General features: G+C 41.1%; 5 protein-coding genes across 9 annotated transcripts in view; 3 read left to right on the top strand and 2 right to left on the bottom strand.

Moving 5' to 3' along the window:
* LOC117968267 (mucolipin-1-like) overlaps positions 1-11414 on the bottom strand; it is a 22719-nt gene extending 11305 nt beyond the window's left edge. Inside the window, exons 1-5 of the mRNA XM_059007854.1 lie at positions 10824-11414; positions 5109-5341; positions 3859-4026; positions 1013-1169; positions 280-358 (exon numbers count right to left, since the gene is read on the bottom strand). Coding sequence (XP_058863837.1) covers positions 280-358; positions 1013-1169; positions 3859-4026; positions 5109-5341; positions 10824-10878 — 692 coding nt within the window. The 5' untranslated portion in view covers positions 10879-11414. The remainder of the gene's footprint in view (positions 1-279; positions 359-1012; positions 1170-3858; positions 4027-5108; positions 5342-10823) is intronic.
* A 2717-nt stretch (positions 11415-14131) lies between these two features.
* On the bottom strand, positions 14132-16501 carry LOC117968268 (trafficking protein particle complex subunit 5-like). The gene is made up of 3 exons (XM_034915906.2): positions 16388-16501; positions 15085-15363; positions 14132-14444 (listed from the first exon to the last, which is right to left on the bottom strand). The coding sequence occupies exons 2-3, from the start codon at positions 15352-15354 to the stop codon at positions 14148-14150; spliced, it is 567 nt and encodes a 188-aa protein (XP_034771797.1). The 5' UTR covers positions 15355-15363; positions 16388-16501; the 3' UTR covers positions 14132-14147.
* A 1790-nt stretch (positions 16502-18291) lies between these two features.
* On the top strand, positions 18292-35165 carry LOC117965543 (CD209 antigen-like protein E). Of its 2 annotated transcripts, XM_034910312.2 has the most exons (10): positions 18292-18428; positions 22427-22547; positions 23076-23198; positions 24575-24637; positions 30544-30618; positions 31203-31256; positions 31362-31433; positions 32453-32607; positions 33238-33350; positions 34267-35165. In XM_034910312.2, the coding sequence occupies exons 2-10, from the start codon at positions 22496-22498 to the stop codon at positions 34409-34411; spliced, it is 852 nt and encodes a 283-aa protein (XP_034766203.2). In that variant the 5' UTR covers positions 18292-18428; positions 22427-22495; the 3' UTR covers positions 34412-35165. The 2 variants fall into 2 exon arrangements, with proteins under 2 accessions (XP_034766203.2, XP_058864194.1); XM_059008211.1 differs by lacking the exon at positions 18292-18428 and having other exon boundaries at positions 22390-22547.
* Positions 35166-36004: 839 nt separating this feature from the next.
* Positions 36005-46931, top strand: LOC117965633 (hepatic lectin-like). Its single transcript, XM_059008291.1, has 9 exons — positions 36005-36510; positions 41209-41322; positions 41526-41588; positions 42929-43003; positions 43108-43179; positions 43981-44064; positions 45247-45395; positions 46115-46221; positions 46359-46931. The coding sequence occupies exons 1-9, from the start codon at positions 36423-36425 to the stop codon at positions 46504-46506; spliced, it is 900 nt and encodes a 299-aa protein (XP_058864274.1). The 5' UTR covers positions 36005-36422; the 3' UTR covers positions 46507-46931.
* Positions 46932-49676: 2745 nt separating this feature from the next.
* LOC117968264 (uncharacterized) overlaps positions 49677-71470 on the top strand; it is a 32036-nt gene continuing 10242 nt past the window's right edge. The window contains exons 1-9 of one of the 4 annotated variants that reach the window (XM_059008072.1): positions 49678-49911; positions 53841-54671; positions 56477-56687; positions 57534-57828; positions 58564-58615; positions 58931-59761; positions 61476-61686; positions 63654-63949; positions 64562-64727. In XM_059008072.1, the coding sequence (XP_058864055.1) occupies positions 49842-49911; positions 53841-54671; positions 56477-56687; positions 57534-57828; positions 58564-58615; positions 58931-59761; positions 61476-61686; positions 63654-63948 (2796 nt within the window). In that variant the 5' untranslated portion in view covers positions 49678-49841 and the 3' untranslated portion in view covers position 63949; positions 64562-64727. Of the gene's footprint in view, positions 49912-53840; positions 54672-56476; positions 56688-57533; positions 57829-58563; positions 58616-58930; positions 59762-61475; positions 61687-63653; positions 63950-64561; positions 64728-71275 lie in introns of those variants that run through there. The other 3 variants (XM_059008070.1, XM_059008069.1, XM_059008071.1) reach the window with 3 other exon arrangements.

The following is a 71470-nucleotide window of genomic DNA, read 5'->3' on the forward strand; positions in this document are numbered from 1 at the left end:
ATCACGTAAAGAAAGTATCACGACTCATCGATACACAATGAATCACGCACCCCTACAGGACCAGCCATTCTGCAGTGACATCACGCACCCCTACAGGACCAGCCATTCTGCAGTGACATCACACACCCCTACAGGACCAGCCATTCTGCAGTGACATCACACACCCCTACAGGACCAGCCATTCTGCAGTGACATCACGCACCCCTACAGGACCAGCCATTCTGCAGTGACATCACGCACCCCTACAGGACCAGCCATTCTGCAGTGACAGGCACTTACTTGTGGAACTTGAGAGTAAAGTTCTTGTAGCCGCCTCTGAATTCGTTGGGGGACGCCAGGGGATTGACTCCAACACAACCTGCAGGGAATCGAGCAAGAAGGACAGCGTTAGGACCAGGGCCAGAAATAAAACTAGCCTTGGGGGGAAAAAATACATAAATAGCAACAACAATTTGGAACTGAAGCAAGGATTCTGTTTGATTTCCAAAAAGTTAAAACTGGTAAACTGCGGCGGTAAATTTAAATATTTAAAATTGTTATTTAAAATTACTTTCCTTAAGTTTTTTTTTTTTTTTTTAACCCCTTAAGGTACGCTTGTTCAAACGGTTTCTTCTTAAAATACTTGCGAGAGCGACTCGAGTAACACGAGGAGGAAACTGACCATCTGGATGACCGGATCCAACATGTCAGTACATTTGAAACCCTGTTTCGTGCGCCTCCTTGCAAAAATAAGAAAGTTAACATCATTTTATTTGTGGGGTACATATGTCCCTGGTACCTTAAAGGGTTAAAGAAGCCAAGCCATTCTATCTGAGAGTTCTGCTCTCATTTAATGGGTGGTAGTGCCACGCAATTAAACTCACTCACTGGTGGATTAGTAAAGTTCTGAGGTTTCTTACAGAACATTAAGAAACAACATCATTTAGAAATAGATTTGGCATTACAGTATGGGCCACGAAACTGTGTTTAAGAAAAATAAAATGGTTTCTAAAATCTCGCTCTTCTCTCGTACTCGTGACAACAGTGGGGTCGATATTGAAGGTATCGTTCGCAGGGTCGATGTGCCCTTTCTTGTAGTACTGCTGGCACAGGTAGAGGGCGCTCTCGTTGGCCTTTTGCCCCCAGACGTAGGCGTAGCGTCCCACAGTGGAATCAGAGAGAGCGAGGTACTGAGGGAGGGTAAAGACACAGAATTAACACTCAACACAGGCAAGGAAACAAGGCTCCCATTGCACAGCACTGTGATCCACTCCTGGTTTTACTATGAGTTTAATAAGACACACCTGAGCTTGTTATCCATACAGTGTGGCTAATCAAGCTCGTAGTAAAACCTGGAATGACAAACTGCTGTGCAATAGGAGTCTTATTTCCATCCCTGCAACACACACCTCAGATTACACACAAATGAGTTATACACTGATTTTATACTGGACAATACTACCCATATAAAAGCATTCCCATAGTAAAAGCATAGCAAAGTGCAATAAAGCACAGTGAAAGCATGGTAAAGAATAGGCAAGCATTGTAAAGCACAGAGAGGTATGGAAAGGCATATTAAAACCATGGTAAATGCATAGTTTACTCATGGGAAAAGCATGGGGGGAAGCCCCCAGCAAACCCTAGCACTGGTTTACCCTGAGCATAAATTGGCTATTGCGCTGGTTTTGAACAGGCCATAATGGTTAATCAAATTGTAAAAATGGTTAATGTTTGCCAGTTGGAGAGCTAGCTATGCTGGTGAAATACAAAGTCTATTTTTAAACTTTTTGTGTTCAAGTGGAAAAATTGATTCAGTCATGTTGTCTCAATTCCAGCAACAGACTAATGAGGAAAATAAGGAACAAGGAAGTTCAAAGTATATTACTTATCCTTACCAACCTGGGGTTCAGAACTTCCCTCAATGAAGTCTATTATTATTGAAATGATCAGGAGCCAGGAGTCTGAGCAGGGTTACAAACTCACACTAGCCCTGCTGCTGCTGCACCCAGTCCTGGGGTTCAGAACTTCCCTCAATGAAGTCTATTATTATTGAAATGATCAGGAGCCAGGAGTTTGAGCAGTACAAACTCACACTAGCCCTGCTGCTGCTGCACCCAGTCCTGGGGTTCAGAACTTCCCTCAATGAAGTCTATTATTATTGAAATGATCAGGAGCCAGGAGTTTGAGCAGGGTTACAAACTCACACTAGCCCTGCTGCTGCTGCACCCAGTCCTGGGGTTCAGGACTCCCCTGGTTCAGGCATATTATTAAAATGACCAGGAAGGTGCCAGGAGTTTGATCAATCAGGCCCCTGCTAAATGAACTCTGAACTGTACATATCACAGCATGAATAATATATAGAACATGGACATGACTGCTCAAATTCCTGGCTCCTGATCAGTTCAAAATTATACTGGGTACAGGACTAGTGAGTTTCTAACCCTATGCAATGCACTTATAAAAGTTTCCCACAGTAAAAGCATAGCAAAGTGTAATAAAGCATGGTAAAGAATAGGTAATTATAAACTATGATAAATGCTAGGTATTACTATGGGACGCACAGTGCAAATTTACTGTGGTAAACTTTTATGAGGCAAACGTTTTGAAAGTGCTTGGTCAGTATCTTTCGTTAAAGTCACAGATGAGCGAGAGAGACAGCTGGTCCACACCCAGTGAAGTCAGTGAGCTGTGGTTGCAGATACTCTCTCTGTGTTCGTGTGTGTCTGCACAGCTGGATTGAGCAGCGAGAGGCTGCAGACTGCAGGCGAGAGACACCTTTGTTTTTCAGCGTCTGCTTGTGGTTTCAAGTGCTGTGTTCCTAAGGAGCTCAGTTCATCCACAGGTTCACCTGAGCTTTCCTTTCACCTCACCCACAACCCTGAGGGGGAAAGAACCAAGGGGTCATTTACAAGGTGCCAATTATTCATCTGTGTCAAAACAGGGAGAAACTCCACTCAGTCGCCTCCTTTTTCTAAAGCTGATCAGAACCATGTTATCCGTTTGAAGATTTGAGCAAACCCAGACTCGGGTGTGACTTCATGCTGTGATGAGAAATGAGATCAGTTCATTCAGAGCAGAATTAGCAGCGGCCCGATAGTTCAGACTCCTGGTCACTGCAATAATACAACTAAACAAGGGGAGTTCTGAAACACAGGACTGGGTTGCTACCCTTATAAAAGTCTACCGTGATATTTATGCAGTTTTAAATGGTCACTATGCATTTACCACAGTTTACCCTGGCTTGCCATGTTTATTAACATGTTTTAGTAGAACTCACAATTCTTTACCAATATTTCCACTGTGCTTTATTACACTTTGCTATGCTTTTACTATGGGAAACTTTTATAAGGGTTAGTTTACCATGGTGTTTTTTAATATGCTTTACCATAGGTCACTGTGCTTTACAATGCTTCCCCATGATTTATTACACTTTGCTATGCTTTCACTGTGCTTTATTACTTTGCATTGCTTTCATGTGCTTAAGGGCGGCTGTGTGGAATAGTGGTTAGGGCTCTGGACTCTTGACCAGAGGGTTGTGGGTTCAATCCCAGATGAGGGACACTGCTGCTGTACCCTTGAGCAAGGTACTTTACCTAGATTGCTCCAGTAAAAACCCAACTGTATAAATGGGTAATTGTATGTAAAAATAATGTGATCTCTTGTAACAATTGTAAGTCGCCCTGGATAAGGGCGTCTGCTAAGAAATAAATAATAATAATAATAATAAATTACACTTTGCTATGCTTTCACTGTGTTTTAATACACTTTGCTATGCTTTCATTGTGCTTTATTACACTTTGCTATGCTTTCACCATGTTTTAATAAACTTTGCTATGCTTTTGGGACCCTTCTCAGGGTCACGCTGCAGTAACCCCTGACCTGGTCCACAGTGTAGAAGATGCTCTCGTAGAGGTCTCCCTGGGTGTACACTGCGTAGGTGTCGTCCCCTCCGTCGGAGTAGTCCTTCAGGAAGAGGTGTTTGAAGGACACGGTGTTCTCCTCTTTGAACATGACCACCATCTGATTACTGAGTCCAAACAGCACCAGCTGAGAGAGAAACACACAAACCCAAGCCGCTGTTTCTTTACTCGTTTCACTTGGAATGGTAAGTTAGCTCAATCGACATCGATGACCCTCTCTTGTGGAGAGCTCAACCCTCATAACCGAATAATTGGTTTGTGCAGCTTTGTTTAAACCAGCAGGTGTTAATTAAACCCGTGTTAAAAATGTGTTATTTGTAAAACACACAATGTTGGCAATCTACAAATTAATAAGTACCAAATTGGTGATAATAATGCAGCATTTCTAAATGTTTTGATGAAAGTAACAGGGACAGCTAGTGTACACTGAAGCTGTATTCAAACTGGCCATGTGCTCTTCCTGTAACCCTATCAGAAATGTACAACTTTTCCTGATGTAGAGATTTTTCCACCCCACGCTATTTTTATTACTGTACGATGTATTGAGAATGATTTGCTACATGTGCTGTTTAAATGAACTTGGAGACCGTGAAGGGGAAACCTTTGTCAAACAATTTAGATTTTAAAATGACTACATTTACTAAATACTACCTAACCATTACCAACAAATGAAAAGCATTTATTTTCGTGCTGGTAAGCTAGTTGTAAACAGTTATTAAACTAAAAAAAGAGCTTCTAAAAATAAAAAGTGTGTCAGTTTAATTACTGTTTGGAGGGCAATAAAACCTTCAATTCTGCAAACACCCGTCACCTGAGGGCCCTGGATAACTGGTAGCCTGTCTGCTGTGTGCTGCTCTCTTGCCCTGCCATCATAGAACATGTGCTGATCTCTGGAATGTACGGAAGAGTGAAGTACTACTTGGGTAAGGGGGTGTCCCATCACGGTCCTGGAGGCCACTCCACTCCAGGTTTAACAGGTCAAATGAGAACATGAACTGCTTCAGGGTCTGGATGGAGGCTTCACGGGTTCAATTAAACAATTTAGAACAGGGTTAGAACCAACCGTGTTCTAAATTGTGGAGCTGGACCAACTAAACCTCCACCCAGACCGTGAAGTAGTTAACGATCTCATAGTCCTTGTTAAATCTGGAGTGGAATAGCCCTCAAGGACCGTGGCTGGACACCCCTGCTGTAGAGTATCTGCTGTACCTGCACGGTGACGATGACAATCTTCAGAAACTGCAGCACCAGTTTGAACGGTTTACGTCCCTTTGCGTGGTACTTGTCACAGGGGCTCATGAAGAAATACTTGAGTTTCCTGCGCAGTGCTTCCTCTTCCTCCTGCGATGAACCACATCCTAAGGTCACCGGGGGGTCACCCGCGCTGCCGCTGAGGTTGTTGGTTCCATAGCCGGCGACGGAGGTCAGCAAACGATCCTTTTCTGACAAACACACAAAAAAACATCGCCGTCACTATTAAAAACTCCATTTTACAAACCGAATTTCTGAATGCAGAGTTTTTATAGCAGTCTAGACCAAACGAACGTCTTTAAATGGTTTATCCAGGATTGAAAGAGTCGAACAAGCTACATTAAAATGGAAATAAACCCTGGGGTGACTAGGCGGTAGACAGTCGTGTGCAAATGTCTTAGAACCCCTCAAGATTTGTCATTTATATCCTTTATATACCTACCTGCATGAAAACTTCAATTTCAATTTTCAATCAGTAAATCAGTGATATAGAAACAACAGGCACTCATGTGAAAATGTTCGACCGCTTTGTGCTTCAAACAGGCATCTTAAACAACTTCTAGAAAGTCTCGTGCATTTTACCATTTGCGGCTGTGTGTTCCTTTTCTCTTACTATTTAAAATGAATTGCAAGTGTGGCCTATTAAAGTCATAATCAATCACTAATCTGCCTATTTTGACACTTTTCCAAGATTTTCAGTTCCAGTGGTTTGATTTCATACGCACAACAAATCCAAACTACAGAAGCAACGAGGCGTTCTAATGAAGCTGCACACTGCTGTAGGACACTGTAATACAAGTCCACTGATTCATTGTCTTCTTTCCCAGTTTAACAGCAACCGTTTCCATGACAGCAGGAGCTTTATCAACCCATTAAATACCAAATTAATAATAATAATAAAATAATTTAAAACAAGATCTGAGCACAAGTTGTTTTTATGCAACTTGATACATTCTAAATCAATATTTCTTTACAGGAAAAAATGTAAATCCTAAAGTTTTGGCTTCAAACTGTCGTGTCCTGTTTTGAGGAGTCAAGTTAGATGTGCCCGTAATCAGAGCAGTGAAATATCACACTGGCTATGAAGCTCAACACACAGAAAATGGAGCTTCATCATCACTGTGGGGAGGAAAACACCACGAAATAGATCGTTTTTTGGCTTCAGTTTCTTATTTTATATCGAGGCGTCATAAAAGCATCTGAAGGGCTGTATTTGCAGAACAGTTAAATTTAGATGTAACTTTTGCGGTTACAAAATGTATAACGATATATACTGAGCATCAAAAGAAACTTCTCACTATTATAGCACATTTATTTTCGAAAAAAAATAAGGTATATAAATGATGGACATTGACAAAATGTTTTTGGTTTCTTTTTAAATCACTCGATCATTCATCCTTGACCATGACACGCTTGAGTGACTATGACTGAAGCATATGCACTTAATCACCTAATTAGTGAGATAGGTGACTGGACGCTGGATATGGAGTGATTTCAGCTGTTGAATTGCAAGCTTGAACAAAAGCAATAAAGAAAATCACAGAAAAAAAACCAGTATGTCTGTCAAGAGAGCAGCTCCTTCGTGCGATCGGCATGTCGGAGGCTGGACTAGCGCAGCGTGCTGTGGCTCGTCGTCTTGGGTGCTCAGAGCCAGCAATTTCAAACCTGGCGAGACGGTATAACCAGACAGGGTGGCAGTCTCAGAGAGAGAACCAGAGGCTGGAGAAAAGATGGTCTGGCCACTGCTTGTGCTAAACTATCCCACATCCACCCATCTATCTAGGTTTGAAAGGAAAGGCATAACTACAGGGTACAAAAAAAAAAATTAAAAAGGTTGCTCGGAAAAGCTTTGGAACCTCTTGGAATAAACATTCTATTCTGACATAATCCTGACATCATCCAATTCTTGAAAAATAAGTTTACTGATTGCTTTTCTTTCTACACAGCTGAAGAAATACATGATTTCTTAATTGTTTAAACCTTTTGTGTACATCCAAAAAAAAAACTCTTTCTTTCTTATCAAGCATCTCTCATCATAAACGCACTGCTTACAGGTACCTACGTACCAGCTGCTTTGGAGATGACACGCACAAGCTATGGAAATAGATTTACTACGGCATAAAAGGTTAAACATTTTACATGAAGGTATGTTTAGATTGCTTCATATTGAAGTTTAGAAAGATTGATTCATATTGAAGTTTCCAATCAGATCAGAGCACAGGCTCTCCCTGTTTTTTTAGTTCCTGTAAGCTGTGTACAGAGCAACTTCCTACTTTACGTAACTATTTCGCACTGCAGTGGTGTTAACGTTGACTTGCTTGAAGAATGGGAACAGAATGTTCTGCATTTCTAAAAACCTTAAAAAGGTGACAGCACATTGGGACAGGTTGGAGAAAGGCTCCAGAGATTGTGGGATTGTGAGCAACTGCTAACTTAAAAGCATCGCTTTCCACGATCTCCACTATGAAGTGCAAACAGAGAAAGAAAAGCAGTGGTTTAACAGACAATCTTGAGCCCCTTTCACACTGGCATGCTCTACCCAGGTCAGAACCTACCCGGGCAGGACCCGGTGCCATGCGGGTCGGGTACGCGATTTCACACTGCTTTTGATACAGCAGGGTTGACCTGGGTGGCAGATGCAAGTACACAAGGCGTGTATTGATGCCCCGGAATCAGCTTGTTACAGACGCTTCCATCCCAGCCTCTCTGGATTGAACCGTCAGCCCAAATGTTGATTACAGCAAATGTTTCGCCGTCATGCATTTCGTCTCGCTCAACCCGGGTCAAAGCATGTCGACCCACATCCTGAGGTGGGTCGCTGGGACCTGGGTAACCCGGGTACGACCCAGGTACGTGGTTTCACACGACGCGGGATTGTGACCTGGGTAGGAATGTCAGTGTGACTCACAGGAATGCGCTACGAACGGAGTTAACCCTAACCAATACTTCAAAGTCAGCACAGACTCCAGGACCAGAGGACACACAGTCGGAGATGACACAGAGACTAAGGACGGATGGTATAGCAGAGTGGTGAGGGGATGGAATGATTACAGAACCATGTTGTTGATACTGAATCACTGGGATACTTCAAGTGTGGAGATCATTCAGCTGCTAGGAAGCGGATGAGCGCTGATGGGCTGAACGGCCTCCTCTCATTTGTAAAACACCCTTCAGGTAGCTAGTCCAAGATTAGTGCAAAATAGAATCTGTAATGATGCACTTTTTGTTAAAAAGGCAAAATTCAAATTTTCAATTACAAATTTTTTTTTTATCATTTTGTAACAAGTGCTTTTCTCCATGTCCCACGCTACACAATTTCTCATCTTATGAATGCAGTATCCACATTCAACACTAAACATAACGTCCCAATGCCCTGTAAACTACAACAGAAGCCAGCGGCTCAGTCCTGTGGACTGTGTGCCCGAGACCATTCGAACGCTGGGAGAATTACTGAGACGGGGAGCAGCTCTGCTAAGGGGAACATGTCGACACTTCTGCAATTTGGAGAGTCATCACGAGTGTGAAAGTGGAAGTCTAAGACAACAGAGTAGGACATACAGTGTGTGTGTGTGTGTGAGAACTCCACAGAGGTCAAGAAGTTGCCCTGGCATAACTTTGAAAAAAAACATAGATGCATACACAGGAAACTTAACATTAACATGGTACAACTGTGCACACAGTGACTCACAGGGATATATAGTGGGGTTAATTCAGTCCCAGCCAGCAATCACAGGTGTGGCTGTTCCTTAAATAGGTAACCGAGTGCTACCTGGGGAGTGGTCATCTGTATAAAGGAGACGAAAATCCTTTGTTTGTCTGGAGGGAGTCGGGAGAGTTGATAACTGTGTTTATTTGTAACTTAGTAGTGAGGGTGAATGCTCAGCCCATACTTGTGTATTGGCCCTCGTGCCCAGTTACAGCAACCCGAGACGCCGGCATTATGAAGCATTTGGAGCCAAACAATAACATGATTACGGGATTTGTGTGGTTGAGTCACATCAGCAGGAGAAAAAACAACCGAACACGGCCCTTTCAAGCACATGGACTTCCACCCTGCGCAACAACAGTGCCATCTCAGAAGAAAAAAAAATCATGTGTAATGTTAAACTGCTCTGCAGTACGAGTCTCATTTCCAACCTTGCTCCACTTCCGATGTGGTAAGCATCTAACTGGCACGTAGCCTACAGACACAGCCCTGCAGTGATCCACTCACTCTGACACGCACGTTACCACACCCAGCTCCACGACACACAAACACAGCGAGCAGGGCAGTCTGCTAAGGGCTGCAGGGTCGGATTCAGGACCACAACCTCCCGGCTCACACTTTGTTCTCAACACGAGACCACACCGTAATCTCAGCTCCTGCAATAATTGATCTGAAACAGCAATTACTGAGCCAACTTCTCCTTGCTACTTCCCCTTGCTACTGAGAATAACCAGATAAATGGATAAGGAAGAGAAGCAGTAGAGTTTACACAATCAGATTTATACACGAAAGCTTCGGATGTTTCGGACAGCATGTCCTTCTTTGACTGCATAAACCACAGGGATGGAATAAGACTCCTATTGCATTGATGGATGGACGACACCTGTGCTTTCAGACAGTTCTGTTGTCAATTCAATGCTTGTCTTCTTTCTATTCCTTAAGGATATTATCTTCAATTGTTGCTCATCCTTGTTAGACAGCTTTTTTGGGTGGTCACACCAAATATTGATTTGATGTAGATTTTTCTTCTGTTCACTCACTTTGCATTTTGTTAATTGATAAATATAATCTATTAACATGCCTATTTTTGAAAGCATTCTTACTTTACAGCATTTTTTCACACCTGCCTAAAACTTTTGCACAGTACTGTATATATTTTGTTTGGTTAGCTAAATAGTAAATAGCTCTAACAGTCAAATACGGAACGACATTCATATTTAGTCTCGTTTAGACACATTTAGATTAGCAGTATTATTACACAGGTTTTATGTATACAAAGAAAATATACATAAGCTACTAACAACAACAAAAAACATTGACAAAATAAAACGTATCAGTTTTTATTTATTTAAGCAGTTACTATGGTATATGTACGTATTACACTGTTTATTGATATGGTGGTGTTCGAGGGGAGTGTTTTGAACGGGAATTCAAAACACAGCTGAGTGTTTTGAATGTACGCGACATTACACTCAGTGTTATCAACTTACATTGAAAACACTCTAGAGTGTTTATACTGTGGAGTGTTTTGGGGCGTCCTACATTGGGTCACTGCGCTAATACAATACCGCATATAAACACTCACTGACTAGGGCAAAATGTACATGTTTCTATTATTAGGAACTAGCGTACTGGGTGACGAGCAACGCACGTACTCGCCTTTACTGTCAATAACAACTTGGTAGCGTCTTTACATATCCAAAATGAGTCTATGAGACCAGCGTAGGGAAATCAAGAATCATTGCAGAAGCTGATCGCCGTACCTTTGAAGCTAACTTATTCAAAACGTTTAACAGAATGAAACAAAGACAGAGAATAGAATGCGATGCACAGAAAAACAACACGTGTCTCACGTTGTGATCTTAGTATAACGTAAACAGCCGCCTACAACAAATACACAAGCCGTGATCGTACCAGTATTGCTGTAGACATTCATTCATACTTATACAGCGGAAAACATACTGTACCTGAATCTGTACTTCTGTCGTGGTGATCGCAATGCTTATCACCAATGGTAGCCATCTTCTCTGTTTAATAATATAATAGCTTCGGATCGCTCCCCCTCGCCGCCACTGTTTCAATGCATTAAGCTGTACTGTACACCTCAAACGATGTTCCCAAAATACAGCACACTGCCTGAGTGAGTGCGCGCACCACCAGCAAAAACACACTTCCTCCTGGAGATCATGTGACCCGCAAAAACAGACGCGGTGTCAGCTTGCATGCTTTTTTCTTTTTATTTATTTTAAACGCAAGTACAGCTGCCAGTCTTTATTCGCGTGCACTTTGCAGCAAGACTTGTTAAATGAAGCGCAACTGTCTGTCAGCGCCTTGCTCAGTTCGGGTGCGTTTGCTGAAGATCACAAGCGTCCAGGGTCCGCTTCACCATGTGATGTCGCTTCCAAGCGCTGCACTCACGTGAGACGGGTCACAACGGCCGAGGGAGTCTGCGCATTGTTTGCATCGTGTGTATTGCAAACTTGTGAATCAGACTTGCAAAGCGGCACGCCCCGCGGCTTGCGAGATCCGGTTGCAGTCGGCAAGACAATGCCGGTCTTTCACATCGATAAAAGGCTTGTAATACGGGCCAGATGCAGAAGAGACTGTGTGCACACTGTTTGCATTCTGGGACGCCGTTTAATATAAATATTGAAATAACAAATGATTCCACCCTTATGAAAACAAAAAAACTGTCTTAAGCACTGCAATATTAAATAAAAATGCACGTGAATAAATCTTCATTTGGAATTCATTCGCGTACAATTTGATTGTGCTAGGATGTGTCTCAAACGCTGTAATAAATAAACAACAAATAAATTAAACAGGGTAGAAGTCACTGCCTTCTCGTATTTTGTTTTCATGCATGAAAATATTAGCAGGGATGGAAATGAGACTCCTATTGCATAGCAGTACACCCATACCACGTTTTACTACAACCTAGCCTCGGTGTATAGGTAAGAAGCTCAGGTGTGTCTTGCTAAACTCACAGTAAAACTAGGAGTGGATCAAACTGCTGTGTAATGGTTCTTATTTCCCTGTATTAGAGACGGAATATGGATGGGCTGAAGAGTCACCCCATTCAATATCAAGCCCAGTGTTAACTGGTTTACATGAATGACGCGCCACCCTGTTTTATCTTTCTCAGCAGCCTTTATTATTGATTAATATTGATTTATTTCCATGCACAGATGCATACAGAAGAATGGCATGAACATATTTTCACTCGGAACAAAATCCAGCATATTTACAAGGCAGTGACCAAAGCACTGGTCCAGAACTTGAGATGTATAACTATGCAACACAAAAGAAAATGCAACAAAACTGCTTGGAGAGCAATGGAAACTTTAAACTTGTTCAGTCTGTAGCTTGACAAATATAACTTGATTATACCAAACATTTCTGCCTATTTCAAGTTTTATAAAAGGATAATCCAACTGGCAATGCTAATTTAAATAGGAGCCAATGCATTTCTCCTAATGCCAAGTGCTGAAATCATAAACCACTTTCATCCCTTTTTTAAATGCTCCCATTGCATAGCAGTTTCACCCATTCCAGGTTTTACGAGGAGCTTGATTAGCCACAGTGTATAGGTAACTGATGTGTCTTATTAGACTTATGCAATGCAATGGGAGTCTTATTTCCATCTCTGAAATGGACTGCCCAGCAAATAAAAATTGCCCGACTTTATTATTTTAAGATCGGTTTTATTAAGAACTCAAAACAATTTGCAATTCCTCTCACCACCACAAGAGGGCAGAGTAACACACAGGACGAAGCAGGCCTGTGGTGAGAATCCGATATTAGTCACACCCAGCGATATTGACCTAGTTTGTATAACTGAAAAGATAATACAAACCATACATTTTACAAACCTTGAACGATACAATTAATGAACAGCAATTACAAAACACACACATTTGCGCTGGAGCAAAAGCTACAAAAGTGATTTTTTAATTTAATTTGTATTTCATTTTGTTTTATTATTAGTGCAAGTACTTCATGAGTCCCACTTTCTGATTCACAGAAAAACCTGTTTGCAGTTTTGACCGCAATAGGAGTTCCTGCATTAACCATAAACACTGCTCATGCTTTTACAGCACACACAACTCCAGTTCTGTGCCTGGACTAAGAAGACTAGAGAACTTGTCAGCTCCAAGGGCTTCGTTAATGCACAAACTTGTCCTGAGTTGAAGTTCAGAGACTGTTTCCATAAAACGTCTAACAACAAAAATAATAAAGTCCCAGAATGACAGAACTAACCAGGTATGCAGTTGTACAACTTCAAAAACGCAAGACTCGAAGATAAAACTACAAGAAACTAAGTCAAGCAGACAAACGTTTTGTCCAGCGCCTTCTGAAGAAGATGTGAGGTGGTATTTTTATACCAGTAAAGCTGAGGGAACACGTGTGGCTTGGAACTTGGTTTCAGGAGACTAGTTTTCAGGACACTGTGCGGCACACCAGGGGAGACTTGGGGTTTGAAACAGCAGAGTTGCCTCAAAATAGGTTTCCCAGTCTCCTGGAATCAGTTTGTTTATGCTGGGGAGGGGGTGGAGGGTGAGGCAGAGGTTCAGAATCGATGAGGAGGGCTTGTCTACTTGACTCAGGGCCATATTCGCAAAGCATTTAAAATGTTAAACAGAATGAAACAAACTCTTAAATCAAGGGTTAATGAAGAGCTCTTTCGTGTCAGTTCCAGTCCCTCCATCGCGTTACGAGAGAACGTGAATACGGCTCCTTCACTGTAGTTTTACCTGCGTAACTGTACAACGCTTTTGTTCTTCTACAGCAGGGGGGTGTTCAAAGTCAGCCCTTCCACTCCTGGTCTCTATTCCAACCCTGTTCTATATTGTTCGACTGAACCAGTCACTTGACCTGTTAAACCTGGAGTGGAACAGCCCTCCAGGAATGTGGACACCCCCGCTACTGTAGATTCTACAGCGTCAAACTCAGCTCCTGGGGGGCCGCAGTGTCTTCTGGCTTTCGTTCCACCCAAACTCTCAATTAATTAATTGGTCTCATTATTTGATTAATTGGACAAATCGAACGCTTCTTTCCAGGCCTCAAAATGTTTTACAGGGTAGTGTACCTTGAATCAAGTGCATTTTTGAAATCATCAACTGCAAAAGACCTCGATTAAAAAGAAATACAAAATCCGTCCAAATGAACAAATAATTAGATCGATTAAGTGAGAGCTTAAGTTGGAATGAAAATCGGAAGACCCCGTGGCCCTCGAGGACTGGAGTTTGACCCCCCCCCGTCCCCCCGTCCCCCCGTCCCCCCCCCAGCCTTTAGCGGCCGTCGAGCGCCTTGTCCCTGGCGATCACAGCCTCGTCGAACTTGATCATGAGGGTGGTGCCTTTGTGCCAGTGCGCGGTGACCTTGGCAGGGAAGCCGCTGTAGGTGAGGATGGCCTCCACGATGCCCGCGGTGAAGGAGGCACAGTTCAGGGTGCTGTTCTCCTTGGGCACCGAGATGTACGTGTTGATCAGGGGCTCCTTCTCGATGATGTAATAGGTCTTGTCGTCATCGTTCGCCTGCTCCAGCTTGTCGGCTTCCTTCCCGAACAGAGCCTTCCACACATTCACCTGTTCGGGGAGAAAAAGGAGGAAGGAGAGACGCGGGAGTGTTAGAAACATGCAGGATGAAAAAAAGAAAAAAACACTGGAATAGAAATAAGACCAAACATAGCATTTACTTTTAATAAGAAGGCTTTTTTTTTTTTGCTTGTGAGTTGGCAGTAATTCAGTTTTAAAATGGGTTTCCCCTCACCGTAATCTAGCTTGAATTTCTAACATGTTTTGTTGACTTTGAAACATTAGGTGCAACACTTTAGAGCGGTCCTCCGTATTGGTCCGGCAGTATTAAAGTCCTCCAGTGAAGGGATGTTAATAAGATTCCTATTGCAAAGCAGTTTCACTCCTTCCAGGTTTAACTACAAGCTTGATTAGCCACAGTGTATAGGTATTAAGCTCAGACATATTAAAACCAGGAATGGATCAAAATGCTATGCAATGGGAGTCTTAATTCTATCCCTGTGAACATGACATACTGTAGTGGTGGCATTCTGAACTTAACATGGGGATGGAAATAAGACTCCCATTGCAGAGCAGTTTGATCCACTCCTGGTTTCACTAGTCTAATAAGACCCGAGTTTGTTGCCTATACACTGGGGCTAATCAAGCTTGCATCAGGGGGTGCACCAGGAGTCTCCTTCCCGTGCCTGACCTTGATGAAGAGCAGGATGTTGATGACCTTGGTCTCTCTCTTTCCGTTCTTCTCCCGCAGCATCAGCACGTCGAGGATGCGCGCCCCCACCTGCTGCCCCAGCTCGGACAGCTTGGCCTGCAGCTCGGACACGGAGTAGACGCGGTTCTGGCAGTACTGCACCATCTCTGAGAAGAGCAGGGCGAAGGTGCTCAGGCTCACCTCCGTCTTGGGACGCGTCAGAGAGCGCTCCAGGATCGCCGACTTCCCGCGGGTGAATCGCGTGTCCATCGTGTCTGCCTGCCCGGGACAAAACAAGATCAGCACCGGGAAGAAGCGCCGTGGGGTTTATCGCGATGGAAAATAAAACCTTATTTCGAAATCTGAAAAGGAGGCTCCGATCTGATTTTGAATTGGAACTTAATTTGGGCTATTGAAAAAAACAAAACAACAACAAAAAAAACTACACAGTACAACTAAACTCCAGGTCTGATTTACTGCTGCACAGTCCTGCATCCGATTTTATACAAAACTGCAGGTTTTAATAAAGTGGACCCGAACTCTAGCTAAGAGGATTCGCACCATTCGTGTTTTTAAGTAACAATTCTTAGACACCCGTACTCCCAATCCAGGAACATGCTAAAACACTTGATTGCTGTAATTAAATTCAAACAATCCCTAAACGAACTGCAAATAGCAAGCTTTACACTTCCTAATACTTTTCCAACAGTCTATCACTTGAGCTGTGATTTGCGATTATTATCTTATGTTAAGAACCCCCATTTTTGTTACAGCAAAGGGAAGTTAAGCTTGCTATTTGTAAAGTGTGTAGTCATTTTTTTTTTCAATTTCACATTAAGCTGAGTTCACATAAGCGGGTTGTTTGTTGGGTTCAGCGTGATTATTATATTGTGCTTGTTAATGGAAACTGGATTTTTTTAAAGACGAGGTGCTGCTAGGATTGTAATTTGCACGTTAAGCGCTTTTGTTTTGTGCGTTTTAAGATGTCCACAAATGCAAACCTATTTCCAAACTAAATGCAATTAAAATGTAAATAGAACAAAGGTACTCGGAGTGCAAAAGTCACTGGCGATCTACTAGTGAGTACGGTGCGGATTTTGAAAGAACATTTTTCGATCACCGTTTTTATTATTAAACTGCCGCGTTTGTACTATCCTGTCTGTGTGTGTGTCAAAAACACAACATTTACCGGTTACAGAGAAATAAAACATTAAAACGACACATTAACTATAACTTGCTCTCATCCCAGGACATACAGAATTACATTAAAATAACATTATAGATACCAAACCCTTCACAATACCTTTCCTTCCCGATTCCAAAACAACACAGTTAACCAGTCTGCACTTTCACTTCCGGGTTACCCGTGTCACGAGATTTAAAGGTACAGACTTGAGCAACGAGCACGCGTAGCTGTAGTCATCTATTTGTAGCTGTGGGGACCATCATAAATATGTGAAGGGATTTGAAAAACAGCTCCCTTTACGGGCATACTCTCAGAGCAGCCTCCCTCTATGCTGCTGGAGAAGGAAAAGAGAAAGGAAGGCTCTTATACTCTCTGAACAGCCTCCCTCTGCTGGTGGAGCAGAGAGAACATAAGAACATAAGAACATAAGAAAGTTTACAAACGCTCGTTTGGTTGTTAGTAGCTTATTGATCCCAGAATCTCATCAAGCAGCTTCTTGAAGGATCCCAGGGTGTCAGCTTCAACAACATTACTGTGGAGTTGGTTCCAGACCCTCACAATTCTCTGTGTAAAAAAGTGCCTCCTATTTTCTGTTCTGAATGCCCCTTTATCTAATCTCCATTTGTGACCCCTGGTCCTTGTTTCTTTTTTCAGGTCAAAGAAGTCCTCTGGGTCGACATTGTCTATACCTTTTAGGATTTTGAATGTTTGAATCAGATCGCCGCGTAGACTTCTTTGTTCAAAGCTGAATAGATTCATTTCTTTTAGCCTGTCTGCATACGACATGCCTTTTAAACCCAGGATAATAGTGGTTGCTCTTCTTTGCACTCTTTCTAGAGCAGCAATATCCTTTTTGTAACGAGGTGACCAGAACTGAACACAGTATTCTAGGTGAGGTCTTACTAATGCATTGTAAAGTTTTAACATTACTTCCCTTGATTTAAATTCAACACTCCTCACAATATATCCGAGGCTCTTATACTCTCTGAACAGCCTCCCTCTGCTCTGTGCTGGCGGAGCAGAGAAAGAGAAAGGGAGGCTCTTCTAATCTCTGAACAGCCTCCCTCTGTGTTGGCGGAGCAGAGAAGAAAAAGGGCGGCTCTTATACTCTCTGAACAGCTTCCCCCTGCTCTGTGCTGGTGGAGCAGAGAAAGAGAAAGGGAGGCTCTTATACTCTGAACAGCCTCCCTCTGCTCTGTGCTGGTGGAGCACAGAAAGAGAAAGGGAAGCTCTTATACTCTCTGAAAAGCCTCCCTCTGCTCTGTGCTGGCGGAGCAGAGAAAGAGAAAAGGAGGCTCTTATACTCTCTGAACAGCCTCCCTCTGCTCTGTGCTGGCTGAGCAGAGAAAGAGAAAAGGGGGCTCTTATACCCTCTGAACAGCCTCCCTCTGCTCTGTGCTGGTGGAGCAGAGAAAGAGAAAGGGAGGCTCTTCTAATCTCTGAACAGCCTCCCTCTGTGTTGGCGGAGCAGAGAAAGAAAAAGGGAGGTTCTTATACTCTGTGAACAACCTCCCTCTGCTCTGTGCTGGCGGAGCAGAGAAAGAGAAAGGGAGGCTCTTATACTCTCTGAACAGCCTCCCTCTGCTCTGTGCTGGTGGAGCAGAGAAAGAGAAAGGGAGGCTCTTATACTCTCTGAACAGCCTCCCTCTGCTCTGTGCTGGCTGAGCAGAGAAAGAGAAAGGGAGGCTCTTATACTCTCTGAACAGCCTCCCTCTGCTCTGTGCTGGCTGAGCAGAGAAAGAGAAAAGGGGGCTCTTATACTACCAGCTTGCAAATGTAGTTTTCTTTTTATTTATAGCGTTTATTTAACATTACCCTTGATCAAAACAACATTTATTATTTTGTATTTTTAATTTTTTTTTTAAAACTTCAGGAAATGGTTCAGGACAGGTGCAACTTCAAATACCAGACACAGTAAACAGCGGCAGTAATAGGAAACCACAAACTGAAACCCCAAAACTATGCTATTAGTCTGAATGTGCTAAAGAACAGCCTTCCTCCCTCCTCCCCCACACTAGACATGCCTCTGTTTGGAAGAACACTGAGGAGAATCACCATATTCTAGAATCTAGCCAGAGTATTCTCATTCTACCCAGAGGACACCTCAGCTTTATATCACAGACCAAACCTGGGAAAGAACTCACTGCTTCAAACTGGGGTATTGACACAACTTTTTCCTTTGTGTTGTTAAATGTTAAATTGTATATGTTGAATAGAAGCATGAGACCTTTAGAAGAACATGTGTCAGTGTATTAGGCTACATGTTCCAATTACAAATATTGCCGCAACACATTTTGAAATATATTCTGCATAAAGAATGATTATGTTTTCATGAAACCCAAATTTCAAAGCCTGAACCCTAATTATTATTATTATTATTATTATTATTATTATTATTATTATTATTATTATTATTATTATTTAATATGGTTAATATTTTGCCATTTAAATTGGGACATTTATATAATGATATGTGGCATGGTATGCTGTTGTTTGTTTAATAAGTTGCTTTCAATTGATTGATCCACACTGTGCAAGCCCACATTCAATTAATCTTATTTATTACATTAGATTTAACATAAGATATTGATGTATTAAAATGTACTGAGCATACAATATCACATAGGTCTTTAGACTATAATTACAAATAATGTAATTGTATGTAAAACATAATGTGATATCTTGTTACAATTGTAAGTTGCCCTGGATAAGGGCGTCTGCTAAGAAATAAATAATAAATAATATTTATAATAATAAAATAAAATAAAAGGTTCACACAAAAAGGCTTTTGATGAAATGTAATTTAAGAAATATATATATATATATATATATATATATATATATATATATATATATATATATATATATATACTCTAAAAATACTATATATTTAATAACTAAATGAAGGACTAAAATAGTTTATTTTAAATCAGTGAAAATTAGCTTGAGAGAAAAAAAAATAAATTATTGGCTGAATTCAATATAAAAAGCTGATATAAACCAAATCTTTGAGAATTCAGTTCTCTTTTTGTTTCAAATAGGTACGTGTTATTCATGATCAGAATTCAACCAAGATTCAGTATTTATGTTTTTATTTTAAGCCAGCCACGATTGTTGAGATTTACTGACCGGTAATTTGCACAGTGGAAAAGGGGCAAGGAAAACGTTGCAGAGCTTCAAAAAAACTTTATCAAACTCCGCTTTTTGCTTGTTTAGCACAATCCACACAGATGTAACGCTTATCAACGTGTCGTGTTCATTTACCACATACTGCTCTTTCACACTGAGCACTGATATCAGACGTTTTATTTTTAATTCATTTAGTTACCTGGCATTGTTTTCTGTTGCGTGTGTCACTTGATGTGCACTGTATCCAGGTTGAGCTGCGTTTCCCTGCCGCTTTGCAGTTTTCTGATCGAAATGATTCTGCCAAAGCTCCGTGGCTAGCATCATAAGATGATATTTTTCCCGGTGCATTCATTGTACAAAACGAATGAATTGATGGCTGCCATGTCCAGTACATTGTAAAATACAGCAACTGGACACCGGTGATTGCTTTCACCGAGAGTTTTGCGCAGATGGTGGAAACTCTCCTCTCGCTTTGTTTACTGTTCCAACCAGACTGTTTTTCTAATTACAGTGAAATAAAAAAAAAGTCATTGGTAACATTCATTCCTTTTCCTAAGCACGGTTACATCAGCCTAAGTATCACGTTCTCAACCAGTCTCTGACCAGCCGGGCGAGTTTCATCTTTGCACAGGTAGGGAGGGGTAGGGTCCGCTGCCAGCCAAAACTTGATCCCAAATTTGACAGATTTTGTTGGACATGTATTGTGTCCAGCGACAGCGTGCTTTTGTCGGAAACAGCTGCGTGTCCATATTGTTTTATGGTTAGCTTGAAACAGGCAATGCTGTTTTCAATTAAGTTCTTCCAAATGTCTGGTGCCAAGGCAAATATATCTGTAGTTGCTCTCAAATCAAAACGCAAAAATCTCAAGATTTCTCAAAAAAATTCTTGTAATAGTAATATTATAAGACAACAGACTATATACGCTCACGTAGACGGCAGTTCTCCAAGGAATTGATAGGATTACAATAGATATTTGGATAACACATTCAAATACATACTGCTGTGAACTCAGCGGAGTAGAGATAACACACGGGCGTGTATACATATAAAAATTGCCTATTGTCGGTCTATTGACAATAAAAACATGTATTGTAATAAGCCGTCAAAATGACTACTTTTGGCTGTTCTAGAAGTGCTTATAACTTTTTATTTATTTTTGCGATTCTGACTTTCAAACGCCGTCAGGTTATTTAATATATGTATTTAGGAAAAGTTCATCTCGCTGGGGAGGTGAAATCAACATTGTCTGCGGTCTTCGACAGGGCTTCGTTTAGGTCCTTTGTTATTTTCGGTATAAATGTGTTACCTTTAGTTGACATTATCCGCAGACTTCCATACGCTGGTGATACTCAGCTGTATTTGTCTTTAAAGACAGGAAATGCTGTTCTATTTCTACGAACTAGCTTTTTATCTCTTTTTTTTAAATTTCTGTTTTTATCAAATTCTGTATTGGTCTGTTTTTAATGTAACGGTTTATTGTTATTTGCGCGTGCGTGAAGCGCTTTGGGATGCTTGTGGTGAAAGGCGCTATAGAAATGTGAATCGTTGTATTAATACAATTCCATATTAATTCTGACTTGTAAGATATGTGATTGATTATTATTATTATTATTTAGCAGACGCCCTTATCCAGGGCGACTTACAATTGTTACAAGATATCACATTATTTTTACATACAATTACATTATTTTTTACACATTATTTTTTACATACAATTACACATTTATACAGTTGTTTTTTTTTTTTACTGCAGCAATCTAGGTAAAGTACCTTGCTCAAGGGTATAGCAGCAGTGTCCCCCACCTGGGATTGAACCCACAACCCTCCAGGCAAGAGTCCAGAGCCCTGACCACTACTCCACACTGCTCGCCCGGATTAATACAGTTCCATATTTATTCTGATTTGTAAAATATGTGATTGATTATTATATAGTCACATTCTTTTCAAAAGAAACTGTCAAGGTTAAAGTTTCTTAAAAGTAATTTTACAAATACACCAAATAATGATAATAATTTTAACAGATTTAACTATTACGTTGAATGTGATGCACTAATCATTAGATGCAATATAAGGTAGTGAATAAGTGACCATTAAAATAACTTAAAATAGTAAAAATAGAAAATACATTTATTTCCATATATATATATATATATATATATATATATATATATATATATATATATATATATATATATATATATATATATATATATATATATATATATAATTAGTTGAATAGCAGGCGTTTTCTATTTGTGTTTATTCTTTATATTTTCTCGTTTCTTTGTGAGTCATTTCTATAACAATGCACCCAAATGACTTGCATTGCAGTATTACCAGGTATCACCAAGCTCGTAGACTTCTTCTCAAACACCAGACCAAACCGACCCTTTTAACTTTTAATAACTTTTTTTTTTTTTTTTTTTTTTTTTTTTGCACCAACCTAGGTGTCACACCAGCGTACAGGACTACAACGCCAATTCACAAAACTACAGGACTGTTTCAAAGAATGATTGGCTAAAGACTTTTTTCAAAGCCCATTTTGACTCAATCAAGTTTGCAGTGCATGAAACCCTTTTAATCTAAAGCAACACTTAATCTAAAAAAAATGTCTATTAATACGGTAAAAAATAAAATAAAATAAATAATTCTTTAAAAGTCCTGCAGTATGTATCTTAAGCAGGTTAAAATGGACTTTGAGTAAAAAACAAAGTTGTACATTTTATAACTTCTCTACTGAAAATTCCAGTTGGAAAGCTGGTACCAGAAAGAGTCTTTACCGGTTTCCAACACAGCTGGTATTTTATATAAATCCCAGCACTGGTTTCCAACATATCAACTAACATTGCAGACAACACTCCTCTGAATTTGACAGTAAACTTCATTGATTTTCATTCCTTTTTTATTGAACCCTTGTAGGCAGTATTACAATCTCCTGAACCAGTATGACCATGTGGAAACCAGTTCAGCTTTCAGCTTTGACTGGGGTAAACTGGCCATTTTAACACCTGCTGCTTTGCCTCTCAGTTTTCAGATCTCTTCTTGTAGTGCCTGCCAGTAAAACCCGGTCTCTCTCTGTTCTGTGATTGTGTAAGGATGGCAGATGAGATTGGGAGAATGTCTCACGATGTGCAGAGCTGCAGCACAGGTGAGATTAAAGGAGCCTTGAATTTGAAAATAATATTTCCTTACCTCTCATAAGCAATGCGCAATTCACACAAGTTCTTATTGTTTTTTTTTAAATATAAATACATACGCTTCTGCTTTACCTGCTACTTCAAGTACAACTTCAAGAAACCTATTCCTATTATTATTATTATTATTATTATTATTATTATTATTATTATTATTATTATTATTATTAGTTTAGAGCTCTTTAACACACAAAACAATTGCTTTGTCTAATAATTAATGCATAATTAATTCATGTTAATATTTTCTATGCAATTAACGTGCACACAAACGCCACCGCCATACAACCCTTATTTAAATATATCTATGGCGGCACTATAGACTTTGTTTTCATTCAGACTTGGGAGCCTTGCAAATGACTTGAGATTAAAGAACACACAGAAATGTCAATATTGTATTGATGTGGTATCGTCTGGTCCTGCATCAATACCAGATCCGGTGGCACTGAATCACCCACCACAACACTGATCTGTCATGTGTTCAGGTTACAGGCCAGTCCTGGCCAGCGAGGATCCCGCGCAGAGCCGTCCGTCTCGTTGCCTGTCCTGGACACTTCTGCTCCTGTTAGTGGTTGACGTTTGCCTGCTGATATCTGCGCTGGTCTACCGTGAGTGACGCAACAAAGGCTGTGAAACCCTGTCCAATACCTGTCAAATACTGTCAAAGCATTTGTCTTTGAACTTCTTATTAAGGTTCTTTAAGTATTTCTAAATGTTGGTGTGGTTAAAAGTGTTTTATTTCATTTAATAAAAGTGTGCAGCCACATCCTCTGACTCCTGCTCCAGTGTTTCAGCACTGGCAGCTGTTCTGCCTTCGTCCAGCTCGGTCAGACCCTCACATGTACCCTGATAAGCCACAGCTGGATTCTATTAGAGTGTTTTTACAGCAGTGCTGGGAACCCCTCTGATGATGCAATCCAGGGGGATTCCCCAGTGTTGTAAAGGGTTCCAGTGAAACCAGCCTGGGGTATTTGCAGTAGCACTTATCTTTTACTTGTGTGTTTATTTCAAAACGTGTGCTTTTACCAATTTACTGTTTACGTGGCCCAACAGTATCAAATGAGTGTATTATTGAAGGGTGAAATACCTAAGGGAGCACTGCACATACATGATCACAGCGCTTTGATAAATGAAACCAATAAGCTCTCTCGAAAACAAATGGCAAACCATGTTACTTAAAAGTACAATGACGTACGATGTAGCAACACACCGTAACTGCCCCTTGTTTCCCAAAGCATAGCAAAATGTGGTAAAGCCTTGGTAAGCACTGTAAAGCACAGATAGGAGGAGGCTGTGTGGTCCAGTGGTTAAAGAAAAGGGCTTGTAACCAGGAGGTCCCCAGTTCAAATCCCACCTCAGCCACTGACTCATTGTGTGACCCTGAGCAAGTCACTTCACCTCCTTGTGCTCCGTCTTTCGGGTGAGACTTAGTTGTAAGTGACTCTGCAGCTGATGCATAGTTCACACACCCTAGTCTCTGTAAGTCGCCTTGGATAAAGGCGTCTGCTAAATAAACAAATAATAAATAATAAGATAGGTATGGTAAAGCATATTCCTAAACATGGCAAACCGTGGTAACCTATATTATGGGAAAATCCTAGCACACTGCAAAATGACCATGCAAATGTGCCATAGTAAATTATTATTATTATTATTTATTTCTTAGCAGACGCCCTTATCCAGGGCGACTTACAATCGTAAGCAAATACATTTCAAGTATCACAGTACAAGTAATAATACAATAAGAGCAAGATAAATACAAGATAAACTTTTATAAGGGTGGCTACACTTAATGAAAACGATGCAGCAATCTTCATAAAGCAGGGCGTTTTGTGCTTCAGTATTAAGTACAGTTTGTTCATAATGAAAGGTCAGATAAGGGGATCTGGGGCTTCCAAACTGAAAAACAGACTTCCAATGACTGAGACGCAAACTGTTACTACAGCAGGTTCAAGCACAGTAACACACTGCTTTTCAATTCCAGTTTCAGGACTTCCTGGTGAGCAACTGAACCTGAAGAAACGAATCTCTGATCTGACAAACACAGGTAAGCCATCTTATAAAAGAGACCATAGTGAAAGAACATCAGAGTCATACAGCACAGTGAAAGCGTGGGAAAGCATAGGCAAGCACTGTAAATCACAGAGAGGGATGGTAAAGCAAAGGCAAGCATTGTAAAGCACAGACAGGTATGGTAAAGCATAGGGAAGCATTGTAAAGCACAGAGAGGTCTTGTAAAGCATAGGCAAGCATTGTAAAGCACAAAGAGGTCTTGTAAAGCATAGGCAAGCATTGTAAAACACAGAGAGGTATGGTAAAGCATAGGCAAGCATTGTAAAGCACAGAGGTATGGTAAAGCATAGGCAAGCATTGTAAAGCACAGAGAGGTCTGGTAAAGCATAGGGAAGCATTGTAAAGCACAGAGAGGTGTGGTAAAGCATAGGGAAGCATTGTAAAACACAGAGAGGTATGGTAAAGCATAGGCAAGCACTGTAAAGCACAGAGAGGTATGGTAAAGCATAGGCAAGCATTTATGAGGGGGATTTTATCTTCTGAACTATTCTAAATTTATCAAAATGCCTTAGCTCTTCATTCCAAAAGAAAAGACAACTTGTTTAGTATCAAAGAACAATAACTTAAATACTGGAAAGGAGAGAAATGTCCAACTTTCAGAATGGAAACATCTATGCGTTACAGCTGGAGAGGCTCTACCAGACAGATACGGCAAAATTAAATGACTTCCTTCAAATGTGAGGCCCGTTTATAAAAGACTTACACACACACACACACACACATATATACATATATATATATATATATATATATATATATATATATATATATATATATATATATATATATTACTGTCGGCGTACTACAGTGACTTTTAAAAAGCGTTGTAATATGTGTTATCGTACTAATCCTATTATTATGTAATAATTCTCACTGAAGGTCTGGGTTTAGGTTGTGGGTTTAGATTTATACATGTATGAATGTTAAGTTATATATTTGAGAATATGTTTGTATTATAAGATTGCATGCATGTTATTTAAAAATGTAATACAAATATTTATAATAAAAAGCAAGACAGATATTTGCAGAAATCATTTTTCTTCACAAGCATACAAATCCTGCAGACAATTCGAGGTATGACACAGGCCCGGTTTTTGGGATGGAACCGCATAACAGTCTCGCGTTTTGATTGGTCCATGTCTGTCACATGAATACGTCGTCACACGAGTGGAAAAGCGTGCTGGCATTTTTAACATTGTGATCAGATACAGAGAGAGTGTTCTGCTTTCCACAACCTTACCATTAAAATATAATGTGGTATTACACTGTACTGATATTACAAACTATGAGGAATTACTTTATATAAATTATCATGTTATGCACGAATGTAAGAATTGGCTTTCTGTGGTGGTGTACTTTTTTCTTTCAAGTAGCATATATCTGTAATCGTTTTTGCGATATATTTTAATATAAAACATATACGCTATTGCAGTTTTGTTACAGGATACATTAGTTTATCTCTAATGTAATCACAGTTTTACATATAGACTGCCCCTGTTTTCATTTACGTCTCAAATTCTGGGCCGCTTTACTTTTCAGATAATGTCCCAAATTCTGGGCTGCTTTGGTTTTTAGATAACGTCCCAAATTCTGGGCAGCCTTGGTTTTTAGATAACATCCCAAATTCTGGGCCGCTTTGCATTTCCGAATTCAGCCCAGTTTTGGGGAATCAGCTGACAGCCGAGTTTCTAAGGCATGCATGCACAGTTTACCATAAACTGGATCGTGAATTCATTTGAGAGTAACCCTTAGTACATTAATCAAAGTTCATGTATTTTTTACTCTCCCCAGAAATCTTTTTTTTTTTTTAATGAAAAAAACAAAAATGTAAATGTTAAAAAACGTATTTCTTATTACATGAAGAAACTACATTGCACTGAAATAGATACATGAAAATTAATTTAAGCAGTCGTTTTCCTTTATTAAAGGCTAATATTAAAACACATTTTTGGGAAGGAACATGGTATTCCGAAAAAAGGACATCTCGTTTTCTTATGTAACGTCCATCAATATATTGTAGTGTTTCAGGTTCTTTTTGGACAGAAATGAGACTGCAACTGTGAGTAGATGAAGGCCGTTTATTTTGACGATAATTAAATAATCACAAAATAAAATCATAAAGTGAGGGAAAGGAGACTGGGAGTCGAAAGTGAAAATAAATGATTGTAGTAATTTTTCTTTTACCCTACCCTTCCCAGTCTTTTCCCCGCCCCTCTTGTGCGCAAAACCTGAACTCCAATTCCCCTCCACACACGTGTACCACCATGCAACCCTGGCACGCACACACCACCATGCAACCCCTGCACGCATACACCCACCATGCAACCCCTGCACGCACACACCACCATGCAACCCCTGCACGCACACACCACCATGCAACCCCTGCACGCATACACCCACCGTAGCAATTCTTTGCAAAATATATTTTCGGGTATTCATCCCCATTCATGTCTATGGCAGTGTTATAAAACACATTTTCAGGCATATCTCTCGAACCCGAGCACGTAGAACCACCATTCAAAGTGATATAGACTCAGGGGAGCACCCCAAACCACCCCCTAAAAAGGTGTGGTGGTTCACCCAAAAACTCATGTCATGACGAAAAAATTCACTTTGCCAAGCCGTCCTGGCATTTGAACCATGAAAATGGTGACTCCTTGTGTGGGGCCCTATGGGGCCCCAACGCAAAAAAAAATTAAGTTCCTAACCCCCACAGAACCAGAGATACGCCCTGTCAAAAATGTCCAAAAACTACCCTTTTCGGGGTCATATCTCCATGACCCCGAGGCCTAGAAACCGGGTTGAACTTCCTAGGGTCATGTCTGGGGGCCCTCTTTCACAGGGAGCCACCCGTTTTCAAATGCTACATTTTCAACAAATTTTCACATTTTCAGCATGATGGCATGTCAAGGTTGCATTTCCAATAGCTTTTGAGCTCCAGGTTGGCAAAAAAAGTCTAAACTGGTGTCCTTTCTAGCTGGGGACACGTCACTTGGAGGGATCGACAGGGGCCCCGAGGTGGACCTCCATACCGATTTTCAAGTCTTGGGGACCCCCGGAACCCGAGATACAGCACCCTGAAAAATGTCTATGGGAAATCCCATTATAAAACCCCTTTGGGGCAACGCCCACCATCTGGCGGTGGGGTGTCGTTTGAACCCGTGGCTGATGTCGTTCTTTAGCTAAGACTCTTGTGCACGCAAAGAATGTCCTTCTGAGTTTGTTGGCCCAGGGGTCGTGGAGATACGGGTACGATAAGAGACCACCCCCTTCCCTATGGCAAATCCCATTATAAAAATACCATCGGGGTAAGGCTCAGCTAATGGCGGTCGTGGGTCTTACGAACTCGAAGGAACCCATTTTCTTTAGCTAAGATTGTTGTGCATCTAAAAAAGAGTACAGAAGCTCCAATTTAAGTCCATTCCAAGTGTTTTGTGATCACAGTATCAGCCTGAGTGTATCGGAGCACAGTTTTGCACCAACAGCAAGGGGAGGCGAAAAAAAGCACTATATACCCTATTCTTTAAGATATCACTTTGCAGTGCAAATTTGAGGAACACAACCACTTAGCAACTTGCAAATTGGTACTGCAATTTAAAGGCCTGTAGTGCCTAACTGATTCAAGTGTTTTTGGAATGATTCTTGCAAAGACTGATTTATAAGAAAAACAAGAGATTGACAAACAGCATTTTGCTTTATATGCAGAAACGGGCAACTACAAGAGGGTGTCAAACAAGCTGTGAATGTCCCAGGAGGCTACAGAGTACCTCTGAGTATAAATCCAGATGCTCGCAGTACCTGTTCTTAGATGTCCGAAACCACTGTTCGCTGTATAACTGTATACCCTGTAAATATCACTTTTTATTGTGTATTTGAGGAACACAACCAATTACAAACTTCATTTGAATTGCTGTGCTATCAGAATATCAGTGTATAACTTTGCTGGGTATTGCAGTGTATGCTGGGTATCAAAAGGCCTTCAAACTTTTACAAAAGGCCGTCAAAGTTACAAAAAAATAGGTGTGCTCCTAACCCAATACTTGTCTTTTTAATTCTGTGCATCCAAATACTTGTAGTTAAAAGTTTTAAGAATTAAGCTTACTGTTTGTTGTTCTGTCCTAAACCAGCAGTTTGTCACCCAGATTTATTAAATAAACAGGGGGGGGGGGTCATCAGATTATTCTCCATTTTATTGTAACTGAGGTACCGTTCAGTCGAGCGAAAAATGTAAAGGGGTACTCGAGCTGAAACCTCCAGATAGAAGGGGTACAGTTTCAAAAAAAGGTTGAAAACCCCTGACCTACAGTATAAATGATCAGGAATAGATAAGGGAAATGCTGACTAATACAATACAATAGGATTTATTTGAAGTTGTTGAAGGGCACTGGTCTCTTAAACCCAGAAGTTCTGATAAACCCCTATGCCTCACTATATATTGATGGACATTACATAAGCAAATGAGATTACCTTTTTTTTTTTTTTTGGTATACCATGTTCCTAAATGTTTTCTGAGGAGAGTAAAAAATACATTAACTTTGATTCATGTACTCTTAAATGAATTAATGGTCCAGTTTATGGTAAACTGTGCATGCATGACTTAGAAACTCGGCTGTCAGCTAAGCAGAATATCTCAAAAACTGGCCTGAATTCGAAAATGCAGATTTCGGAACGTTATCTGAAAACCAGAGCAGCCAAGAAATTGGGATGTTATCAAAGCGGGCCAGAATTTGGGACGTTATCTAAAAACCAAAGCGGCCCCGAATTTGGGACGTTATCTAAAAACCAAAGCGGCCCAGAATTTTGGATGTTATCTGAAAAGTAAAGCGGCCCAGAATTTGCGACGTAAATGAAAACAGGGGCAGTCTATATGTAAAACTGTGATTACATTAGAGATAAACTAATGTATCCTGTAACAAAACTGCAATAGCGTGTATGTTTTATATTAAAATATATCGCAAAAACGATTATAGATATATGCTACTTGAAAGAAAAAAGTACACCACCACAGAAAGCCAATTCTTACATTCGTGCATAACATGATAATTTATATAAAGTAATTCCTCATAGTTTGTAATATCAGTACAGTGTAATACCACATTATATTTTAATGGTAAGGTTGTGGAAAGCAGATCACTCTCTCTATCTGATCACAATGTTAAAAATGCCTGCACGCTTTTCCACTCGTGTGACGACGTATTCATGTGACAGACATGGACCAATCAAAACGCGAGACTGTTATGCGGTTCCATCCCAAAAACCGGGCCTGTGTCATACCTCGACAATTCTGATCCAATTTTGCAACAGTTTTCTTACTTTGCGGCCATTTCTTTACGTTAGCGCCATCTTTAAACAGCTTCAGTCTTTGGCACATTGTCTAGCATTATGAGATGTGATGCATTTTAAAAGATGATACTGTTTAACGATGTGCTCACTATGAAAGAAAATGGATGCAATGTCGGAAAAATGACACATGCTGGACCACGCAGTATTCGAAAAAGACAACGTGGCAAAACTAAAAAAGCTAATTCCTGCAAATATGCCCTGTGGTCCCTGTCGGCGAGATGAGAGGAGGTTAAACGCTTCGTGTTCCCTCAGCTTAAGAGATGCCATTTCAAACTGTGAGAAAAAATGTCTCTTAAAATAACAGAATTCTGTCCTATGTTCTAAGCAGGGAAAATCAACCAATCAGTGGTTCGTGTATTAGAAATCAACCAAATCCTTAACAGTGATTGGTTGATTTCTTAATAGGGGATTTGTAATGCTCTGCAGCCAGGTTTGATGCGTGAAATAAGAAAGAACTGAGGTGGTCTGCTTGTGACGCTGTTGAGACCCCCAGTTGAGGCCCCTTGCCTTTGCAAATGAATCCTGTTTGTTTTGTAGCTGAAGCCAGTTACAGCAACGCAACAGAGCAGCACAATGAAACCAGAACGAGACTGAGAGCAATGGACTCTAACAGTAAGTGCCTCTTGACAAGCAAACTGTAACCAGATTGATACCTTATTCATTCTCACTGTCACTGTCTCTCTGTCTCTCTTTCAAGTTCAAGTTCCAGTTCAAATACTTTATTGGCATGACAAGTTGAAGTATTGCCAAAGACACAATGTGTTAGAGAACACAAAGTAACAGACATTAAATAAACAGTGGTATTTGTGTGTGTCTCTGGCTCTGTGGCAGGACGCTACAAACTCTGCAGCTATTACTGCTCCCTCTCTCCTCTCCCCCAGAAAGACCTGCAGTTTATCTCTCCCTCTCATGTATAGTACAGAGAATTCTACTGGAATATATATATATATATATATATATATATATATATATATATATATATGTTTGTGTATATTTCATTCTGTTCTGCAGAAAATCAGTTGCTGCATGTCCTCTAAGAGTATTGCTGCAACAGCAATTTTATTCCACCGGGTGCCACTGTGTGTTATGCATGAATCCTATTTAAAGCATTTCAACTTATAGCATTGATTTGTGTTTTCTGTGCTTTTAACTGTGCAACTGAACTAACACAGCTATCATATGTTTATACCTCTCAGTTTCGTCATGCAGGGAAGCTGTAATCAACGTTTCAAATTCGTTGAGTGACTCTGGTGAGTAATAATTTCCTAGCCGAACCAATTCCAGAAAAATAAATCATGATGTAGTGCAGTGTTCCTTTTGTGTGTATGTTGCAATAACTCCTGTATGTTCCACAGGCTTGCAGAACGCTACAGAGGTATATAAGATGTACATAAGAGACTTCTGTTCCAAGAAAGCCCATGAAAAAGGTAAGATCAGGGAACTGAACCCCTTGTCCTGTTTTTGAGCCAGAATTGTATTAAACTGTCCTGAGACCCCAGCTCTCCTTCAGAAGACTTCTTTACAGCAGATCACAGTTTACTGTCTCATCTGAAACGCTGTTGCCCCAGTGGTGTAGCTGAGCCGGAACACGCATAATAGGCAAGCCAAGTCACATGACTCCCATCTCATGCACACCTGTCTGATTCACTCATCAGTCCCCTTGATGCAATGGAAAGAGCATTGGGAACTTATTCTATTACCAACTGCTTCTTTAAGAAGGCTGAAAATACCGACAAAGACCGAATACGACTGTGGACACGAACACAAATGAAGCCACTGACACACACACACAGACAAGTAACGTAAAGCATTCTGACAAGGTGGAGAAAGACACTTACTAAATACTTTTAGAAATGAGATAAATGCATCACCTATTGTATGTGCTGCTAGAAGTTCAGTATACCTATAGAAAAAAATTGTAAAATAACTTGTTTAAGAAAATTAAGTATTTTAGTGGCGTTCCGGTAACCCTCAGATTTAGGACCACACCACTGTGTTGCCCCTATATTAACACCATGCTGGGGCACAATGGTTGAGCTGCAGCACAGAGGGAATAAAGAGCCCTCTACGGACTGGGTGTAACCTGGCTTAGCTTCTGAGACCTGACTAGTTCAGACTCCACCTTTGAATGGGCTGCTGATACAGCGATGGCCAGAAGTTTGCATCTCCATATAGAATGAACTAATGTTGCTTCATGAAGCCGAAGCAACATTAAATAAAATATCTAAGTTAAGTTCATATAGTTGTTTTTTTAAATTATGTTTCAATCCTAAAATGATAGATGATGCAAAACCTTTGGCCATAGCTGTAGAGTCTGCATGGTGTTGCATACTGTATACTGTAACTATATCGCACCTTTCTGTGTGCGCAGTAGACAGGGTTCAGAAACTCTCTAGTAGTCCAGTAGTTTAGTAGTAGTTGTAATATATTTTTGTATTATTGGCAGTCGATACCTGCTTCCCATGCCCTCTGGGCTGGAGGCGGACTGGGAGGAGCTGCTACATGTTTTCTGATCAGCAAAAAACCTGGACGGACTCCCAGTCGTTCTGTCAGTCGAAGCAATCAGCGCTGCTCATCATCAACAACGCAGAGGAACAGAAGGTAATCTCTGAACTGTCACCCTTTCAACGCTGCAGAGTCTGTGAACAACATCCTTCCATGAGTTCCATGGGCTCTCAACTCTGTCAAACAGAAAGGAAGTTGTGGTTCACTGTTTACATCACCAACGCTTGAGAACTGCGCGCCACAACAGGCTTTGAGATTCTGCTGTTCTTTGCAGAGGCACTATGCAGTAGGAGGGTATAATACACTAGAGAGCTTTCCTTTTTGTTTTTAGAGTGAATCGGGATCAATGCCTCAGTCCCATTCTAAATCATCTGATGAGCACAGAATTGATTTGAAAGCTTTGCTGATAACTGATAACTTGTGGTCCCCATTGCTTTGTTGATTTGGTTCTCTTGTCTTCCTGGTCATTTTCTATTGAGGTGGATACTGGTTAAACTGCTGCCTCAGGACACTGGCTTATGTCTCATAGTGGTGGAAACTTTAGCTGTTTTGCACCTCGACCATGGAGTTTGTTAACTAGTTGCAGTTGTGCATTTTATCCACTCGAAAGGTTACCTTGTAATCTCAAAGCGCCCCATAGTTATCACAGTATACAATAAAATAAGGTTTACTTGGACTTTCACAGCATTCGTTCAGAAATAACGTTCTTTTTCTGTATGTTTCCAGGACATAATTAGTAAGAGGAGTTCATCTCAGAGCTACTGGATTGGACTCAGTGACAGGGTCAAGGAAGGTGACTTCAGATGGGTGGACAACACAAGCTTCAAGACCACAGAGCAGTAAGTCAGAAGAGAGAAAAATCATAACTCTTACTTCATAGGAAAACAATGCCTGATGCTCTGTGGGGCGATTCAAACTTCAAACACTTACCCTTAGGGTTGAATTTTAATTATGGCGCTACTACCCTTACAACAAATAAAATAAACTATGATAACCGTGGTGAATTATAGTCTGCTAATATTGCATAAAATACCAGTTATCTTTATCACAGTTGTTTATTCTGACATTTGCCACTTTTTAAAAGCTGCTATAAGCAAAGCAGTGCAGTAATTAAAAAGGAATCCTAATGGGGTCCCCGAGGGTCTCCTGGTAAAGGCACGGCCGCATGGTGTGCAGGGGGTCACACAGTCAGCGGAGCGCAGGGGTCCCTGAGGGTCTCCTGGTAAAGGCACGGCCGCATGGTGTGCAGGGGGTCACACAGTCAGCGGAGCGCAGGCGTCCCTGAGGGTCTCCTGGTAAAGGCACGGCTACGTGTTGTGCAGGGGGTCACACAGTCAGCGGAGCGCAGGCGTCCCTGAGGGTCTCCTGGTAAAGGCACGGCTACGTGTTGTGCAGGGGGTCACACAGTCAGCGGAGCGCAGGGGTCCCTGAGGGTCTCCTGGTAAAGGCACGGACGCATGGTGTGCAGGGGGTCACACAGTCAGGGGAGCGCAGGTGTCCCTGAGGGTCTCCTGGTAAAGGCACGGCCGCATGGTGTGTAGGGGGTCACACAGTCAGGGGAGCGCAGGTGTCCCTGAGGGTCTCCTGGTAAAGGCACGGCTACATGGTGTGCAGGGGGTCACACAGTCAGAGGAGCGCAGGTGTCCCTGAGGGTCTCCTGGTAAAGGCACGGCTACATGGTGTGCAGGGGGTCACACAGTCAGAGGAGCGCAGGGCTCATTCACAGTTTTGACTTCCTTTTTTTCTGCTCTGTAGGTTTTGGGCAGAACAACAACCAGATGACTGGCACTCCAATGAAGACTGCATCCATTTACGCAACGATGGGTTGTGGAATGATGCTTCATGTGATATACAATCCTATTTCATTTGTGAAAAGGAAACTAGAATGATCTTTTTTTAGAGCAAAGGCTTTGTTTGTAGAGCAAGAATACAATATGCTACTGTGTTTTATTGTGCTTTTTTTGCTTTCTCAAAAATTAGATGCCAGTTACATGCTTTTCAGAAGCTGTTAAAGTTATTAGGTACCTGAAGGCAGCAACAGCAGATTTACAGTGTTATGCAGTTGAGCCTCAGAGTTATGAGTACCAAATTGAAAAGGATAACCATCTGAAATGGCAAGTACTGGGGAACACAGGTGTGTTACACGTTTAATTGAAAAAACAAACCAACTTGATAGCAGTATCAGCCTCAACAATGAGAATATGGTATCTGGAACTCAAGTGACATCAAGAAAAAATAATCAAATCAAGGAAACAAACAATTTGCAAAGGAGACTGTGCTGTATCCTTGTGTTAATCTCCAGACTGAGGGTGTAGCTAGCAGGTGTGCACATTCATTAAAACCCATTTCATTTCAGGCTTACAAACAGCCTCTGTTCCCATGGTGATGTAACTCGGAGGTTTACCTGTATTTTAAATATCTGCATATAAACTGAGTGTTAAAACAAGCAAAGATTTTCAATGCAAAAGCGAAGGACCAGGGATTATAATGTTACTAGTCCTTATGAGAGGTAACATGTATTTTAATACATTGCTTATTGCTCAATTTTCTTTTATTTCATTGCATATTTGATTTGATTTTGGGGCACAAAATGTGTATTTCACAAGCATTGCATGATGTTTTTTTCTGTTTGGTGTTTTTTTTCTTCTTGCCAATAAAAGATAAAAAAAAGGTTTTCATTTTTTGAGAAAGGGTTCTCCCTCCAGTCCAGGGCAGGCTTGAGGCATGGAGACTGAACTGCTCCCTCCCTCCCTCACCCCCCTAAGAGAAAGGGTGCTCCCTCCAGTTCAGAGCAGGCTTGAGGCATGGAGACTGAACTGCTCCCTCCCTCACTCCCTAAGAGAAAGGGTGCTCCCTCCAGTTCAGAGCAGGCTTGAAGCATGGAGACTGAACTTCTCCCTCCCTCCCTCACCCTCCTAAGAGAAAGGGTGCTCCCTCCAGTCCAGGGCTGGGTAGTGCAAGTATTATTATTATTATTATTATTATTATTATTATTTATTTCTTAGCAGACACCCTTATCCAGGGCGACTTACAATTCTTACAAGATATCACATTATTTTTTCATATAATTACATTATTTTTTACACGTTAATTTTACATACAATTACCCATTTATACAGTTGGGTTTTTACTGGCGCAATCTAGGTAAAGTACCTTGCTCAAGGGTACAGCAGCAGTGTCCCCCACCTGGGATTGAACCCACGACCCTCCGGTCAAGAGTCCAGAGCCCTAACCACTATCATAATATTTTGATAGAAGTCAGGGCTAAGTTTGTCGTGCACACTATGTTTCAACAAACATAAACACAGCATTACTGACAGCACAGTAGCACAGCGCACGGATGTTTATCTTATCTCTAGCTGGAACAGTTCATCTCACTGAAGTGATATAATTAATTTAGCAACAGCAGTGGTGTAACCTTGCCTGTGATTAGTACCCAGACAGCTCTAAACAGTAACTGAGACAGGTTCCGGCATACAGCACTTTAAATAAATAAACCTGTTTATTTAATTTTAATAACTGTAATCAGACCGCTGCAAGGAAGTTGGTGGCACAGAGATCTGATAAACAGTAATAAAAATAATCTGAACCATTATCGGCACCCCAATCTATCCCTGTATGATGCAGTTCAAGAGACACCATGTGATGCAACATTGGTGGAAGGAAGCAGAGTGTTTAAAACATTCAGCAACTTTGCAGCTCGGAAAGTGGAAAGTGCTGCAGCCTGATCCCGGGCTGCTCTTGAAGGAAAGAAAGAAGGAAAGAAAAAGAGGAAAGAAAGAAGTGAAAAAAGAAAGAAAAAGAGGAAAGAAAGAAGTGAAAACAGAAAGATAAGAAAGAAAAAAGACAGGAAGAAAGAAAGAACCCAGGACAAGTTTTTTTAAAGGGGTTATAGTATTTTTTTTTACAAAATGGCCAAAGAACAATTTTATGTCATACGCAACCCGACAACAGGCAAGATCAGTGAAGACACCAGTAAAAAGGAGAAACCGAAGAGAGGTAATGTTAACACATGGATTCATTCGCTCATTTACTTCATCATTTTCTTTACTGTATTATCAGCCCCCTCTCTCTCCCTTTTCCCCTCTTCCCGTCTTCCTTTCTTTCGACACATTATTGATTGATTTCACATTTTATCAAATAGAAATATTTAGTTTACATGAACTCAACTGTAATAACAAAGTCTCTGCTGTGTAATTACATTGTTATTAATGTAACCTCACAATAAAGCATGGCCAGCACTATTGCTGTATATAATAATAATAATAATAATAATAATAATAATAATAATAATAATAATAATAATAATAATAATACATTTCTTATGGTTATCAATACGACGGTCTTTCATTAATTTCTTAGGGCAATATTCTAAAATCTTTTTTTTTTTAAAATCTTAAATTAAGAGAATAATACCTCAATTTTTGGTGCTATTCACATTGTTTTTTGGGTTGTGGTATAGAAAACTTTAAAATATGTTTTTTAGCATTGACTTCAATTAAAATGTCTATCCCGTAATTTACACTGCTATGAATCTTATTGCAAAGGTAAACAACAACACATATCTACAGTATAAACACACACACACACACACACACACACACACACACTGTGAAATCAGTGATTGTACAACTCAAATTGACCAGTAGATGTGTGAAATATTGAGGAAACTCAAACATGTCATGCATTCACTAGGGATTGTATAGAGTCACTGGCAGCACTGCATAGATGACCCGCAGGGTCAGGGCTGCTGAGAGCCCTCACGGGCCCCGAGGAAGGACGCTATCATTATAATTCCCAAGCAGTATTTTCATTGATTTGGACTCTATTATAATTCTTGCTTTTTTTATTTACTCTTATGAATTCTATGAACATTTTACACGCACTTCTAGTTTGAACTGCATGCTCATTTTACACGCACTTCTAGTTTGAACTGCACGCTCATTTTACACGCACTTCTAGTTTGAACTGCATGCTCATTTTACACGCACTTCTAGTTTGAACTGCATGCTCATTTTACACGCACTTCTAGTTTGAACTGCATGCTCATTTTACACACACTTCTAGTTTGAACTGCATGCTCATTTTACACGCACTTCTAGTTTGAACTGCACGCTCATTTTACACGCACTTCTAGTTTGAACTGCACGCTCATTTTACACACACTTCTAGTTTGAACTGCATGCTCATTTTACACACACTTCTAGTTTGAACTGCATGCTCATTTTACACGCACTTCTAGTTTGAACTGCATGCTCATTTTACACGCACTTCTAGTTTGAACTGCATGCTCATTTTACACACACTTCTAGTTTGAACTGCATGCTCATTTTTGGAACTATATTATAATTTGTGCATTTCCTTTGTGTTTCTACTCTATGGAGATTTTACGCGCCTCTATCCTGTATTACATTTTAATTTGTTTGAAGATGAAGTTGATCCCCATATGTTTGTTCATTTTGAATACTGCAAGTCTATATGTGTCTTGTATTTTGCATATATTTTGACTGTACTAGCTTATAAGACAAATTTTAAAAATAACACTATTATTGGTTTGGACTAAATTATGAGAGCTGATGTTGTAATAAATACAGTACAGCAGCTCCTTTATTAATACAAATCTATTTTCTTTTTAATTGTGTTATTTTGTATGAGTTTATACATGTATCATACTTTCACTAACATGTTACAGTGAATGCCTACAACACAGTTCAATACATTCACTAAACTGGCCACTGGATTTCACACTTTTACTGTAGCATATATATATATATATATATATATATATATATATATATATATATATATATATATAGTATATGTTTAAAAGGAGATATAACAGCAGTGTATAAAAATGAAATAAAATGTAAACACCTTTTTTGGATGTACACATAATGTTTAAATGTTTAAAAAAAACAACAACATTAATTTCATTTCTACGATTAAAACGATTTGCGTGAACTCTTTGGAGTTGGAGAGGTTGCCCTGACGAAACTACATAGTTAACGTGGTTTACTTACACACACACGCACATAGTGACTGAAGGGAGTAGATTTGATTCAAATACTTTAATTATCTAACAGAACGAAGGTGCTGAAGAACACATCGCTATCACACGCGTGGCTGTCTGTAAGGATTAATTCAAATATTTGCTAGACGCCATTGATACTGCCTTTATAAAAGTTTACCACGGTATTTTTGCACAGTAATTTTGCAGTTTTCTCAATGCATTTCCTATGGTTATTATATGCATTTGTCGTAGTTTACCCTGGTTTGCCATGTATAATATGCTCTACTATACCCTTCTGGTCTTTACCATGCTTTCACTGTGCTTTATTACACTATGTGCTTTTACCATAGGAATTTTACAAGAGTGAATTTGATATGCATTTCAAATTATTATGTCAGTATATTACAACTCCCACGGCATCACACATACAAGAGTACACTATGATATAGGCATCTCACAGACTTCTCGTTCAAATACTCTATAGTTTAAATGTTTTCAATAAGGTTTTTTTATTTTATTTTATTTTTTACATTCAGCCACCGTCTATAACGGTGTCAGCTTTTTTTTGCAAGATGCAGACAACAAATCCTAGCACTGTACCATGGACCCGACACAACTAACATCAAATAATACATCACTTTTAAAACAGCAAACCTCTCTTTGTTTTACTCCCTGGAAGTGGTTTCTGCATTTTTATTACAGTGTTAATAATAATAATAATAATAATAATAATAATAATAATAATAATAATAATAATAATGTTTCAGAGTAATATGATGCCACCTCGATCTGTTACAAATATTATTGCTAATTAATATTAAACAACTCTGGTTGTATGGAAAAGCAGATACATCCTTAAAAAAAAAACTTACATTAACCTTGTTATTTATAATTATATATACATGGTTCTTCATTAGTACTGGAAAAATATTTTTTATTTTTAATCTTGACAATTTGGTGTCTTTGTGTTCATTTGAGGACAGGCGCTTTGTAATTTCTTAACTGGCATGTACCCGTTATTTAAATGTTCTCTTTAACTATACTGTTATGAAAAATTATTGTGTTAATGGCAAAAGTTAAGTCTAAATATAATGTATCAAATAACATAATAAATACAGCTTGTGTTCTTGTTAAAAATCTTGATTCTTAATGGGTTAATAACTGAACAATCGATCTTAATGTTGTTATGTTGTTATGTACTGAATGACAAGGCATCGTAGAGATATCGCAAACTTTAAAATCAAATAAAAACTTTTATATTAAAATCAATCTCAGCAATACGAGGACAATTACAGATGATGCAGGAACATTTTTGAAATGAACGCGAATTTAATGCACTGCAGGGAGCTGGCATTTTTTAATACAGTGCTTACTAATTTAACTCATACAAGTAATTGATGACGCTTTAATGGTCAGCAGCTAACCTGTGTGATTAGTCGGTTAAAGCCTCCAGCTCAGCAATCACACACCCCTGGTCCTTTCTAGATTTTTAATACACAGCTGAGTGGTGCCAGTGCTTTCAGCCGCGAAGCTCCAGAGTTTAAATCAATCAACTCAAAGATTAAAAAAACAGCATTTCAAGTTACAAAATGAGAGATAAACAGACGCACTTACTTGACCTGCCTTTCATGAAATACCTGCCACTGTGTTTATTTCCAGCTGTGGAACTTTCCCTTATAAAAGTTTACTTACAGTATTTTTGCACGCTTTTTGCAGTGTTCCCCCATGCTTTTCCCATACTGTGCATTTACCATAGTTGACCCTAGTTTGACATGTTTATTAATATGCTTTACCCCACATTGCTTTTCTTTACTTCCTCTGTGCTTTATTACACTTTACCGTGCTTTTATAAAGGTCAACAGGAGTTTTTCTCCTTTTGAAAAAAGCTGAGTGATTTACTCTTTGCAGTAAGTTTTTGATTTAAGATTAGACTGATCTTTTTTTTTTTTTTTTTTTTTATCAGGCTTTTGCTTGAATCGTGTTCTGTAAGAGAGACTTTTGTGAAGCTTTATAAGTGCAACTGGCACGGCACGGTATGGTATTGTGATACACAACTAATGACAGCCTTTTTTTTTTTTTTTTTAACTACAGCTAAGCCAAAAGTTTTGCATCACCTAGAATTTTAGGATTGAGGCATAATATATATATATATATATATATATATATATATATATATATATATATATATATATATATATAAACAATTTTTAACATAAAAGAAAACTACAAAAGGATACTGCAAAAGTCTACCGGAAGCCATATAGCAGTACAGTATTTCATGTTAGATTTCAAAATGTCACATTTTTTCAATTTTTGTCATGGAAAACTATAGTAGCGGTGTGTAATTCAATGTTAACACTATCCAGCAGGTTTCATTCGACTTTACGAAGCAAAATGAGTTAATTCTGTAGACTTTTGGACATATTTCCATCGCTGTATATGGAAAAGACTGAAGAAATATTCACTACAGTAGTTCCTCGCTAAACTTCACACGTGGGGAGACAGACAGGTTGAACGAAATCAAATAAAAAATCGCGCGCAAACACACACACATTTATAGTGTGCAACTTATTTTAAATTTATAAATCATTGCGCTGCAATAACATTAATGTGTTCTCTGTACACACTGCATTAGGTGCAAATATACATCTGTACATATTTCTTTATTTTTTTTATCCTGAATGAAGGTGAAAATTCATCATCTTCCGCGGAATGCCAGCCTGACAGGCGGGTCTGGGTCCTGACCGTCATCCTGCTGGTCCTGTTGTCCTTCATATTACTGGTCGTCATGGCGACCAAGTGTGAGTACCTTCATCTACTTTCAAAGCGGTGTAATCAAAACACACGTGAACTGCTTGTGCCGTTTCGCTTTTATACGCGAGGCTAGGCTAAATGGTCAGTTCATTTTCCAATTTAGCTTGGCCACAACCCCCACAAGGATGGATTTAACCCCTGCCCCTCCAATTAGCACAGGCCTCTCATTTAAACCTGTTTTCTGCTGTAGTTTCAGGCGTGAAACATGAACAAAAGCGACTGGACAAGGAGGCGATGAAGTGCAGAAGTGAGGGTACGTACCTCTACAATGTTAAATGTGCACTAGTGCCCTCTGTGGGTGTTTACAGATTTCATTTTTACATCAAAGTGCAGCAGAACCACAGAGTTACTTGTAATGGAAGGTGTTCACACCCTTATTAAAGTCTCCCATAGTAAAAACATGTGCCATATATAACACAGTGAAAGCATAGGGAAGCATGGTAAAGCATATTAATAAACATGGCAAACCAGGATAAACTATGGTGAATGCATAGTATAACCATGGGAAAAGCATGGGGGGAAACTGAAAAACTTTTATAAGGGTAATACTGAAATGTCTATGATATATACATTTGTATAATTGTATAATTTTCAAGGGTTTAATGTATATGTGTTGTGTCAATTAAACTTTTACATCTGTAACATGAGGAAATATAATAAGGAAACAACAAAGCTAAGCCAGGAGAGCAGAGGGAGATCTGCACGTTTTTTTGGCTCATTACCCTGTTTTCAGTTTCAAGTGGCCTGTTCGGTTGATCTGAGTTTGTAACTTTGGTTTGTACATACAGAGCAGGCAGGAAGCCAGCGCTTTTTACGGAGATTCATTTACTAACAATGCTGAATGATGGTGGAGCATTTGTTCTCTTTTTTAACCAAAAAATAATTTTCTTGAGTAATGACGGCCAAGACTGGTACAAAATTCATTGCAGAGTTGTCCTTGCAAGCCTCAGCCAGAAAACTATTTTTGACGCTAAGAGAAAATGTCAAACCCAGTCACTGTGCATTGTTGTAAGTGGATCATATTTGGGGGACCACAGCGCTTGTGGGACTGTTTGTTAAAATGTCCTGCATATTTTTAAAGAGGAGACGATTTTCTATTCAAGGATACCAAGATATTTAGCAAGCAAGTAGCCTGAATTAAGTTATCGGGCAACAAACTCCCCATCCCCAGCTGCGCTGCTTTCCTAGAACATTTCGGGGGACCATTCTACTTGTGAGATGTCGTGCATCAATATTTTGCATATTTGTAAAGAGGAGACGGTTATCTATTCAGAGATACCAGGGTATTTAGTAAGCAAGGGGTCTGAGTGAGGAGACATGGGCAATACAATCCCCAGCCCTAGTCTTGCTATAAATTATTTGTTGTTGCCATAATTTGTACTGTATATAAATTCAGTGGGACAGTTTACAAGGTTATGCAGCTCAAACTACATTAAAAAAAAAAACACAAACAAAACTGGATTTGACCCGAAGGAGCTGAATGCCATTCGACACTCCCCTGAGGTTAATGGTGAGCTGGCAAGAGAAAGCATTTGGAAAATATAATCCCCATGTTTTAACACAAGGGTGTTTTTACTCTCTGATTGCTCCTAGTGAAAGCATTCAACCTCAACATTGCGAAGAACCAAAAACAGGTCGCACATCAGCTGGAAGAAATGGAAGCAAACAGTAAGTCCATGTCGTTACTGGCAAGGTCTTACCTGAAGAGCCCAACCTCTTACTGTATCCTCGACCAACATGACAGCTGATCGTTCTTTTTTTTTTTTTTTAAGGATCTGTCTTATTTCAGGAAATGGAAAAACTGCAAAACGATTCCTCGAGCAATTTAGCAGAGTTCCAGAGCGGTAAGTCAGAGCTCTCCCTGCTGCATTTACCAAGGATGGCCAAAGTTAGCTCTTCCACTCCTGGGCTGTGTTCCAACCCTCTTTAATTGAGACAATTAAACCTCCATCCAGACCCTGAAGTGGTTCATTATCTCATTTGACCTGATACACCTGGAGTGGAGTGGCCCTCCAGGACCATGATTGGACCCCCCTGGCATATATGATACCTGCCTCATTTCAATTGAATTCAGATAGAAGCTATTCATGCAGAGGAATCGGTTGATCCCATCGACCCCTAAGATAGGGGGACGGGGGGGGGGGGGGGGGAGCTAAGTGGCTTAATAATAATTAATATCCACCAATTACAGCAGGGCTTCTCAACCCCAGTCCTGGGGACCCCCTGTGTCTGCTGGTTTTCATTCCACCTGAGCTCTCAGTTACTTAACCAAACCCTTAACTAAGCGAATAATTTGCATAATCTGACCTTTTTAATTGTTTTCAGCTCTTAAACAGTTGGCGATTTTCAAGTTAACGGTAACATTTTATAAGTAACTTAATCTGCAACTTTTTAAGAACTGAAAACAATCAAAAAGCTAAAATTAAGCAAATTATTAGTTCAATTAAAGGTTCAGTTAAGTAATTGAGAGCTCAGTTGGAATAAAACCCAGAAGACACAGGGGTCCAAGGACCGGGTTTGGGAAGCCCTGAATGCAGTACTATTTCATTGCACAAATCTACAATCATGTTTATAGTTAATTTACTCTCTCAGTTCAACTGATTTTTAAAAAGCTTCCTAAATACTGTCACGCATTCTTTTTACAGTTTTGAAGAGCGTTCCTTCGGAGCTGTGGCACGATGTGTTGAACGAGATTAAAGACGTCTGCACCAGGACTGAAAACGCTTCAGGTAAAACAGGGTGGTTTACCCAAAAACTACAACTAAAATAAACAAGTACGCCAGTGCTCACTAAAAAAAAAAAAAAGAAAAAATCCTCTGAATTGTCAGCTGTTTAATTTAGGTTTAAACAAACTTGCTTAATATCACTCTGGTTAATATCACACCCTGTTTATTATCATCATATTGAAATGTCCCGTCCGCCAATGGAAACAGGCTCCTGATAATATCACTGTGGCTGATGTCACACTGCGCTTCATATGAAGGGAATGTAACACAGTCATAGAATTGTAGCCTTGTGGTCACATGACCACCCAGCTTGACTTGTGGAGATCAAAGGTGTGTGCTCAGTGTTTTAAAATGAAAGAGTCTCGGAAACGAAAAGATTTAAACAGAGCCGTGAAGGCTGAAATAATTGCTCTATCAGTCAATGATCTTAAAGATTCTTAAAAATAGCAATGCAATTTTGAGTGCCGATCACAACTCTCTAGTGGCTTCTACTACTAAAAGAATCCATACAGGAAAGCACGAGGAGTTAGAGAACTTGTTACTGTGGTTGTTTGGTTTGTTCGGTTATTGACAAACTCCTGATAATGCCAAGTCCGCTAATAGTCTCAATGTATGCTCAGTCCCTTTGAAGGGGATTTGACTGGACTTTTTTTCCATGCATTGTACATGAATACTCCATGAACATTCCTGGAACGGGTGTAAACAATTCACTTGACCCTTCAGGGGCTCATCCGGGTAATTCATACAATTACTACAGTTCTCAATGAATCCTCATGAAGTATCCTCTACATGCCCCCTGATTCTGTCGCTCTCAATAACTAGTGCTGAAGAATGTCCTTAGCAAGCTTCACTGGAAACTGGTGCTTCTCTCCACATACAAAGATCTATTTAATTGATCTAAACAGAGGATACCTTAATATGCTAATGTTCAATATTAAAAACAGGATCAATGCTGGCTGACACAATTACAGCGGACTCACTCTCTCTCACACACACACACACACACACACACTGAGAGATGTTGGTTTTCACACTGTGCCCTTTCTATTAATGATTGAATCGATTGATTGAGATCCAGCCGTTTAGATCAATTGAAGAGACCCCACAGTAAGTAATACTAAAGTGTGAGTCACGTACGTGTCTGGGGATACACATGTTGAAAGCCTGTCCTCTCTCTCTGTGCAGGGTACACATGCCAGCCATGTTCTGCAGGGTGGCACCACAGTGGCAGCTGCTACTACTTTTCAAAGCAGACCAAAAACTGGATGGAGTCCAAAGATGAGTGCGAAAGGAAAGCCTCTCATCTGATTATCATTAAGGACCAGGACCAACTGGTAAATAAGACAGCTTTTTAATGAGGCACTGCTAGGGGATTAACCATGATGCCAAACACACCTCTCAGAGTAATTACAATCTCAGATCTCAGGCTGTTCTAAGTTTCACAATTCCTAAAGACCGTAGGGAATTTGGGGAAAAAAGGCATTCAGTTTTCTTGGAATAAACTTTTGGATGAACTGAAACTCAGTGTGTTGATATCTCTAAAGGAACTGAAACCAAAAATGTATGTAGGCCGATGCTTTTTAAATTATTTTTGTAATTTTGTTTAACTTATTTGTATAGGTTGTGGTCATTTGAACTTCTGTTTTTTGTATGGTATGACACCTTCTTGATCTGTCTCCCCTTGAAAAAGATCTCAATCTCAACGGGACTTTCCTAGTTAAAGAAAGAAAGAAATTATTCAAACACAAACGCTTTATACTCTGAAGTGTACAATACTTAAAAGGTAAGTCTTTACGCTGCGTCACCTGACCACACACACACGCACACACATACTAGGAACCTTCACAGCATGTTCAGGTTTCACTCTGTGAAGCTGACACTTTATCAAGGTCTTGTACCGAGAAGCTTGTGAAATGTGAACACTCACAACACAGAGCTGTGTCAGATCTAGTAATGGTAAGCCACAACTTAGGAGACTTCAGGGTCGTTAATGATTTTTTTTTTTTTTTTTTTTACAAAAATACCCACAAAAATGCGGGTGTTTACTTTACAGGACTTTGTATTTGGCCAGATGAAAGGCAACAATTTCTGGATTGGACTAAGCGACAAAGACATTGAAGGAAACTGGATTTGGGTAGACGGTTCCAACGTTACAATACCGTAAGTCATTTCTGTCAGGTCACAAATTGAACCACACACTTTAAGCATTCATTCATACAACTTATATGTTATTATCACATGGTTCAAGGTTTTACCAGGATACAACTCTGCACTTTTTCCCCCAATTCTTTCCCCAGATTTTGGAGTAGCGGTGAGCCAAACAATGCTAATACAAATGAAGACTGCGTCGAGGTTTTACCGAACCAGGCGACATGGAACGACATTTCATGCGATCAACTCAAACACTTTGTTTGTGAAAAGAAAGCAGTGGCGTTTTTCATTTAATTAATGACAAATCGTAATGGTACAGAACTAGCTATGCTGCTGCGTTAATGTTCGAACTAGTTTCTTGCTTGCTCTTTCTTGTTACAGTCATTTCAGAATTGGTCTTTGTCCTTGAACGGTGGACTGTTTCAGCACAGACGCAGCCATTTGAGTTCAGTGCCTGATTTATTTTATTCCTAATTTTCTACAAAATGTCCAGTTCCTCTCAACAGCTCAGGAGACCTAAAGGTCAGCGGTTTTTACTTCCAGTTGTATAAATAACCATTTTAAAAGATCTGAGGGTAGTGGTGTAGAAATGATTGATGTGTGAATAATTTTACAGTGATGTGTTCTGGAAGTTATTTAAAACTTATTAACATGTTTTCTTGTTCATTTAATTCATTTCCAATGTTTAAAATAAATAAATAAATAAACTGTTTTATTTATATTGTTTTGTGTTTGTATATTATTTTTAAAAAGCTTTTGTGTTACGTGTGTGTTTGAGAGCTGAGAAGATATAAGATGTAATAACTACTGTAGTTTGAAGCTGCTTCACTATTTGCCTGCAAGCAAGCGTCATTTCAGAATCTCACTGCTTTAAAAACATATATGGTGTGATCTTGAAGAGCAACTTGGTACAGGTATAAAATACAAGTAACGACATATCTGAACTAAAGCACAGTATTCTTCTTAATGTGTAGGTTCTATCATGTTCTGTTGCATTCGACTCACCCAGGTAATCTTTTACATGGCTGGCAATCCTTCATGATACAAATCAGTGAAGTGTCTTCTGATTAAAACCCAAATCTAGTGGACAACCAAACCATGTGTTTACCAAATAAATAAATCAATCAATCAAGAAAACTGAATAGACCTTAGTGTTCTGTGAAACTGTTTCCCAAAGTTAAAGCACATGAGTGTGATAAAAGCATGGTTAAGCACAGTTAAGCACTGGACAGCACTTTTTTGACCTGAAAAAAGAAACAAGGACCAGGGGTCACAAATGGAGATTTGATAAAGGGTCATTCAGAACAGAAAATAGGAGGCACTTTTTTACACAGAGAATTGTGAGGGTCTGGAACCAACTCCCCAGTAATGTTGTTGAAGCTGACACCCTGGATCCTTCAAGAAGCTGCTTGATGAGATTCTGGGATCAATGAGCCACTAACAACCAAACGAGCAAGATGGGCTGAATGGTCTCCTCTCGTTTGCAAACTTTCTTATGTTCTTACAGCCTAGAGAGGCATGGTAAAGCATATTAAAAAACATGACAAGCCAGGGTAGACTATAGTAAATGCACAGTATAACCATGAAGAAAGCATGGCAAAATCTACAAAATTACTGTGCAAAAATATCATGGCAAACTTTAGTAAGAGGGGAACGTGTGTGTGTGTGTGTGTGAGTGAGTATTCTGTGTGGGTGTTTGTCTTGTCAAGGTGTTTGTGAGTGTGTCGCACAGTGTGTGTGGGTGTCTGAGTGTGAGTATTCTGAGTGTGTGGTCTGTGTGAGTGTATCACGGTGTGTGTTTGTCTCAGTCTGTGTGTATAGTGTGTACGCTACTTCCAAAGTTTCCCAACAGTTCTTCCTGTCAGTGTGTTTCGAAATGCATCAAGGCCAGGATCTGACCAGGACAGAAACATTAACACATGTATACCGAGTGCTCTCAAGCTCTCTGTACGAGCGCAGTTACTTATTAACCTATACCAGCGATTCCAAAGAGTCCTGAATAATAATTGTAGTAGATAGCAGGTACGAATGTGTCCTGAACAAATGCGATGCCAGCTTCCCCGACTTAACTGCACGACACGATGTCAACTGTTTCCGATAACACGCATACAGACTGCTGCACCGAATGCAACACCTGACATCTTAAATACATAAAACCCATTGGACTGTACAGAAGTCAGCTTCTCTTCTTTGTTTTGGGGTCCTTCCAGTGCGTGAGGTTCAAAGGGGAGGGCGCTGCGTGTTTTTTTTGTTGGCAAGCTTTAGAGTGCTCTCTCATTACACCCTGTGTTTTTCAGCACAACGATGACAACAGGGCATTCTGTACAGTGAACAACATGGAAGATAACGTGTCAAAGATTAAGCTCTTACTTTTTCTGCATTTTAGTTGGTTTTGGGTATCATCCCTTATAAAAGATTACCAAAGTATTTTTGCATGACGATTTTGATGTTTTGCACCAATGCTTTTCCCATGGTTATAATATGCAACCACAGCTTACCCTGGTTGCCAATGTTTATTAATTTGCTTCACCATACCTCTCTGGATTTTACAATGCTTACCTGTGCTTTACCATGTTTTCACTGTGCTTTATTACACTTTGCTATGTTTTTACTTACAGGAAACCTTAATAAGGGGTGCCGGTGGTAAAGCGAGTTGCGTACATTTGCTGAGCTTGTTGAATTGACAGATATCAGACAACGCCTACATGGAGAAACACAGCAGATCGATTGCTTGCACACAACACCCACCCCTGGAACCCCTGGAACCCCTGGAACCCCCGGAACCCCTGGAACCCCTGTCTACATCACATGGTGTATGTATCATCTTCACCATCATCGTCATTATCATTAATCACAAATGGAGGCCTCTCCAGGATTCGGTCCACTTGAGCTGGGATGATCCCTTTGTTTTATATTTCTGGCCCCCCAATACCAACAGGACACTGTGGCCGTGGAGATCCAGTCCATTGAAGAAAAACCACCAGAAGTTCACAAATAGTACAGCAGAGTAGCTACAGAAATCCATCCTTACTCTCAAAAACCCTCAATCATAGATTATGAGGTAAAACAAGTCCAAATGTTCTGGCTAGAGCCCTCATGGTTAGAGTTCTGAGTTACGAAGATTCCATTTAGAACGACGCAAGATTATAGGGGACGTGATTGAAGCTCCAAGCCAATTCCAGATCAGAGTGCAGGAGGCGCTTCTTCACACAGACAGTGGTGAGAGTATGGAGTGTGTAACCTAGCCATGCTGCTGATGCTTTAATCACTGGGATCCGGTAAGAGAACCGATGGCCTGAATGGCCTCCTCTTGTTTGTGATCTTTTTATTTTTCTAACTACAGCTGCAGTGTTGCACTGCGCACTCCGATGCTCCTTTGTTATTTACTCAGCTGAATCAGTAAACAAAGTCCTTGACTGCGAGTGACCAACAGAGGAGTGGAACAAAACAAGTTAGGAAATTCCCACAGAACACAACATGTGTCTGATCCTACCAGACGAGACCACCGCAGAGCCTTCACATGAGACTCTGCTTATCTGGGAGAAGTCTGCATCCACTGTGCTATAAAAGGCAGGACTGGCAGAAGGACAGACAGAGGCTCTGCACGTCTCACTCAGCTGTGGTGCAAGATGGCAAAAGTTCTTCTCATATCTGTTCTGCTCGTTTTCATGACTTGGTGCGGCACGCATGGCAATGAAGGTAAGATACTGCACAAACCAAACTTAGGTGCTGTAGAATATAGGTGCTCTAAAACACACAAACCAGCACTCACGCGCGCGCGCGCGCGCACACACACACACACACACACACACACACACACACACACACACACACACACACACACACACACACACACACGTATTTTATTTATATAGACCATAGTAAAATGACAGCACTGTAGAAAAGCATAGGCAAGCATACTAGTTTGCAAATATATATACTGGCCTACAGTTATTGAGGAGTTTAGGGTCCAAATTCTGTTTCTTAAGCATAGGCTTTAACACAGCTACCTTAAGTGCTAAGGGAACGATACCGGAGAAAAGTGAACCATTTATAATTTTTTTAAATGTGGGTATTAATAGCACCAGAAACTTGTTTTAAACGTTTTGTAGAAATAGGATCAAGCGAGCATGTGGTAGATCTCATATGCTGCCAGTTCTTGTAAATGAATCAAAGAAAAAGCCTCCATAGTATCCTGAACAGTTCTTATTGATCATATTGCGCTAGAATCCTCCTTAATAGAAGGTGCTGTGTAATCTGATTTCTGGTGTCCAGTATTTTTTTTTTTAAAGTTTAAAAAGTCATTGCAGCTAAGAGAGGAGCCAATGTCAAGGGAGGGACTATTGGGGGGGGGGGGGGGGGGGGGGGGGGTAATTAATTTGTCTAGGGTAGCAAAAAGAAATCTAGGATTATTTTAATTTGTTTCAATTAAATTAGAATAATATGATGATCAAGCCAACTCCAGAGCCTTCCTATATTTAACCAGCTGGCCCTTCCATGCGATGTAATGAACGTCCAGTTTAGATTCCTGCCATCTCCATTCTAGTTTACGACCCTCATATTTCATCTTACGAGTTGTATCATTAAACCACGGTGAGCTTTTTTTAAAAGACGCTCTCTGAGTTTTTATTGGCGCTACAGTATCTAAGACACCAGTCAAGGTGGTGTGGTAGGTATTAACCAGCTCATCTACTGATAAGGACTCAGAGAGTGGTCATTCGGTCCAACCCAAGTTTCAGTTAAAAAGAGAATATCAATGTTGTAATCCTGAATAAAATCACTAATTAATAGACAGAGACCCGACATTAAATAAACCTAGACGTAGATCGGTCCAGTCAAGACCATGTGATTGAGCAGGGAGAATAGTAATTTGATTGCTGTAGCACACACCTCTGTGATTACTCAGCGGGTGGTGGGGATAGTAGGATACTTTAACCTCAATTGTAAATACCTCTTTAGATCCCCCCCCCCCCCCCCCCCCCCACTCCAGCACCTAGTTTATTTTCTATAGTACACAGATTATTATTTATCCTGTATTTAAAAACCTATTAGAGCGCTGCGTATGCTGGCATGAAGCCACATTGATTGTCTCTACCTCTAAACTATGACTTGCTCCCTTTCTATCCCCTGGATAGGTGGTTTTCAATGTTGGCTGCTAGTATGCCTGCCATGACAGTTCAAATGCAACCCATCTTTCCTGTAACAGTTTGGCCGATTTGTCATTAAGCCAATATTTTCCTGAGCACACCATACTGAAAGCTACTTATTTATTGCCAAAATCCTACCTACAACTTTGTATTTACCTGAGAAAATTACCCTGCAGTTTTTCCTTCAGTTTACAATACAACTGTTTGAATTCATTCTTTAAAACTTCAGTCTGTTTGTCACGTAAATCATGAATCCCTACGTGTACCAACACAACTGAAGTTCTTTTAGAGCCTCCCAAGAGTAAATCAACTCTTTACTCAATATCGAGAACTTTTGCTCCTGGAAAACAGACAAGGGACTTGTTTATCTGGTCTTTCCTACAAAAAGTGCAATACAGAATCCTCCACAACTGTAACTCGCTTCTCAGTATTACCAGGCTGATCCAAAGCATTTTCACAACACTGCTGACTAAATCATTTCCGGTATTGCTCAAAGCTATAAATCTGGTACATAATGTCATTTGTTCTGATGATCTATTTTCTGTCGGCTTTACTCTCCTTCCAGCTCTCTTACTTCTAACAGGAACCCAGTTCTCTTATAACTGCTGTTTCTTCACTCTTCTTGGTGGTGGCACTCTTGAAGCATCCAGTTCTGAATCCAAGACCAACCATAAATTGTTCAAACACTACGTCAAAGGTTTTATCAATGAATTTCTCATGTAGACTTATGTCTCTTAGTGTAACAACCTGATGTTCATGTTCTACAATTCAGGTTTCCAGGACAACAATGAATTGCCATTGTTCACATTATTATTATTTATTATTATTTTTTATTTCTTAGACGCCCTTATCCAGGGCGACTTACAATTGTTACAAGACATCACATTATACATTATTTCACATTATACAGATATCACATTATTTTACATACAATTCCCCATTTATACAGTTGGGTTTTTACTGGAGCAATCTAGGTAAAGTACCTTGCTCAAGGGTACAACAGCAGTGTCCCCCACTGGGGATTGAACCCACAACCCTCCAGTCACGAGTCCAGAGCCCTAACCACTACTCCACACTGCTGCCCCAGCTGTCACAGCTGTAGTTATCATGATAGTCCTCAGAGTTTACAACAGTGAACATTCCACAGCTAACACGCCTCATTGCACATTTAGAAGGATCCATACTAATCACAGACATAAAAACAAATGAAATAAGTGAATGACAGTCAACACCAACTGTTTCTCCGTACTGTAAGTGCAAAAGAATGGATGGGCCTCCTAGTGCAATGCATCTTCCTGCTGCTGGATTGAAGCTGGGCCTCTGTTGCAAATGCAGGCTGAGCTTCATGGTGCAGGTGGTTGCCTTGGGATGGCCGATAGGTGTTGCACACATGAGGGGGGGGATGTGTGGCAGAGCGGAGGTTTTGCACGTGTGTGTGTGTGTGTGTTATTGTGGTTGGCTCAGGTGTAGAGGAAAGGCTAGGGGCCGAGATGAACACCTTTGCACAGTCACCCACTGTACACTGGTTTGGGGGAAATGTTTAATTGTCTAATTGCCAAAGTGTGTTATAACGGTTAAAAAAAGTGTGGAATGTGGCCAGCGGGTAATTGATTAATTGGCAATTAACCCCTGGCCACATAGTATACAAGAACAAAAGAACAAGGCTTGGCTCCATCCTACCTGAGTGACTTACTGGCGCCATATGTTCCAGGGCGGCTGCTCCAATCCCAGGATGCTGGTTATCTAACCATTCCAAACATTTTAACAAGAAAAACACGTGGTAGAGCATTCGGCTATGTGATGTTCTGCATATGTTAAAGCGCTGTGGCAACTTATTGTGAAAGGCGCTATAAAAAAAAAGTTTGTCTGGTGAGTGTGTAGGAGCGTGCAGCAGAGTAGAGAGAAAGAAAGAAAGAAAGAAAGAACAAAAGAAAGAAAGAAAGGAATGCAGAGAGCAGCAGGTTGTGCTCTCTGTAACTGTACACCAAGACACCAGCAGCTTGGGTGTATTTTGGAGTGTTTTGTTTAAAGGATTTATTTTGTTCCTGTGTTTTGTTTATTTGTTAAATAATAAAAGTGCGCGAGAGCGCTAAACTGCAGTTTCAGTGTCTGAGTCTACTAATTCAAGGGCGCAGACCAGCCTTGACCGGGGGGCGATACCACACAGCTGTATTGGTCCAGAGATGAATATAAGAAATCATGTTAAAGCAAAGTTGATACGGCTCATTCATTTCATGTGGTAAATCTGTTCTGTGGTAAAAATCTATATTTGAGTAAGGTAAAAGTATAAGAAACTAAATCAATTAGATGAACGTTTCAGCTCGTGCCTTCTTTAGCAGACACTTGTCTGAGTTTCTTATTGTTTAACCTGGATCAAGTCGATTGTGATTATTGAAGTTATTGACTGCAAAATGAAGCACAGTGAAGTCTGAAGCTACTTTACAAATTTTAATCTGAAACACACCTTCCCCCTTTTCCCAGGTGCGTTCTCCTTCCACATGGATGACGTAATCCGAATCGTGGAGGACCTGGAGCGTTTGAACCCGGAGCTGGAGATCCTCGATGCTGTGGAGCTCCTACGCTCAGCGGGACGCTACGACAGCGCGTACCTTCGACTCCTGCTGGGAGACGGGACGAGGGGTGACCGCAAGCCTGTGCCTTCAGAGCTGAGCCAGGATCAAACACACTTCATCAGCAGCCTTCTTAACCATGAGGTCTCGGGGGCCAGGGAGGGAGGGGTGGTCTTGACTCCAGATGGCACTTCGGTGGCTGTCGCCCCTCTTCTCATTGGCATAGAGGCCGGGCTGAAACGGAAGAGGATTGCCCTTGAAAAAGTAGATGTCCTGTACGCAGCGTCCCTGGCGAAAAATTTAGCCTTGTCCTTCGTCGGTCACCACAGGAGGCAGAACAGCGAGCGTCTGGGGCCGGACGGCTGCTGGGATAACGTGAAGACGCCCCAGGTTTTTACCCTGATGGGGGACCCTTCTCCAGCCACCGACGCGCTTATTAACGGAGCGCTGGATGGCGTGATTTTGGGGGACCAGCTTTCGAAAGAGGGCAAGCCCCCCGTACTGAGCGCCCTGCTGAAGAGGTATTATCGGTACGGGGCTGAGGCAGCAGCAGGAAGCTCTCCCGGACTGCAGAGTCGTTTTAGACGAAGGAATTTCGCAGCGCTGGTCAGTATGCCGGTCCTGCAGAAGCAGACAGTGAATTCCCTTATTCTGTACCGGGAGATCAGCAGCCTGCTGCCCCTGAGAGACATCGAGGGGATCGTAAGAGAAGGGCTGCAGGATTTCCAGCAGAGGTACCTTGGTAAGTGAAGACGGCTCCTTATCATGGTTTTCCACACATTCACTTAGCCTCAGTTATAACCCCTTCTCTAATGATTTCTTAATTACATTTTATTTTAATTTTGTGAACTCCATGGAGTTCGAGAAGTTGCCCTGCCAAAACTTTGAAAAAAGTGGCATGCATTATACAATAGAGATATTAACGTCACAATCATGCACGCAGTGACTGAAGGGAATAATATTGATACACCAGGTTTTCACAATGCCCTGCCTTGCTTCCAAGTGCTTCCCTAAACTTTATTATTCTGCCTAACATTCACCATCATTCACTTATCTATCACCACACGCAGCGCTCCAGACCTGCCGTCTTTACACCTTAACAACTACATCTCCCAAAATGCAATGTCTTTAGTTACAAGGAAACCGTACACAAGAAAAACCAAACCAACACACATTATCCAATAGCCCTGTTGTCTTTGCAGCCAATCACAGTAAGAATAAGAAAATTTCGAAGCTACACAGGTTGAAGCGTAAACACCCCAGTCCAGCTACAAATCCAACTGGAACCATCGTCAGAGGCAACCGCTACAAAAAGATGCCTGTCATATTAAACTAACTGTTTCATAACTAATTAATGCATTTCCTTATTTTATTTATCTGTATGGCTTTATATTGAAGTTTTAACATGTTCACTGAGTTTAAGAATTCAATGTTAAAACATAAGTAACGTAATTAAATTTGCAGAGTCATAAGAACATAAGAAAGTTTACAAATGAGAGGAGGCCATTCGGACCATCTTGCTCGTTTGGTTGTTAGTAGCTTATTGATCCCAGAATCTCATCAAGCAGCTTCTTGAAGGATCCCAGGGTGTCAGCTTCAACAACATTACTGGGGAGTTGGTTCCAGACCCTCACAATTCTCTGTGTAAAAAAGTGCCCCCTATTTTCTGTTCTGAATGCCCTTTATTTAATCTCCATTTGTGACCCCTGGTCCTTGTTTCTTTTTTCTGGTCGAAAAAGTCCATTGGGTCGACATTGTCTGTACCTTTTAGGATTTTGAATGCTTGAATCAGATCGCCGTGTAGTCTTCTTTGTTCAAGACTGAATAAATGCAATTCTTTTAGCCTGTCTGCATACGACATACCTTTTAAACCCGGGATAATTCTGGTTGCTCTTCTTTGCACTCTTTCTAGAGCAGGAATATCCTTTCTGTAATGAGGTGACCAGAACTGAACACAATATTCTAAATGTGCTGAGCCGATAGAGCCTCGTAGAACACATGCGTGGTTGTACAGCAGTTCAAAGTAACATTGCAGTTAAAATGGAAGGCTCTTTTTTAATGCCTACCCCATTACCATTAAAGATTGTACAATATTTATAGAGATTACTCATGACTTCAAGGTAATGTTGCATTTTACCCCCTGAAAATACATTTTACTCCCTCAGTGTTAAAATTAGAGGGTAAGCTACTCCCAGACCCAAAACCTTTACCATACCTTGTTATTCTTTACAATGATCCCCTATGCTTTACCCTGCTTTCACTGTGATCTTTACTACACTTTGCTATGCTTTTACTATGATAAACTTTTATAAGGGTTACTATTACTATCCAATAGCTTAGTTCTGCATACAAGACCTCGCGCCTATCTTGTGTAAAAGTGCAATCCCATTACATAAGCTCTTGCTCCTACTTGCGTGACCATGCTGTAGAAATCTTTGCAAACTCATAGCAAAGCACGAATTCATGCAACACACACACAACCAGGGAAGAATCGAATATCAGGAAAACGCAGATGATACACAGAGAGATATCTCTTGAACCTTGCAGACTGCCCCCCGGTGATCCCACGATGTATGTGGGGGGCTCAGCCGTACCGGGGTACCCCCACAAACCTGACGCTGCCCCTGAGCTTCCTGTACATCCACCACACTCACCAGCCAGCCCAGCCCTGCACAAGCTTCAGCCAGTGCGCTGCCGACATGAGGAGCATGCAGCGCTTCCACCAGGAGGACCGCGGCTGGGACGACATCGGATACAGGTCAGCAACCACCAGGGGGAGCCGTAGGGAGAGCGTTTGTGTTGGTTCAGGTCTTCACTTTCATTTGTAATACAAAGAGAATATGGTACAGGGTGTTATATGATTGTGGAGCGGCAGCGCCACAGCCCAGATGGCATTTGCAGGGAGAGAGAGACTCAGACACAGAAAGCTGCAGGTTTAATGCACTCTTTATTACAAAAAATAACACGGACAAAACACTAAACAAGCCACACTTAACAAAGTAAACAGCACAAGGGCCAAAACAAAAGGGTCTACAAAAACTCACACACACAGGACGAAACAACATAGCACGGTAACGCCAAACATGGACCTCCACCTCTATCACCAGCATTAATTCTCTATTACCACCCGTGACCACCTATTTTATATACCTGTTATTCAATTTTCGGCTCTAGCCACATTCCCACATGTTTTGACAGGGAGAAATTTAACCCCCTCCTTGCAAACCCAATATTCCACACACACGTTCAACTCAGCAGGGCTTAACGATACAAACTAATATCCACTCCATAGAGGTCAGAGCAGCTACCTATACATACTAGTCAGCTAGTTTTAAACGGTTATAGGATAGGTGCGCAATACCTACCTGAACCGGGAGCCATTCTCACAGGTCAGGATAGGTGCGCAATACCTACCTGAACCGGGAGGCATTCTCACAGGTCAGGATAGGTGCGCAATACCTACCTGAACCGGGAGGCATTCTCACAGGTCAGGATTTGGAGGATGCCGTCTCAGTCCAGAATAAGTCCTATTAACCCTTCTTCACTACTTGCAAATATAAGCTTTAGTTGTTGCTCGGTAAATGTGATCGTTTTCTACCTGCAGCTTTGTTGCGGGTTCTGACGGCTACCTGTACGAGGGTCGCGGGTGGGAGTGGCAAGGTGCCCACACCAGAGGGCACAACTCCAAAGGCTACGGCGTGAGCTTCATCGGCGACTTCACCTCTGTCCTCCCGGACGCCTCAGCGCTCGCCCTCGTCAGGGACAGCTTCATCAAGTGCGCAGTGCAGGGGGCGCGCCTCGTCCCCGACTTCACCGTGCATGGGCACCGGCAGATCGTGAACACCTCCAGCCCCGGGGACGCGCTCTACTCCGAGATAACGACGTGGAAGCACTTCAAGGTACGAGCTTCCAGAATACCTGAAACTACACATTTAGTGTGTCCAATTATTATTTTCCCTCCCAATGCTCTCCCAATTTGGAATGCCCAATCACCTTTCCCCTCACTGCAGAAATTCCCCACATGGCTCAGGAGACCCGAAGGTTCAGTGGGCATCCTCCGATCCCACGACCGAGCCAGCTTCCTTTTCAACTCAGGAACTCGAGAATGGATGTCAGCGAGCTACTGACGTCTGGAGGACGAAGGCCAGCCCTGAGAGTGTCCTCCTTTCAGCTCACTGGGCGCCTGACCAGCAGGGTTCGCTGTAGCGCGATGAGGAGAAACAGTCCCCGACGGTTTTGCCTCCCTGACCCACGGAAGCGCCAGAGCCAATGCGATTCTCCCTTCGGAGACTCCAGTGAAGACCAGCCTACTTCACCCACTTAAATTACTTTCAGTGCCTTTTGTAATTTAGTTGCAAACATGATGAACAAACATACCATAGTTCCCTGTCTTTTCATATTTGGAGTTTACTGACATAGGCTTAAAAAAGAGATTATTTGTGATATTTTAAAGAATTGCATTATTAGGGATGTGGAACCAGTACTGCTGTCCACAATGCTATTGTAAATATTGCATTGCACTGTGTTGAACAAAGTACTGCACTTCTGCAATAAATTGCAACATGTGAACAACTCTGTCATCTGCGTGTGTCTTAAATTCCTGTTTAACTCTTTTTTTGTATTTTATTTTACAGGAAGTCCAAGCACCAGGAAGAAAGCCCTTTGAATTCGAAAAACAGAATAAAAGTTCAGTCAAATAATATATATTTTTTAAAGCAGATTTATGCAAGCAGCTGTGTGTTACATTTATTAAATGCACTTGTTTCATTTGAATGATAACGGTAGTGAAACACAAATACCAACAGAATATACAGTGTAAAATAAAGGCTATATTAACTTGTAAAAGGTACTCAATTGTAAAAGGTTCTAACACATTAAGTACTAAATTAATTTTTCTTTGACAAAATAAGAACACAAGCTGTATTTATGTAATTTGATGCATATAAAGTAAGAAGCAACTTTACAAACTACATGTAAAACACACCTTCCCCCTTTTCCCAGGTGTGTTCTCCTTCCACATGGATGACGTAATCCGAATCGTGGAGGACCTGGAGCGTTTGAGCCCAGAGCTGGAGATCCTCGATGCTGTGGAGCTCCTACGCTCAGCAGGACACTACGACAGCACGTACCTTCGACTCCTGCTGGGAGACGGGACGAGGAGCGACCGCAGGCCTGCGCCTTCAGAGCTGAGCCAGGATCAAACACACTTCATCAGTAGCCTCCTTCACCACAAGGTCTCGGGGGCCAGGGAGGGAGGGGTGGTCTTGACTCCAGATGGCACTTCGGTGGCAGTCAGCCCTCTTCTCGTTGGCATAGAGGCCGGGCTGAAACGGAAGAGGCTTGCCCTTGAAAGCGTAGACGTCCTGTATGCAGCGTCCCTGGCGAAAAATTTAGCCTTGTCCTTCATCGGTCACCACAGGAGGCAGAACAGCGAGCGTCTGGGGCCGGACGGCTGCTGGGATGACGTGAAGACGCCCTGGGTTTTTACCCTGATGGGGGACCCTTCTCCAGCCACCGATGCGCTTATTAACGGAGCACTGGATGGCGTGATTTTGGGGGACCAGCTTTCGAAAAACGGCAAGCCCACCATACTGAGTGCCCTGCTGAAGAGGTATTATCAGTACGGGGCTGAGGCAGCAGCAGGAAGCTCTCCTGGACTGCAGAGTCGTTTTAGACGAAGGAATTTCGCAGCGCTGGTCAGTATGCCGGTCCTGCAGGAACAGACAGTGAAGTCCCTTATTCTGTACCAGGAGCTCAGCAGCCTGCCGCCCCTGAAAGACATCGAGGGGATCATGAGAGAAGGGCTGCAGGATTTCCAGCAGAGGTACCTTGGTAAGTGAAGATGGCTCCTTATCATGGTTTTCCAAACATTCACTTAAGGCCGCGACAAGCGAAAATGTTGAATAGGATTGAATCCTATTTTTGTACGATTTCTTCATGCAAAAACTAGGGAATTGAGAAATTCCAGAACAGTTTCAAAATGACAGAGGAAAAAAGAATATTTACCGTTGAAAAAACTTTATTACAAAGATCATCACAATTATAGAAATACAGAGATGAATCACAGTATGTGGGAGGAACTGGATAAGCCTGGTGTGTGTGATTTATTGCCATATATGAGGAAATACTATCAGAGAAGACACTCATAATTTCCACATCATGTTAACAAATACGTAGCAGTCTTGATCAGTTTTGTCAACAGCAATTTTGAATAGTTTTATAATTCTGGCAGTTTTCAAATCTGTCGCATCGTGTCTGTGTCGCTTCAGGCGTGTCTGGTCATGTTGTTGCGAAAGTAAAGGTCTCCACACACTCGACGCAATACGATTTGTCCTGCGATAAAATGGGTCCTTTCGCTGCAACACTACCTTCAGACCAGTGGTGACAGGCACTCGCGATGTGATAGGCGACTCTCCTGATTGTATCATCAGCTGGGATGACAGTATGACAGTCCTGTTATACAGCTCATAAAAATGTAAAATACATAATAGCTTTTCAGAATACTTATTTCAGTAAAGGTAAACGAATCATACACACCAGCTATATCCAGTTCACTGGAAATGGACGGCCAGATGTTCTCCCTCATCATTTTTGTGTGCAAGAGAAGCTGTTCCTCATTGGTCAATCCCCTATCTGCCGCGCGACAAAATTGCAAAAATAGACACCAATCCCATTTTCTTCTCATCGCTTCAGTGTCTCTACAGTGTCGCCCGTTGCATCGCAGGCAGTGTGAGCGGCTCGTATCAAAAATATATGTTTTGGTTTTTTTTTGTCGTGATGCAGTGTGTCGTACAACACATTCGCTTGTCGCATCGTGTCGGGTTTGTAGACGCCGTAACTTGTCGTCCGATGAAAAATCGCATCATCTTGTGTGTATCGGCCTTTAGCCTCTGCTAGAACCCCTTCACAAATTATTTTTTACTTACATATTTTAGAAATTTTGTGAACTCTATGGAGTTCGAGAAGTTGCCCTGCCAAAACTTTGAAAAAAGAGGCATGCATTATAAAATACATAGAGATATTAACATGTCACAATGCCCTCCCTTGCTTCCCTAAACTTTATTATTCTGCCTAACATTCACCATCATTGATTTATGTATCACCATACGTTTACTACAGTATTTTCACACTGTATTTTTGCAGTTTTCCCATGCGTTCTCACAGGTCAGGCAACCCAGGGTAAACCATAGTTTACCCTGGGTTGCCATGTTACCATACCTCGCTATTCTTTACAATGCTTGCCTATGCGTTACCATGCTCTCACTGTGCTTTATTACACTTTGCTATGCTTTTACTATAATAAACTTTTATAAGGGTTACTATTACTATCCAGTAGCTTAGTTCTTCATACAAGACCGCGCGCCTATCTTGTGTAAAAGTGCAATCCCATTACATAAGCGCTTGCTCCTACTTGCGCGACCATGCTGTAGAAATCTTTGCAAACTCATAGCAAAGCACGAATTCATGCAACACACACAACCAGGGAAGAATCGAATATCAGGAAAATGCAGATAATACACAGATAGATATCTCTTGAACCTTGCAGACTGCCCCCCGGTGATCCCACGATGTATGTGGGGGGCTCAGCCGTACCGGGGTACCCCCACAAACCTGACGCTGCCCCTGAGCTTCCTGTACATCCACCACACTCACCAGCCAGCCCAGCCCTGCACAAGCTTCAGCCAGTGCGCTGCCGACATGAGGAGCATGCAGCGCTTCCACCAGGAGGACCGCGGCTGGCACGACATCGGATACAGGTCAGCAACCACCAGGGGAGCCGTAGGGAGAGCGTTTGTGTTGGTTCAGGTCTTCACTTTCATTTGTAATACATAGAGGATATGGTACAGGGTGGCTAAGACACAAGCTGATATCCATACTGTTTATTACTCATTATTAAGGCTGCCACGTTTACATTTTTACTACCTGCACTAAACTAACGGCACTGTTAGGGGAGCCTTTTCAAGAAAATAAAAACTGGTATATTAATAAAAAAAAACAATAGCTTTCAACTGGGTATTATTACACATTATTGCACATATACTATAGTAGTAAGCAGTACATAATACACTTTTCTTTTAAGATAGAAAAAAATTAGATACAGAAGTATTTTGTGTGCTTCTGTGTTGGAATACAGAGCATTCGAAAAGCACGTGGCTAATTAACATAAAGCAGGATTTCATTATAATAACTTGCCAGTGAACTTTTTGGATGGGGCCCCACAGATAAAACAAATTCCAGTCTGGCAAATAGAAGTGTCTTTAAAGAAAGCTAAGAGAAATGTGAAAAACAAACTCTGCAAGATGCACTACCTACACTGCTAATGGTAGTCCCCCTGACACCAATAAGGTTCTTGTGTAAAAAGGTTTTACATCAGTAGATGAGTTTTTAAATATTTAGGATGCATGCTATTGTATATGGTACAGCTACTTATAAATACTGGTGTGCAACAATCTCACATGCAATAATAGCAACAGAGATAAGCCTAACAAGTATTCCTGTTGCTATCGTCAAAGGAAACACATATGTAAAAGAAATCGGAGTATAATGCAGTTTGCAAAAAAAACAAAAACAAAAAAACATGAATTTTAGGGCATTGTGGTGGTATTATTTATTTATAGTTCCCAAGTTTTATATTAATTCATAGTTATTTTATGTGAATTATTAAATATCAATGACAAATCTTGAACAATGGTAAATGTTAACAATCAAATTTTATTTTATTAAAAGTTAATATCCATTGGTTATTGATAAAACACAAACAACACAGTTATTGCAAAATATACTCCCAGCCGCAATATACTAGTCAGGTAGTTTTCAACGGTTACAGGATAGGTGCGCAATACCTACCTGAACCGGGACCCATTCTCACAGGTCAGGATAGGTGCGCAATGCCGACCTGAGCCGGGAGCCATTCTCACAGGTCAGGATAGGTGCGCGATGCCGACCTGAGCCGGAGGTGTTCTCACAGGTCAGGATAGGTGCGCGATACCGACCTGAACCGGGAGGCATTCTCACAGGTCAGGATAGGTGCGCGATACCTACCTGAACCGGGAGCCATTCTCACAGGTCAGGATAGGTGCGCAATGCCGACCTGAACTGGGAGCCATTCTCACAGGTCAGGATAGGTGCGCGATACCTACCTGAACCGGGAGGCATTCTCACAGGTCAGGATAGGTGCGCGATGCCGACCTGAACCGGGAGCCATTCTCACAGGTCAGGATTTGGAGGATGTCGTCTCAGTCCAGAAAGAGCCCAAAGAATTGTATATTGGACCGGTTTATATATGCATCTTAACTCCGGCGATGCCCTTATGTGGCTAATTGGCTAGTGTATCGTCCACGCTCCTGCTTCTCAGCAGCTGATCACCCTATATTAAGACATCATAAGACTGACCCAGTTTCTCATCTTTCTTATACGTTATTATTAACACTCTTGTGATTTACATTACCACATTCTTACCACCTGAAATTCCATGAATTTCTGACTGTATTCAACAGTAGTATTTCCTGTGTTAGCAGGGCGCCTTTTCTTGGTTCAACTAAAGTACACAAGGTTAGACCTCTCTCTTCTCCTCACATGACAAACACACAACTTGATTTTTAATATGATCCCTTCTTTAGTTCATTTCTAACTCTACAGCAGTATTCTAAAGGTGCTGCGTTTAAATATTGCAAATATTAGTTTTAGTTTTTGCATGGTAAATGTGATCGTTTTTTACCTGCAGCTTTGTTGCGGGTTCTGACGGCTACCTGTACGAGGGTCGCGGGTGGGAGTGGCGCGGCGCCCACACCAAAATGCACAACTCCAAAGGCTACGGCGTGAGCTTCATTGGCGACTTCACCTCTGTCCTCCCGGACGCCTCAGTGCTCGCCCTCGTCAGGGACAGCTTCACCAAGTGCGCGGTGCAGGGGGCGCGCCTCGTCCCCGACTTCACCGTGCACGGGCACCGACAGGTCGTGAAGGGCACCTCCTGCCCCGGGGACGCGCTCCACTCCGAGATAACGACGTGGAAGCATTAAGGTACGAGCATTTACAATACTTTATCTGCAAAATTATTTTTATTTATTTTTTCTAAATTTTTTGTGTTCAATTATTTCCCCCCCCACCCCCCCCGATTTTCTCCCAATTTGGAATGCCCAATCGTTTGCCCATCACCGCAGCAATTCCCCACATGGCTCAGGACACCCGAAGGTTCAGTGGGCGTCCTCTGATCCCAAGATCGAGCCAGTTTCGTTTTTTTACCCAGGAACTCGACAGCGGATGCCAGCGAACTACCAAGCTCCGGAGGACAAAGGCCCGTGCACGGTGAAGTCGGGGACGAGGCGTGCCCGCTGCACCGCACGCTTGGTGAAGCCATCCTCCTTTGAGCTCAATGGGAGCCTGACCAGCAGGGTTCACTGCAGCGCGGCGAGGAGAGCCAGAGCCAAGTTTACTAACATAGGGGATCATTTGTGATATTGCATTATTAGGGATGTGGTATTAATTTGACAGAACCAGTACTGCTGTGTCAATGCATTCCACTACGTTATCCAAAATACTGCACTTCAGCAATAAAATGCAACATGTGGATACTCTGTCGTCTGCGTGTGTCTTAAATTCATGTTAAATGTTTTTTTTTATTTTATTTTACAGGAAGTCCAAGCACCAGAAAGAAGGCCCTTTGAATCGGTTCCATGCAAGCAGCTGTGTTTTGTTTATTAAATGCACTTGTTTCATTTGAATGATAACGACAGTGGAACTCAAATACCAACAGAATATACAGTGTCAAATATAAATAAAGTTTTATTAACCTGTAAAAGGTACTAGATTGTAAAATGTTTTAACCCATTAAGTACCAAACAAAACTTTCGAACAAATAAGCTGTATTCATGTAATTTGATATATCTAATTCAGTATGCTACCGTTCTAAAATTTTTCAATCTTTTAGAGGTGTAAAATGACAGGTATATTTACAGCATATATTCCCAGCATCCTGTTTTGAGGGCAGTCAAGTCAGACGTGCCCGTATTCAGAGCAGTGAAATTTCACACCGGCTATGAAGCTCAACACATAGAAAATGGAGCTTGATCACCTTGTAAAACATAAAGAAATGTAAAGCTCCAGTTTTTATTTTATATGGGCATCTTAGTATATTTCCAGAATTAACAGTTACATTTAACAAAATTAGAATAAGTTATCATAACAATATAGTTAAAGAGAAAATTAAAATAACAGGTAGATGCCAGTTAAAAATGCTTAAAAACATTACAAACTAGCCTGTCCTCAAATGAGGACAACGGCACTTAATGGGTTAAGCAGAACCCTGTTTCACATCTATGCCCATTGGCAGGTCTTGTATAAAGACAATCTGCTCAATGTCACCCCTGTCAATGTCTCTGCTCAGCATCACCCCATTGAAATGTCTGGGGCACAATATAACGGTGAATGGGGTCAATGCTTCTGATAATATCACTGGTTAACATGATTCGCATTTAGCAGTTATAGAAGTGATTTTCACTGGCCTCAATTACAATTGTGATTGTGTAATTCATAACTCATTCTAATTACAATGTAATTGTAATTGAATTTGGCACACCTGCGTAATTGTAATTATACCACATCACTGATCAATTACAGTTCAATTACACATGAATTTGTCATTTTATCATCATTTTCAACCACTTTTTCTGACCCCATTTGATTGAAAAAAAAATTAAATAAAAGTTAGCTAGTAGGTTTCTGTATTTGTACCTGTGATTGCTGCTGGGTTATTTCAAATAAGAGTAAACATGTTAACGAGTGTTATGTTTACTTTTTAGCACATTTGTAATTATAATTGTATTTACTGCAGCATAATCATTGAAGTCATTGAGTCATTGAGTAATTGCAAAATGAATCCCAGTCAGGTATAACGTCCAGTACTTTTAATCATTTTAATATTTTAATACACTACTATAATACTCATTTAATTGCCTAACCCTGTCTTGCTGAGAACTTGTTTTTATGCATTTAATGTCTGAGAACCTTCAAGAGAGGTAGCACCTGTTCTTGGTAAGATAAAGGAGTTACTGACTGCATGCCAAGTCACGATAAGCCAAAACACACTGAAGGTAATGGGATTGTGAATCCGGAGTGACTGGAATTGTTTCTGAACACAATAGGATTGTAACAGTAATGGCAATTTCAGAAAAACAATTCTGCTGTAACTAATTATAATTGAATGAGGTTGCTTGCCTAGGCAATATGGCCGCCTGGTTTGCATACTGCTGCTAGGAGAGTTTTCATGGTTGTGTCTGATCGAATCCTTCTATATCTATGGTGTCTAGCCACTGTAACACATAGGCAATGCAGGGCTTGCCATTGCACACACACACAATACAACGACACGAAACACACCAGACAAGAACACCATAATGGCACATGTACACAACAGCACATCACAAAAAAAAAAATACTATGGGACTGATTGGGCGCAACCCGGGGTTAATCAATCAAATGACGCTAATAGCAGGGTTTGTGATTTACTAGTGCAGCATGCGCGTTCTTTAAGGGTAGCAGCAGAACTGTCACAAGGCAAAGAAAAGTCAGAGGGAAAATATAAAAGGTCAATTGAATAATTATTTAGCACGTGTATTGTGTCTGACTTCATTATAATTGTGCCATATAATGTACTCTCACAGGGAAAACATTGAGCCAAGACAAAGAGGTGCATTTGCACTGCTTCACTTGAGTTTAGAAAACCAGCTCTTATTAGTATTATTATTATTATTATTATTATTATTAGTAGTAGTAGTAGTAGTAGTAGTAGTAGTAGTAGTAGTATCAATAGCAGCTAAATCCCAGTTGCTTGAATGTACAATATGTAAATCTTTTTCATAATCGTGGTAGAAAGACACAGTGGTCAATAAGGCATGATAAAAGGCACACGACTGTAATATTTACCAGATGTCACTCGCGCATTTCCTCCAAAAGAACTGTGTTTTTCCGACAAATACTTGACCCTCTTTCAGCATGTTCCGTTTCTTCAGCAATGATTTTGGCAAATAAAGCAAAAGAACACGGACAACAGCACATCATGTAAAGTATTCTCCATGTTGGGCATGATGGAAAAGGGTTTTTTCCAGGGAGAACTTCTGCTCTAGTAATCAGCGAGAGAGCCGAGTGCGTTTGGAAAGTGCAATGTGAAACCAATAGAACTCTAGTCTGGATGAAGCTGCAAGTGAACCAAACAAGCAAATCTCAATGCACTTTAAAAGCAAAGCAAATTTCGCTTGAATTTTTCTGCTGTGAAACGAAACAAAGCAAACCTGAAAAAAATTAGCCTGTTTGCAAGTGAACCACGATTCGCCTCACTTGAAAGTGAACTGGGTGTGAAAGTGCCCTTATTTAACAATCATAGCTGACCAACTGAGAACAGATTCTGAATTACAGTGGTGACCCTGGGAAAAACAGATAAGGAGACTTGTCAAGGTTCTAGAGAATTGATCTAGGACACTGAGGTTAGTGAACCCCAGTGCATCACACCCAAGTGGAGGGACCATTAAAAAAGACAAACCATCTGCCAAACTAAAACTGTGGATCTCAAGCCTGCCCTTAGAAACGTTTAGTAAAACCATAGCAAAGTAATAAAGCCTAGCGAAAGCGCTGTGAAGCGTAGGCAAGCATTGGAAAGAATAGTGAGACCTGAATGGCCTCCTCTTGTTTGTGATCTTTTTATTTTTTTGTAACTACAGCTGCAGTGCTGCACTGCGCACTCTGATGCTCTTTTGTTATTTATTCAGCTGAATCAGTAAACACCGAGTCCTTGACTGCGAGTGACCAACAGAGGAGTGGAACGAGTTTGGAAATTCCCACAGAACACAACATGTGTCTGATCCTACCAGACGAGACCACCGCAGAGCCTTCAAATGAGACTCCGCTTATCTGGAGGAAGTCTGCATCCGCTGTGCTATAAAAGGCAGGACTGGCAGAAGGACAGACAGAGGCTCTGCATGTCTCACTCAGCTGTGGTGCAAGATGGCAAAAGTTCTTCTCATATCGGTTCTGCTCGTTTTCATGACTTGGTGTGGCACGCATGGCAATGAAGGTAAGATACTGCACAAACCAAACTTAGGTGCTGTAGAATATAGGTGCTCTAAAATACACAAACCAGCACACACGCACACACACACACACACACACACACACACACACACACACATGCACACACACAGACGTATTTTCTTTATATAGACCATGGTAAAATGACAGCACTGTAGAAAAATATAGGCAAGCATACTAGTTTACAAACATATATAGCCAAGCAGACTAACTACAGCAAATCAGCCATACCTTCAGAAACCCTTAATCATAGATAATGAGGAAACTCAAGTCCAAATGTGTTGGCTAGAGCCTTCACGTTAGACGACAGCTGGAGTAAGCGCTTAGTACAGCATGGGAAGGTAAGAACTGATTTAGATACTTCCTGTAGTTGTCCTGTTGTTGTGTCTTGAGGATAAAAAATATTAAGACAACGTGTAAAAGCAAGCGGCGTCCATTTCACCAGCCAGCAATACAAAATTAAACTTGATTCATACTAGCTGTTCACAAGATAGAGCTGCTCGTACAGCTATACAGACACTGTGACTGATCCAGCCTGTGTTACACACATCTGTGGTTGAAAATTGTTATGATAGCCGTATTGGACCAGAGATGAAAAATAAGAATCAATGTTAAAATAAAGTGTGTCATTTATTTACAGTAGCGTGCAGATTTATTCAAACACCCCATTGCTTCTGTAGTTTTGATTTGTTATGCATATGAAATCAAACCACTGGAACTGGAAATCTAGGTAATTAGTGATTATCTAATTTAATTGATGACTTTAAAAGGCCACCTTTGCAAATCATTTAAAATAGTAAGAGAAAAGGAACACATAGTCACACATGGTAAAATGCAGGAGACTTTTTAGAAGTAGTTTATAATTAAAGCACAAAGTGGTCTAACATTTTCACACACTGGTGCCTATTCTTTCTATATCACTGATTACTGACAGAAAATTGAAATTCTCACCCCCAGAGGTTTTCATGCAGGTAGGTATACAAAGGATATAAATGACACATCTTGAGAAATCACTGCTGGATTTTAGATATTTCTGGTAAACCTGGCAGCTCCTGAACCCAGGTCAAAAGCACCTGGACACAAACTATATAAAAAGATAGATATATACAGTATATCTGAGTAAGGTGAAAGTATAACAACCTAAATCAACTAGACAAACATCTAAGGCTTAAGTCGATTATGATTATGGAAGTTATGGATTGAGTAATTACTAAATAACGTCCAGTACTTTTAATCATTTTAATATTTTAATACACTACTATAATACTCATTTAATTGCCTAACCCTGTCTTGCTGAGAACTTGTTTTTATGCATTTAATGTCTGAGAACCTTCAAGAGAGGTAGCACCTGTTCTTGGTAAGATAAAGGAGTTACTGACTGCATGCCAAGTCACGATAAGCCAAAACACACTGAAGGTAATGGGAATGTAAATCCGGAGAGATAACTGAAAGATCAGCACAACCCATTGCCGGCTGCTGCTTCTTCCCAGACAATCCATCATTATAGTGGGGTAGTGGGGGGGGGGGGTGACGCAACTAAGACAGAGAGTGGAGAGATAAAGAACAGAGCTAGCGAAACCGAGAGACTCAGACTTTGAAGAAAAAACACAGAGCTATCTGACCTTTTCCGAAGCTACCTACCGATTGAAGGACAGACGCCCGTCACCTGTGCTCCCGCCTAGAATCTGGGGTGATGTCCATTCTCAGTGTTAGACTTACTGCTTATATATTTGAATGCGGACTGACTGTCTTTGCTTTGCTTCCTTCTTTCTTCCTACACCATCGGCACCTATTCTGAAATCATTAAACGGTGCAGGCACCCTTTGTGGTCCCATAATCTTACAGAAGCTACTTTACGAACTACAATGTAAAACACACCTTCCCCCTTTTCCCAGGTGCGTTCTCCTTCCACATGGATGACGTAATCCGAATCGTGGAGGACCTGGAGCGTTTGAGCCCAGAGCTGGAGATCCTCGATGCTGTGGAGCTCCTACGCTCAGCGGGACACTATGACAGCGCGTACCTTCGACTCCTGCTGGGAGACGGGACGAGGAGCGACCGCAAGCCTGAGCCTTCAGAGCTGAGCCAGGATCAAACACACTTCATCAGCAGCCTCCTTCACCACGAGGTCTCGGGGGCCAGGGAGGGAGGGGTGGTCTTGACTCCAGATGGGACTTCGGTGGCTGTCGCCCCTCTTCTCGTTGGCATAGAGGCTGGGCTGAAACGGAAGAGGATCGCCCTTGAAAGCATAGACGTCCTGTACGCAGCGTCCCTGGCGAAACATTTAGGCTTGTCCTTCGTTGGTCACCACAGGAGGCAGAACAGCGAGCGTCTGGGGCCGGACGGCTGCTGGGATGACGTGAAGACGCCCCGGGTTTTTACCCTGATGGGGGACCCTTCTCCAGCCACCGACGCACTTATTAACGGAGCACTGGATGGCATGATTTTGGGGGACCAGCTTTCGAAAGAGGGCAAGCCCATCGTACTGAGTGCCCTGCTGAAGAGGTATTATCGGTACGGGGCTGAGGCAGCAGCAGGAAGCTCTCCCGGAGTGCAGAGTCATTTTAGACGAAGGAATTTCGCAGCGCTGGTCAGTATGCCAGTCCTGCAGGAGCAGACAGTGAAGTCCCTTATTCTGTACCGGGAGCTCAGCAGCCTGCCGCCCCTGGAAGACAATCTCATTGAGGGGATGGTAAGAGAAGGACTGCAGGACTTCCAGCAGAGGTACCTTGGTAAGTGAAGACCATTCTAAGTGCTTCCCTAAACTTTATTATTCTGCCTAACATTTACCATCATTCGCTTATGTATCACCATACCTTTACAATGGTATTTTTGGACTATATATTTGCAGTTTTATCATGATTTTTCTGTGGTTATACTATAAATTTACCATAGTTTACCCTGGGTTGCCTTGTTTATTAAAGCACTTTCCTATACCTCGCTATTCTTTACAATGATCCTCTATGCGTTACCATGCTCTCACTGTGCTTTATTACACTTTGCTATGCTTTTACTATAATAAACTTTTATAAGGGTTACTATTACTATCCAATAGCTTAGTTCTTCATACAAGACCGTGCGCCTATTTTGTGTAAAAGTGCAATCCCATTACATAAGCGCTTGCTCCTACTCGCGCGACCATGCTGTAGAAATCTTTGCAAACTCATAGCAAAGCACGAATTCATGCAACACACACACAACCAGGGAAGAATCGACTATCAGGAAAACGCAGATGATACACAGAGAGATATCTCTTGAACCTTGCAGACTGCCCCCCGGTGATCCCACGATGTATGTGGGGGGCTCAGCCATACCGGGGTACCCCCACAAACCTGACGCTGCCCCTGAGCTTCCTGTACATCCACCACACTCACCAGCCAGCCCAGCCCTGCACAACCTTCAGCCAGTGCGCTGCCAACATGAGGAGCATGCAGCGCTTCCACCAGGAGGACCGCGGCTGGG

Source organism: Acipenser ruthenus, chromosome 36 (genome assembly GCF_902713425.1).
Source record: "Acipenser ruthenus chromosome 36, fAciRut3.2 maternal haplotype, whole genome shotgun sequence".
In the NCBI taxonomy this organism is placed as follows: Eukaryota; Metazoa; Chordata; class Actinopteri; order Acipenseriformes; family Acipenseridae; genus Acipenser; species Acipenser ruthenus.

Bases quoted from the DNA above. Each gene is read 5' to 3' on its own strand.
- LOC117965543 (XM_034910312.2), top strand. From the start codon at position 22,496: ATGGCAGATGAGATTGGGAGAATGTCTCACGATGTGCAGAGCTGCAGC. The intron at 23,199-24,574 runs GTGAGTGACGCA...TTTCAATTCCAG, and splicing joins GATATCTGCGCTGGTCTACC to TTTCAGGACTTCCTGGTGAG. The intron at 33,351-34,266 runs GTAAGTCAGAAG...TCTGCTCTGTAG, and splicing joins AGCTTCAAGACCACAGAGCA to GTTTTGGGCAGAACAACAAC.
- LOC117965633 (XM_059008291.1), top strand. From the start codon at position 36,423: ATGGCCAAAGAACAATTTTATGTCATACGCAACCCGACAACAGGCAAG. The intron at 43,004-43,107 runs GTAAGTCCATGT...TTTTTTTTTAAG, and splicing joins GGAAGAAATGGAAGCAAACA to GATCTGTCTTATTTCAGGAA. The intron at 45,396-46,114 runs GTAAATAAGACA...TTTACTTTACAG, and splicing joins TTAAGGACCAGGACCAACTG to GACTTTGTATTTGGCCAGAT.
- LOC117968268 (XM_034915906.2), bottom strand. From the start codon at position 15,354: ATGGACACGCGATTCACCCGCGGGAAGTCGGCGATCCTGGAGCGCTCT. The intron at 14,445-15,084 runs GTCAGGCACGGG...CTCCCCGAACAG, and splicing joins ACATCCTGCTCTTCATCAAG to GTGAATGTGTGGAAGGCTCT.